This window comes from Poromitra crassiceps, assembly GCF_964638095.1.
Source record: "Poromitra crassiceps genome assembly, chromosome: 11".
Lineage (NCBI taxonomy): Eukaryota > Metazoa > Chordata > Actinopteri > Beryciformes > Melamphaidae > Poromitra > Poromitra crassiceps.
The window spans coordinates 33371000-33435291 of record NC_139643.1 but is presented as its reverse complement, the minus strand read 5'-3'; the positions used below and the strand labels follow the sequence as shown (position 1 = coordinate 33435291).

The window sequence follows — 64292 nt, the reverse complement described above, 5'->3', positions numbered from 1 at the left end:
ATTATTACAATTATACCTGCTTTAAGAAAAAGGATAATAGAAGTGTCTGGGAACTGAAGAGCACTATATCAACTGTAACTCAGCAAGTCCAATTACAGTGTGAATTCACAATGAATGAGTACATTGAATTAAACCAGACAGGAATTCAATTTCAAACATAAAGTCAATTGTCGATTTCCGATTGTATTTAAATGTGGACAACTAAGTAATGAAAAAGATACAAAAAGTACATCAAACCTTTTCTGACAGATTAGCCATTTGTTGAGTCAGAACTTTGCCCTTTTATCAGTGAATGTCTTCTTGACTGATGTTAGATTTTGAAATACTCTGTTTCTTTCATGTAAACTATTGATCTCCATCTTCCAACCACCCTGAACAGCCTCCACTTCTCCTGAATCTCAAGGAGCTTCATGAGGCATCGATGGCTGATTCAGCTTTTCAATAGCAATATATGACAATACTGATGTTCATCTCAATTGAACAACTGAAATGCAGGATAATGTAACATACAAACAAACATGTAATTTTCAAATAATATTCCCTCATTTGTTTCATCTCATTTTGAGACACTAATGATTTGCATTTTATCAATCATTTAGAACAGAACTGTTATGACAATCACTCAATCAATTTTCTGACAATATGTTTCCATTGATAGACAATTATATTGAATTATTGTCCAGCTCAATATTAAGTGACATCTGCTGTGTGTAGTATCATGTGTCTCTTCAAGGTTCCTTTCTGACCAAAACATTTCCCACAGACTGAGCATTTAAATGGCTTATCTCCTGTGTGGACCACCATGTGTCTCTTCAGGTTTTGTTTATCACAAAAACATTTCCCACAGACTGAGCATTTAAATGGTGTATCTTCTGTGTGGATTCCCATGTGTTCTTTCAGGTATCCTCCACGACTAAAACATTTACCACAGACTGAGCATTTAAATGGTTTATCTTCTGTGTGGACCACCATGTGTCTCTTCAGGTTTTGTTTATGACCAAAACATTTCCCACAGACTGAGCATTTAAATGGCTTATCTCCTGTGTGGACTACCATGTGTCTCTTCAGGGGTAGTTCATGACTAAAACATTTCCCACAGACTGAGCATTTAAATGTTTTATCTCCTGTGTGGACCATTATGTGTTGCTTCAGGTTTTGTTTATGACCAAAACATTTCCCACAGACTGAGCATTTAAATGGTTTATCTTCTGTGTGGATTCTCATGTGTTCTTTCAGGTATCCTCCACGACTAAAACATTTACCACAGACTGAGCATTTAAATGGCTTATCTCCTGTGTGGACCACCATGTGTCTCTTCAGGTTTTTTTTATCACCAAAACATTTCCCACAGACTGAGCATTTAAATGGTTTATCTCCTGTGTGGACCACCATGTGTTGCTTCAGGTTTTGTTTATAACCAAAACATGTCCCACAGACTGAGCATTTAAATGGCTTATCTCCTGTGTGGACTACCATGTGTCTCTTCAGGTGTAGTTCACGACTAAAACATTTCCCACAGACTGAGCATTTAAATGGTTTATCTCCTGTGTGGACCACCATGTGTCTCTTCAGGTTTTGTTTATGACCAAATATTTGACCACAAACTGAACAACTAAAGTGTTTATTTCCAAGAACTTCACTGTTTTTCTGTGAGTCTAAGAGAGACTGAGGTTGACTAGTTTCCGTCCAATCATCACTGTCTTCAGTCTCAGAAGAGTCTGAAGTCTTGCCAGCACTAGCTGGTTCTGATGCTCCACAGTCCTCTCCGTCGGCTTCTGTTTTCATCTGTTCAGTTGAGCTGCTTGCTAGAGGCTCTTCCTCTCTCTTCTCCTCAGTTTGGCTTTGATGAAGCTGTAAGGACTGAGGTTTCTCTTCATCATCTTCACTCTTCACAGGGACAGTGGATGGGAACTTGGTGATATCAGCCTCATCTGGCACTTGAAGCTGCTCTCCCTCCTGACTGCTCCAGAATTCATCCTGTTCCTCTTTAATGTGTGGGGGCTCTGGGTCCTCCTGAAGCTTCTCGCCCTCCTGACTGGTCCAGAGTTCCTCTTTAATGTGTGGGGGCTCTGGGTCCTCCTGAAGCTGCTCTCCCTCCTGATTGATCCAGAGTTCCTCCTCTTCCTCTTTAATGTGTGGGGGCTCTGGGTCCTCCTGAAGCTGATCTCCCTCCTGACTGATCCAGAGTTCCTCCTGTTCCTCTTTAATGTGTGAGAGCTCTGGGCCCTCCTGGTTCAGACTGGGGCTCCACTCCTGCAGCTCAAGGGGAACTTCTTCTTTAATGACCAACAGCTGCTGGAAGTCTGGAGGTACGGATACTCTGTGTAACCGTACTACAGGATTTAAAACGGTGTCCAGCAGCTTTCGTTGTTGCTCGTTCTTTTTGGAAGAAGATTCTAGCCTGATATCAGACTGAATGGTTAACTCATTACACTCCATTTCCTTCTTCAGAAGCAGTCAACAAAGTGGCGTGGGAAGGTCTGGACTCTCCTCGTACTCTGTTATCTTCTTTCAAACAGCTCAAATATCTCTTCAACAGCCACAGTTAGTCGCTAGTTCACCAACACGGTCACGTTTCATTTTGAACGTTTTACTGACAAACGTTGTTCTTCAAAGCTCCAACAACGTTAGCTCCATTCGCTTCACAGCTAACTACATAAACCATCTGAATCCATAGAGAGAAGCTTCTCCTTCCTCTCGCAGTGCTAGCCTCGTCTCCAATTTCCTGAGCATATCACCATAGACTCTAGAGTATTCTGTTGGTCAATTAGGCTACAGTTGTAAACTATTCTAACGAAAGGGGGGAAATCGGTATGGTAGGTGGCGCCATCTTGTCCGCCAAGTCAAGTGTGAAGTGAGCAGGAGAGCCAAAGTGAACGTTAGGGAATATTGTGCCCGGGTACAGTTGCACCACGGACTGTTTTAGCTGATGCACTATCTGATTCAGTTCCTGTTTGAGTCATGTCAACAACCTGTCTGATTATTGCGTATCCTAAATAAACAGGTGAAGCAAATAGAACTGCGTTCTTATTTATAATCAGACAGCCTCTCCTCTTCCTCAATGACGACCATACGTGTGGACTGTCCCGCCGAGGGATGCACGTATGTGGCCGCGCACACGGAGGCTACGATTGTAGCAGCTATGCTCAACATACATGCTACTACGCACAGAGCAGCCCCGGGAGCGTCGGAAAAGCTCAGGCGCCCTTCCGTAGGACTGGCCGGGACTGCCGAAGCCTGGTCGTACTTCGTGACCCGTTGGAGCGAGTACAAGGTAGGCACCAGGCTCGCCGGACACAACGTGGCTACACAATTACTAGAATGCTGCGAGGAAGATTTGAGGAAGGACCTCACCCGCGCGGCGGGGAAGAGTCTGATAGACAGTGATGAAAAGAGCATCCTCGCTGCTATGAAAACGCTCGCCGTCCGTGCAGAGAACACCATGGTGGCTCGTGTGGCTCTGGCCAATATGTGCCAAGGACACGAGGAGTCCATCCGATCATTCCATGCCCGCATCAAGGGACAGGCAGACATTTGCAAATACAGTATGGAATGTACCAGAGCAGGATGCGACCAAATCAATGACTTCACTGAGGAGATACTACGGGATGTAATTGCACGCAGGATCGCAGACCAGGAGATACAACTCGACCTGCTCGGAGAAAAGAATCAGGACATGCCACTGAAGGACATGATAGAGTACATTGAGGCCAAAGAGTCTGGCAAACGCTCAGCATCACGCCTGCTCGATCCACAGAGCATAGGCGCAGTTGGCAGCTCATACCGACGGGGAAGACAGCAGGACGTCCGCATCAGAGGAGGAGCCAGACCGGAAAGACCAAAGACCAAGCCCGGTGAGATATGCATCTACTGCGGCGAGGCAGGCCACGGTAAGGCTCCCCAGTGGCACACCAGACGCTCCGAATGCCCCGGGTACGGTAAGAGATGTCACAAGTGTGGCCGTCAAAATCACCTCGACAGGGTCTGCCTGGGCGGCCGGCCGGTCAAGCCCCCATCCGCGGACGCTGATGAGGCGCGTGATGAACAGGCGACGGCCTCCGTCGAGCTATGCACACTCACCGGGTCCAGCGCAGGCGACGACCTGCACACCTCCGCGAACTACGCACGTCCAATGAACGTCCAACGTCCGACGAATGAACGTCCAACGTCCAACATCCAACGAACGTCCAACGAACTACGCACACTCCCCCTCGCTCACCACCTGTACGATGACATGTGCGACAAGTGGATGAAACGCGCGTCCAGCCCTCAGCCGTACGTCAACCTCACACTCACCAATGTGCGCGAGGACTACGAGGCGCTGGGTTTCGACCTCCTGAGGCGCACCCGCGCAGTGACTCTGCCCGCCATGGCCGACACAGGGTGCCAGAGCTGCCTGATCGGTGTCAAGGTCACCCAACAGATGGGCCTGCGTACAGAGGACCTCATACCAGTGTCCATGACCATGAGGGCTGCGAACAACGAGGGGATCCGGATCCTCGGGGCTGCGGTGGTCAGGTTCGCCGGCATCGACGACAATGCCCGGAGATTGGAGACACGCCAAATCGCGTACGTGACGGATGCCTCTGACCGCATATTCCTCTCCCGCGCAGCCTGCGTGGACCTGGGCGTGATCTCGAGCAAATTCCCGACGCTCGGGGAGGCAAACCTGGCGACCTCAGAGTCATGCGACTGCCCACAGCGCGCGGAACCCCCGGCCATGCCAACTGCACTTCCCATGCCGGCGACCGAGGCCAACGTGGAGGCGCTACGGAAGCACTTGCTCGAGATGTACGCTCGGAGCACATTCAACACATGCCCCCACCAGCTCCTGCCGAAAATGACTGGCCCGCCGCTCCGCCTCATGCTCAATGAGGATGCGACACCCGTCGCCTATCACACCCCCATCCCCGTGGCCGTGCACTGGCAAGATGAAGTGAAGGCGGGCCTCGACCAGGACGTCCGCCTTGGCGTTTTGGAGGAGGTACCCATCGGCACGCCGGTGACATGGTGCCACCGCATGGTGATCTGTGCGAAGAAGAATGGCAAGCCACGGCGCACTGTCGACTTTCAAGCCCTGAACAAACATGCATCCCGTGAGACCCACCACACGCAGTCCCCGTTCCACCAGGCGAGGCGCGTACCCCACGGGAAACGCAAGACCGTGTTCGACGCATGGAACGGTTACCACAGCGTCCCACTGCACGAGAACGACCGCCACAAGACGACCTTCATCACCCCATGGGGGCGCTACCGGTACCTCGCGGCCCCGCAAGGCTACACAGCGTCGGGGGACGGCTACTCACGGCGGTATGACGGCGTCGTCGCAGGCATCTGCAACAAGACCAAGTGCATAGACGACACCCTGCTGTGGTCTGACACGATCGAGGAGAGCTACTTCCAGGCGGCCCAATGGCTGGACATCTGCGGCCGGAACGGGATCATCCTCAACCCGGAGAAGTTCGTCTTCAGCGCGTCCACGGTAGACTTCGCGGGCTTCACGATCACCATGACCGACGTGCAGCCGTGCAGCCGCTTCCTGGAGGCGATTCGCAGCTTCCCGCGGCCGCGCAACGTGACCGACGTCAGGTCATGGTTCGGGCTGGTCAACCAAGTGGCCTACGCTTTCAGCATGGCCGAACGAATGCTGCCATTCCGGGGGCTCCTGAGGAGCGGGGCACGCTTCGAGTGGTCCACGGAGCTGGAGGACATCTTCTGCGAGTCAAAGAGCGTGATCGTCGGGGAGATCGAGCGCGGCGTTCGCATCTTCGATAAGTCCAAGCCGACATGCCTCGCCACGGACTGGTCGAAAGAGGGCATTGGTTTCTGGCTGTTCCAGAAGCACTGCCGATGCACGCCTGTGAGGCCCTTCTGCTGCACCGATGGGTGGAAGGTGACTTTGGTCGGCAGCAGGTTCACACATGCGGCAGAATCCAGGTACGCACCCGTGGAGGGCGAGGCCCTCGCTGTCGCAGACGCCTTGGACAAGGCGCGCTACTTCGTGTTAGGCTGTGAGGACCTGATCGTCGCGGTTGACCACAAGCCGCTGCTGAAACTCCTGGCGGACAGAGCGCTCGACGATATCCCCAACCCCCGCCTCAGGAATCTCAAGGAGAAGACCCTCCGCTACCGCTTCCGCATCGTGCACGTCCCGGGCATGAGGAACAAGGCCGCGGATGCCATGTCACGCAGGCCGGTAGGCACTACACGACCGTCACTCATGGACCTCCCCGATGACAAGGCCGCTGCAATGACCCACCTCCCGCCCAGCACACACGCCGATATCCTGGCCCTCATCCGGCAGGGCGAGCCGGAGGGCAACGACGATGCTGAGGAGGATGACCTGGCCTGGTGCGCTGCGGGCCTCGAGTCGCTGCGGTCCGTAACCTGGGATCGCGTCAGGGAGGCCACCAGCGACGACGACGACATGCGCACGCTGGAGGAGATGGCGGCGGATGGCTTCCCCGACTCAAGGATGGGGATGCCGGGAGCCATTCGTGACTTCCACCAGTACCGCGAGAACATCACATCGACGGACGGAGTGGTCCTCTACAAGGACAGGGTCGTCATCCCACCTAAGCTCCGCGGCGAGGTGTTGGGCGCCCTGCACGCCGCCCACCAAGGCGTTTCGATGATGACCGCTCGTGCTGAGTCCTCTGTGTTCTGGCCCGGCATGACAGCCGACATCTCCGCTGCTCGGAATAACTGCGAGCACTGTCACCGTATGGCGCCCTCTCAGCCCGGTGCGCCACCGACCCCCCCCATCCCGGCCGTTTATCCCTTCCAGGCGGTGTGCTCTGACTTTTTCATGCACAGAGGGGTCCACTACCTCGTGACGGTGGACCGGTACTCGAACTGGCCGATCATCTCGAGGACGACGGGCGGCGCCACTAGCCTCATAGATCACCTGCGTCGTACCTTCGCGACGTACGGGACGCCTGAGGAGCTCACGTCGGACGGGGGACCGGAGTACACCTCCACCGAGACCAGATCCTTCCTGCGCAGATGGGGCGTGCACCACCGCCTCTCATCGGTGGCCTTCCCTCACAGCAACTGCCGCGCGGAGATTGGGGTGAAGACGATGAAGCGGCTCATTGCCGACAACACCGGCCCGAAGGGTGAGCTGGACACGGATGCTGTACAGAGAGCGGTACTGCAGTACCGTAACACGCCCGACCCAGACACAAAGATATCCCCAGCGATGTGTGTCTTTGGGCACCCGATACGTGACTTCATCCCGATCGTCCCCGGGAAGTACAGGCCGCACGAGACTTGGCGTGAGACGCTGATGGCGAGGGAGGAGGCCCTCCGCAAACGCCACATCCGCACGGCTGAAGTCTGGGCGGAGCACACTCGGCGCCTCCCGCCGCTCGTGGTGGGGGATTTGGTCCGCGTCCAGAACCAGACGGGGCACCACCCCAAAAAATGGGACAGAACTGGTAGTGTCGTGGAGGTGCGCCAACACGACCAGTACGTGGTCAAGATTGACGGCTCGGGCAGAGTTACGCTCCGGAACAGGAGGTTCCTGCGCAGATTCAGCCCGGTTCGCAGCGACCAGCCGCTGCCCCGATCGATCTGTGATGACCTGGCACTGCGCGCCGCCATGCCGGCACCTGCCGCGATGCCGCGGCCGCTGGACATTGACCCCCCGCTCCTGACGCCGGCGCCAACGAGCCCTCTCCGGCATATGCCTCGGCCCGCCCCCGCTACGCAACAAGCATCATCGCCTGTTGGGCCCGTCGCCCCTGAGGCCCCGTTGCCGCCCCCCCTGCTGGCGCCCGCCGCCCCCGGGGCCCCGGTGGCCTCTCCCCTGCCGGTGCGGCGTTCCGCCACGGCGGCCAGCGTGCCTGCCTGGCACAAGGATTATTCCATGGATTAGCCCTGCACAACACTCCACACTCCACACTCCGCACTTTACACTTTACATTCCACGCCTTACGCCTCCGCTTTTTCTGTGGACTATTTTTGTGGATTAATTTTTCTGTGGACTATTTTTGTGGATTAATTTTTCCTGTGGACTGTTTTTCCCATGGATTACTTTTTCTGCTTTGAGAGGACTCATCTGTGTTAATGTTTATTTGTTATAGCACTGATATTGTGTTGCACTGCTATGCACCTTATTGACAGCCTTTACCCTTATCTTGATAAAGACTCGGGGGGAGATAGGGAATATTGTGCCCGGGTACAGTTGCACCACGGACTGTTTTAGCTGATGCACTATCTGATTCAGTTCCTGTTTGAGTCATGTCAACAACCTGTCTGATTATTGCGTATCCTAAATAAACAGGTGAAGCAAATAGAACTGCGTTCTTATTTAAACGTCACTCCCTGCCTTTTTCCCTGTACCAGCGTAAAAAAAAATACAACGGTGGTGAACGGAGACAGGCGTTACTTTTTTGATCCTGTTTGCCACGGGGTACACTGTACACATGTTAAATTTTGTCAATTTAAAAGATAACGCATGTTATACGCAGATAATGCATGTTAAGAAAGTCGCAGTTTGTCCTGAAAATGACGTGCCACAGTTTTACCACAAACTGCGACTTTCTCGACTTGCAGAGTTATCTTTTACATTGACAAACATGACGTGTGTACTCCCGTGGCACAATTCAAACGGGATCAAAAAGTTATCGCTCCGTTCACCACCATTCATATTTTTCACACGCTGGTACAGTGAGAAAAGCAGGAAGTGACGTTCACTTTGAATGTCTAATTTTTTTAACTTCCGGGCAGGATTTTTCCAAATAAAAGCTTTCATTCAAACCTATGATTCAAACTCGATAAAATACACAATTTGAAGTGATGTCAAACAAATATGAATATACGATACATACATACCTATGGAAAAGATGATATTGCATAGAATCTAATTTTGGTATTGTAGTGCTGAATGTATTAAGCTTGCTCCCATCAATCAGAATCAGAATCAGAATCACTTTTATTGCCACAGTATAGATACATACGAGGAATGTCTTATTGTCTGTATGCAGCGTAGCGGTCACGTGACGTCAATATACAGAGATAAGAAGTAGGAAGATAACTAAAGACAATCACAAAGTTGCAAGTGCAATCAAATCGAATCTGATCAAATCAGAAGGCCACAGGCCAATTTCAAAGCTCTGTAAAAAAATCAAACTAAATTGTTGCAAATCAAACTCAGTATACATGTGTAGATCCATCCTTCATCTGTCATGGGAAACTGAAGCCAGATCTGGGTAAATTTTGCTCTTGTTGACAAATTTGGCTGTTTTTTGGAAATGCACAATCCAACAAGCTCCCCGGGCTGTCATACCACTGAAAGGCCATTGAAATGAGCCGATTTAAAAAATATTATGACTACACTGATGATGTCACAAACTGATGATGTCACAACTTTGCATCACTGATGACATCACAATTGCTCTTATGAGGAGAGGCCATGCAGGTGAGACGTACCGTCTATTGACAGCGTGAACGTGAGCAGGAGTTTCTGCACACACCCTGCTTAGATGTCTTAGGTTTCCTACTTCATTTTTTTTACACTTCCCAAATTGAGTGGAGAAAGCATAGGAAAGCAAAGGAATAAAACACAGTCTCCTTTGTTTTCTGCTCGTCTATCTTCATTCAAACATTAAATTAGAAGTTCATCCTATAAAAGTGAGCAAGTGGGTACTGTTTGTTTCAAGTGGGTGTTTGTTTCAAGTGGGCACTGTTTGTTAACATTTTTGTCCCACTGATGATGTCATCGGTGATATCAGTGACATCATTGTTGACGAAAATCATCTTATGACATCACTGATGATGTCATAGGCACTGATGACACTCGAACAATTGTGACATCACTGATGATGTCATAGACATTGTGACATCATAGTGATGTCATCAGTGAGTGATGTCATCAGTGATACAAAGTTGAGCAAATGTGCACTGCACATGCCAATAGAGCAGGCGAGGCCACCCAGCAGCTGAGCTGCAGGGCCAGCTCGGTGAGCTGCAGGGCGGGCGAGGCCGCACAGCGACCGAGCTAGCGAGCCCATGCAGTTTCTGTCTGACGTGCATTAAAACTAAAGTAATTCACCTGTTTCGAAAATGTACATTGTCGAAAGTAGAGATATTTGTGTTAAAATGTAGCGAGTTACAGGGACAAAAAGTTGTCAGAAAAATAAAAAGCCTACTCAGTAAAGTAAAGATACATGTACCTGAAAATCCTACTTAACGAAGTATTTGTACCTTACGTATGTATCTCTCTGGGGCAGACCATTCGAAAATCTAACTGTGAAACTGTGAAGTTTACTTTGACTGAAAATCATAAAAGTTGTTTTTTTTCTCTGATGTTTGTGTGTGCATGTGTGTGTGTGTGTGTGTGTGTGTGTGTGGCTTGCAAGGTCTTCTTCTCATACAATTATGGGATGGTTTCCCTGTTTAATTAGCAAAATGTTACCCTGGAGAAGACTGTGGCTGATCAAAGTTTGGCCAACAGCACAAAAGTGCAGTTGACAGTATTGACCTTATGTCTTATGTAGGCCTAGAGCTCCATAGTTCAAACTGCAAAGTCCGTTTTGAGAGTTGTTCTGCAGGTTGGCAGTTGGGGGGGGGGGGGGGGCTGGGGGAATAGTGTGATCCTCCCACACGCTAGAAAGAGAAGGGTGCTGCCAATCATTCACCTGGCAGCGTACCTCCTGTATAGAAGCATGATGACTAGTCTGGAACGCTTTGTTTGCTTGGTGATTGTGCTTGAGCACATATCTATGAGGATCATTATTGAGAGATATGTTTTACTGTGTTTCCTGTTTTTACACTGCTGTTTCAGAGGTTCCAGAACTGCTGCACTTGGCCTTCCACCATAGAGCCTCCCAAATAGGCTGCTGGGAGATCCATGGTTGGTAGGAGGAGCTCAGAAACTGTGGGAGTGTTTGTCTGTGTTTGTTTTCCACATTAGTGTCCCACCTCTCAGTGTAGTGGATGTGCTGTCAGCAATCAGCAACTAACAAGCAATTTGTATTTTGTAGTCTGCTGCTTTGCTTCATTTCCCTTGTTCTATTTTCATTTGTTGGGTATACAAGTGAATTCAACCAGCTATAGTTCTGGGTGAAAAGTCCCAAGGTGGCGTCATCATTTGGCCATAAGACCAAATCACCGTGACGTCACCATGTAAACAAATTTACTTCCGGGTACCACTTGGGGAAGGCGGCAGGTTTAAATGTGCGTGTTGTCAAATAAATGCTGTCAACCCCTCTCGTTGTTTTCGGCCGACTACTTTCAATTTAAATGGTTAAACGGTTGGTAAACATGCTTGTCCGACGTATCTAGCCTTTCTTCTGTTTGTTTTATGTAGTGTTAGCTAGCTAATAACGTTTGTTTGTCTGTCAAACTCGCTGTTTTTTTTGCAGACTCGTTAATGTTAAACGAGTGTGGCTCGGACACACTCGGGCACACTCGGACACACTCGGCACTGTGGCTCGGACGTTACACTACTGACGCTACGTTAATTTAGCTTCAAGTCTACTCTGGTCTGGTCCAACAGGTAAATTAGTTAGTCTGGTCTCCACTAACGTTAGTGAAAGTGTTGTTATGAATGATATTAAACAACAACACAACACGGACGAACCATTTTTGTCTTCTTTGTCTGTTTTTGTCTTCAACACGTCAGTTTGTGCCGTCCACCGCCATTATAATGTGTGGACCTCAGGGGTACCCGGAAGTAAATGTAAACATCCCCGCTGATTTGGTCTATAGATAGTTGAGCTATGCACGGCCCGATCACACACACAAATATCCAAACCTGTTTGTCTTCATTAGGCTATTTGCTTTGTCCACTCCGCTTATATTTGCTTTTTCCCTTTTGCGACACACTCCAACAGAAAAATAACTGAATGCATTCTGAAGGATTTATCAAATATAGTTTAAAAAATAATAATCTTTTTTTACTTTGCAAAAGATCACAATGAATCACAGAGAATGGGGGCTTTAATGTGAGCGCGTCTAGTCTAGACATCCATGAAAATACATTAATTTATGAAAGGATGTCAGATGATAAACCCAATATAAGTTTGGTGATGTGTCCTCCACTGCGTTTAGTTGTTTTTTAAGATGGACTTGCAGATGCAGGAAAAAGGCTTCCTGCATCATGAGGGGCTCTGCCCACCTGGCTAACAGCCTTGCCCCCTTCCCTTCAGGACAGGTAGGGGTTGTGCAGCACCAGGGCCTGAACCACCAGGCTTAGGAAAGCTTCTTCCCAGATGTGAGACTGTGCATCACACACAGAGATGGGCAGTATTTGAAATACATGTATTTAAAATACGTATTTCAAATACATTTGTGTATTTTGTAATTTGTACCGAGAAAAATAATATGTAATTTGTATCAAAATACTTTCAGACCTTGTATTTTGTGTATTTTAAATACATAAAATACTTTTTTCTCTAATTTTATGTCATTTTATTCTCAAATTGACACATTCTTCCCATTGACACAGGTTTAAACTGTGGAGAAACAAAATTTGACATGTCACTTCTACTCTACCTCTGATTGGCTTACCCTCAGAACAAACTCAACCACAAATCAGAGGCAGAGTAGGGTGGGTCTTGAGTCAGACTTCACATCACTTCTTCATCTAAACTAGTATGAAGCCTTGTATTGGTGGAAATTCCCCCAGAGATAAATTACTAATATAAATTGATGATTAGATATTGCATGCACTGGCCTATCTGCAAATGAAACGGTTTACTGCATATTCAAACCAGTGTATTATATTAGAAAGACACAACTAATTATCTTCTTAATTGAAATTGGCAAAGTGGGTGGCAGTGTGTGTGGTGGCAGTGTGCGTCACGATTGTGATGTCATCAGTGATGTCACTTGAGCAATTGTGATGTCATCAGTGATGTCACTCGATCAAGTGTGATGTCATCAGTGATGTCACTCGAGCAACTGATTGCCCAACTGTGATGTCACTCAGGCAGTTGTGATGTCATCAGTGATGTCACTCGAGCAACTGATGTAGTATGAGCGCACAGTTGCACGATGGCGCCGAGGTGGGTGGGCGGTGTCTGTCTGTCAGTCAGTCATGATTTTGGGAGGCCATGGAGCCGGCGATTTCCATAACTGGGATACTGTTATGATGTCAGATATCTAGGGCTAACATGGTCAAAGTTCCAAAATTTGAGGTTAACATGTAGAAATGCTGCCTGTAAGTCAAAAGCCCTCACAGAAGGTGATTAACAGCTGCAAGTGAGGGAGAAATTAGCTGTGCTGAAAAACAGCTAAAACTGAAAGAACTGTAGTGTGTTAGAGGGTAGGCTACACAAAGGAGAATACTGTCACAGGGGGCTAAAGAGACGATTTACCATCTAGGAAACCAGAACATTTCACATTTGAGAACCTGGAATAAGAAAATTAGGACATTTTCCTTACAGAAATGGCTCAAAATGATGAATAGATGATCAAAATAGGCAATTAATGTAATATTTGGCAATGAATTGATGGATTGACTAATTGTTGCAGCTCTTTATCAGTTTTTATAAAATGTATTTTTATGTAGGCTATTTTCAAAATACAAAATACGTATTTGTATCTCAAATACATTTTTCAGACCAGTATTTTGTATTTGTATTGTGATACATTTTTTGAGCATGTATTTGTAATTTGTATCAAAATACTGTAGCGTTCCAGGTAATCCAGGTATTACCTGTAATGTGATGTGCAATAGAAGTGTCTAGATTGCACCGAGGAACTAATGTGTGTGGGTGTGTTCCTAGGGGAAACGGGGTATATAGGACCAGCGGCCGTGGGCCGGATGTCATTCTAGCTATGGAGCGAGCTGAGACGGTTGCTGTGTGTGGAGCTAGCTGTGTGAGCTAGCTGCTAGGAGCTGAATGAGCCTGTGAATAAAGACCCTGTACCAACTACAACTCTCCGTTCCTTGGCGTATCACCGATACGTTACATTGGTGTCAGCAAGTGAAGCGGTAGCGCCTCTGATTCGGTCGAGAGGGGAGAGAGTGAGGAGGAACGGCGGAGGAAAAGTTGGAGATCAAAGGCTCGAGCGACCTAGCGGTAGCAAGCTAGCTGTGTGAGCTAGCTGCTACGAGCGCCACGTGTGATGGTGCGCTTAGAAGAATGCCTGTCGGCGAACGGGAGAAAAGAAGAGCTGACGACGGGGATCAGCTCGGTGCTGGCGGGCATGGAAGCCCGCTTGATGCAGGAGATCAGACGGCTGGTGGAAGAGACTCCTGCCTGGGCAGTAGAGGTGATGCGGACGCTGCGAGAAGTCATGCAGCGGGTGGATTTGATGAGCGCAGAGGGAGCGCAGTGTGGAGAACTGCCGGAGGAACCACAAAATAGACTGTGTTGGAGCTGTGGAGAACCGGGCCACGTGGCGAGGTGGTGCCGAGGCGGTTCCGGGAGACGGACCGGGTATGCGGGACAACGACATGGACAGCAGGGAGCCTGCTGGGCATGCGGCGCGATCGGACATTTAGCCAGAGAATGTCAAGAAGCTGTCGGGGACTGGAGAACAGCGGGAGAGGAGAGACGTGCAGGCGGCGGACAGGTGAGGCTTTGTTGGACTTGCCAGTCGCCTGGACATTTAGCCAGAGACTGCACTAAGGGTGTGGGCGCTGGAAGAGACACACAGCCGGGGGAGCAGCCGGAGCAACAGGCAGAGGAGCAGCGGAGTAGCGGAGCAGGGGAGCAGCCTGAGCAACAAGCAGCGGAGCAGTACAGAGCCGATTGTTCTGGGCAGGAGAGTGACTGTTGAGCCGGCCCAGGCTAGCTGCTCTGCATACCAGCCGATAGAGGGGGACATCATCATCAGCGACGAGACCATCAGGAGAGCGGGGATCGTTTTGAACAGCCAGAGGGAAGTGAGCGACATCATCTGCAGAGCTGTTACAGTCGGGGGAGCGGCACTCGTGTCCCCGGGGGAGCGAGAGGGGTCAAGGCCGGAGGAGACGGCCCAACCAAGCCGCTACACAGCCCCCACGGCTGCACTGCAGAAAGCCGAGGTGGAGATCGACGCTGATGGTGTTCGCCCTGCTGTCCTCAACACGCCGCCCCCTGGGGGAGCGGGACGGGAGGACGAGCGAGTGCAAGAGGTGGAGCCGACAGACGAGGAGAGGCACATCACGCATGTCAACGGGGGTGAGTGGAGACGCAGACAGATGGAGGATGCGGATATCGGTCCGGTGTATGCGTGGGTAGCGGCCGGACGCCGGCCCCCTGTGGAGGAGATTCACACATGTTCCGGGGCCACGAGGGGACTGTGGAACATGTTTTCGGACCTGCATCTGGGTGGAGATGAGGTTTTAGAGAGAAAGGGGCACGGGAAAAGCGGGACCCAGTGGGTTGTACCCGGTTGCCTGCGAGAATTGGCACTGAAGGGGGTGCACGATGGCCCATACGGTGATCGTGGGCCCGAAGAGACACTCAGCCTCCTCCGTAGACATTTCTACTGGGGCAAACAAAAGGAGGAAGTGCGGAGATACTGCAGTGCATGTGTTGACTGTGGAACACGGGGGGGGGGACCGAGGAGAGTCACCCTGCGGAGGGCTAACCCCACTGGGGGTTGAGCAGGACTGATGTGCTTCGGGTGGGACAGAAGCTGTAAAAGGGGGATGGAAATGGTGGTTGAAGTGAAGTGGGATAATGTGAGTAAGAAAAAAGGTTTAAATGAAGGTAATGAAAAAAGAATGATGTAAATGTTGGGGTTATTGTCGAACTGAAATGATATGTGGGTTGAATTTAAATGAATGGGGAAAGAGGAAAGAAATGATGTCAATGTGATGGGTTTGAGTTAAATTGAAAATGAGTGTAAAGGAAAGAGGGAAAACGTAAATGGGTTATTGAGTTGAATGTAAATGTGTGTAAAAAAAGAAAAGGGCTATTGGAATGGGAAAAGAGGAAGGAATGAAAAGAAATGCAAATGGTGGTGGTGGAACGGAAATTGAGAAGTGTGCTAAAAAGATAGACTATGTGGGGAAATTGATGCGGTAATGGAAAATGTTGTGGGGTGTTGTGTTTTGGTACAGGGGGATATGTGTGGGTTGTGGGTGTCAACGTGGGCGTTGACTAATGTTGGGTGAGGAGTATGTAGCGTTCCAGGTAATCCAGGTATTACCTGTAATGTGATGTGCAATAGAAGTGTCTAGATTGCACCAAGGAACTAATGTGTGTGGGTGTGTTCCTAGGGGAAACGGGGTATATAGGACCAGCGGCCGTGGGCCGGATGTCAGTCTAGCTATGGAGCGAGCTGAGACGGTTGCTGTGTGTGGAGCTAGCTGTGTGAGCTAGCTGCTAGGAGCTGAATGAGCCTGTGAATAAAGACCCTGTACCAACTACAACTCTCCGTTCCTTGGCGTATCACCGATACGTTACAATACTTTATGATGTATTTTCGCCCATCTCTGATCACACAGAATACACAGGATTTGCAAATGCAGCGGCCACAGCAAATGAAACATCAGCTAGCCTAGCTGGCAGATTCCCACCCTAAATAAAAAAAAATCCTTTTGGCAGTGCCCCAAGTATTGTTTATGGAAGGTTTGTCATTTTACTGAGGACATTATCTTCCATGCAATAAAGCTGCAGTGACAGTCTGAATACCTCCCAACGACTGTCTGACTTCTTTACAGTAGGCCTAGGCTAACTCTGTTTTAGGGATATAGCTAGTTCCCAATATCAGCATTTACACAGGAATTCCAAAGTTACACGTAACTATAACTTGCAATCAAAGGAATAATCTCCACCTGCCCCTGTGCCCCCGATCTACTATGGAGTGGAGTTGGAGCTCTCAACTGGTACGCCTACTTTTGCCTTTGAACCAGCTGTGCATAATTAGGTTTGGACGGACGGCGGACGTCCCAAATACTTGTTGAAGTCACAGGAAGTGCAACTGAAGCTTCGTGTCTGCTCTGATACGAGGTCTGTTGTCACATCACGTTACTTTAGATTGAATATCTGTCGTATAGCCAAATTGAATCTGTTCCTGCTCTGCCCTCCGGTGTAGTAATAATGGAAGAAATCGTCACGAAAGATGGAGCAGACGATGCACCACCACTCAACCACAACCACACAGCTGCAGCGGCAGATAGCGGGGGCGTGAACGCGCAGTCGGGCTGCCCAGCTCCAGACCCCTCCGCTGCTGCTGCATCGCGTGCGTCGGCTTGTTGTCATGGAGGAGCAAAGATGGCGGTCCTGGCCTATAGCCTAGGCAAACGAGAAATAAATCAGTATTTTACGATTAAAAATGCCAAATTAATATCTATAGCTCTCGTCATCTTACTGCTCGTGTTTCACACAGCTTCGCGGCATTATGGGGGTAAGTGGTCTAACTTTAATAACCGTTCGCTACCGGCGATTAAGTCTGTGAAACACTTGACACAGCGATAGCTAACGGTAGCTAGCAGAGCTGTTTGTAGGCTACTTATCTGTGCGTGTTGCTATCTTGCTGTAATCTTACCCTATAAAAAGGTGGGACGTGCAGGTTACAAGCCTTACACATAAGATAGATTCATATAACGTTAGGTTGGATGACGTTATTACGTAATGTATAGGTCGCCTTTGTCCAACTAACGCTAGCTATTATAGCATTACTTTAGCTAACGTAGCGTTTTTATGTTTACATGCTCCCATCAGCATGCGCTTGGCTCCTGGTGAAGCCGGATGCTAACGTTATGTCAACTGTGTTTGATATTCAGTACGCTACTTGCCTGATCAGTGCTATCAACATAGCTTGCTACAAGGGTTTTTCCATAATGATGCTGCTAGTGTTGTAACGTTAGCTTGTCAGGCTAAGATTAGTTTATAATTTCCAAGGTGTGATAAAAGAACCATGACATGTTGCAGCGATGGCACAAAAACCCACCAGTAAACATAACTTATTTAACGTTATATTACTTTACCATGGCGCATTACATCCACCTCTCCAATAGTTTGCATACAGTGGATTTTGTTTATGAAAATGCGTAGAATTCAGAGACTTCTGCACTGTGTATAGAGCAGCTACAATTGTCTGGCTTTGATAAGATGATGCTCCTCTTGTGGTGAGAGAGGAGGGCATCTGCTCAGACTAGGATAGAGAATCCCCCCGTAGGGCATTCTTCACGATTCAAGACGTTGGTGGTGCAAATCACTGCTCCGTGATGACCACGTTATATACTGCTCATGTCCTCATCGGTGATTGGCTCAGCAGACGGGGATTTATGACATCACGGAGCCAGGGTACTATTGAGGTAGCAGTTTCGACAGAAAGAAACCTCGATTGAGAGCAAGAGCAGTAGGTTTTTGTTTGGCCTTACTACTAACTTAGGTTGTCTGGGTTTTTGTTTGGCCTTACTACTAACTTAGGTTGTCTGGGTTTTTGTTTGGCCTTACTACTAACTTGGGTTGTCTGTGTCTTGCCTCCAGGCGGAGACACGTGTGAGTGGCTGCTGTCCAGTGGACGCTACTTGGGGGAGAACGTATGGCAGCCGTATGGCTGCATGATGCACAAATACAAAAGCATGTGAGTCTCACAAACCTGTGGGTGTAATGTGAAGTGTATCATATATCTATGTGTGAGACAAAGAAGCAAGTGTGTATGGGAGAGAGAGGTTAGTGTGTGAGTGAGAGTGCTTAGCTTTTGAAAAAAAAAGTCAAGACACGCACATCCAAGCATTTTTTTTTTTTTTTTTTTTTACCTTTATTTAACCAGAAAAGACATTTGAGATAGATCTCTTTTGCGAATGTGATCTGGCCAGCCTGAATAGGACAGGTGCAGAGCTCGAGGCAGAAACTGGTAGAAGAAAAAAGAAAGCTCGCACTCTGCAGGGCTCCAAGTTGAGTGTATTTATTTTACACCGGAAAAGTAGGTAACGTTTCGGGCAGCACCCTGCCCTTCCTCAGACAAACTTGACATGAAAGACGCCATCTTTAAATACCCCCATAATGCAGTCACATGATGCAGTCAAGTGGGTCAACTCGGTCATGTGACAGGAAAAGCTTGGAATTAAACACAAGTTGTATACAAAGACAATTACACATAGTGAAACAAAAATAATCCAAAGTGAAGGCACAGTTAGTGGTAAGTTAAAAGTTGAAAGTATGGTTAACTTACCACTAACTGTGCCTTCACTTCTGATTATTTTTGTTTGTAATGAGCCAAATAGCCTACTTAGAAGATACAATGTGATAGACACATTGTCTATCACAGATGGACAATGTGTAATAACATCCCAGTTTATTTATAGAATGAACCACCCCGGTACATGAATGTTTGCCATCTGCAGTTGTTGGGAGGGAGGATGATGAGTTATCAGATTCCTTACAGACATTTCTATTCTGCAGTGAAGCCAAGACCTGCCTTGCTGAAAAGCGGGTGGCCTTTGTCGGTGACTCCCGAATCAGGCAGCTATTCTACGCATTCATCAAAATTATTGACCCCGAGCAGAGAGAAGATGGAATCAAGGTATGGTAGGAAAGAACACCATGTAAATCTTTGGCATTGGGAATGTTTTCGGCACCAATTACGTTCATATTAACATCAAGTGAGTTGCATGACAACTCCTTGCGAGCTCAAAAATGCAGTAAGAAGAAGTAGAATATATTCTTGTTATGCAAACAGTTGGGACTTTCTTAGTCTGATCGGGGGGGGAAGAGGAACAGTGTCTGCCTGACAGACTTTCGCTCTCTCTCTCTCTCTCTCTTTCCCCATGTGATGTCTGCCTCTCTCTCTTTCCCCATGTGATGTCTGCAGCATGAGGACATTCCCTTTGAAGATGAAAGCTCTTCGGTTAATGTGGTGAGCTATTTGTGGATGTCTCTTCACCTCAGTCATCACTCAATGCTTTCAAGCCTACATAATAAAATTAACAAATAACAGTTTCTTGGCTTTCTCGACCCAAAACCTGTTTAGGAATGTTTTGAATTCATAAAAGTTGAAACAAACTACTTCCTGTTTGCTTATAGGATTTCCTGTGGTACCCAGAGGCAAATAACTCCATGAAGGAGCGCTTGATATCATGGACACAGGTGAGCAGAGAAGTTAGTTTTGTTGTCATTGTGTGGGTGGGATGCATGTGGTTGTGTTTTTCTGATTGCAACGTCTCGAATGGGTTTCAGGGGCCCTCAGCGAAACCAGATGTACTCGTCCTTGGAGCTGCCACGGTAAGCCGTACAGTACTTAGCTGTGCTCAGCATGGCCCATGATGAATGACAAGAACAAAGGTGGTTGATTCCAATGTTGGGTAATCCCATCTCTTTCCCACAGTGGTCCATCAAGTTGCACAGCGGCAGCAGCGAGACCCTGCAGCAGTACAAAGTCAACCTGACGGCCATCTCTGTCCCTCTGGAGAGGCTGGCTGAGGATGGGGAGGTCTACTGGGTCTTACAAGGTGAGCTCAGCTTCTAGTGGAAGATCCAACATAGGATTTTATTATTATTATTATTAGTGGCCGGGCCAGCGATGCGGCAGGGCCACTTATTGTATTTGCCTGTATTATTAGTGGCCGGGCCAGCGACGCGGCAGGGCCACTTACTGTATTTGCCTGTATTATTAGTGGCCGGGCCAGCGAAGCGGCAGGGCCACTTATTGTATTTGCCTGTATTATTAGTGGCCGGGCCAGCGAAGCGGCAAGGCCACTTATTGTATTTGCCTGTATTATTATTATTCTTCTCCCGGGAAGTTGGACTTCCCATGCATGAAAATAAACCAAACTTTGCACAAAGGTTCAGTCCCATTCCAAACGTCTTTGACGCGAATTTGGTGCCAATTGTCCTAATGGCGGCACTACAGCGACCGTCTAAAGTTTCAAACTTTGAAAATTTGTAAAAAATCAGGCATACGTGTTATGGCTTTGCAAATTTCACCAAAATGTGGGCCCAAATGAGGAGAAACTTTTGTACACTGCAACCTATGGCCAATTATGAAGTCTAAAGACCGCAAAACTGCAAAAAACTAATGAAACCCTACTCCTCCCACATTTTTTCTTCAAACGACACCAAACTTAAGCATCTGCATCGTTAGACTGCTACACAAAAGTATCCAACAGATTTTCGATTGATCAAAAATTTAGCCCAAAATGTTTAGCCCAAAATGTTGAATTCTGTCCCCATACAGTAGCCTAAAGAGCACCGTAATTATAGGCCGGGCCAGCGAAGTGGCAGGGCCTATTATTATTATTCTTCTTCTGCCGTGACGCAAATTCTTGTGAGTTGTTACATCGCAGAGATCTGAAATCTAGCCCAAGGCTACATATTGGTTGTTACTAGATGCTCCTGGGAAAAAAAAGAAATCCGCCCACGGTGGTTACTACAGCAATATTTTGTTTTTAGGCCTTCGCAGGCCATTTTAGGGCATTGTGACATCATCACCATTACCCTTCCCTGTTTTTCTATTGCTGACTGCTCACATGCACCTGGAGGTCAGTAGTCAACCTGGGTGACCGCGGAGACCTGAAATTTGGCCCAATGACAGATGTTGGTTGTTGCTAGATGCTCCAGAAAAAAGGATACAAAAAATCTGCCCATGGCAGGTACTACATCGATATTTAATTTTTAGGCCTTCGCAGGCCATTTTAGGGCATTGTGACATCATCATCATCATCACCCTTCCCTGTTTTTCTGCCATGATGCAAATTCCTGTGAGTTGTTGGTACATCGCAGAGACCTGAAATCTGGCCCAATGACAGATATAGGTGCTCACTAGATGGCTTAGAAATATTTTTTTCATTCTTACTTTTTAAGCAGTGCAGCCACTTCTATGCGTGATTTTGCTCGTATGCACCTGGAGTTCAGGAGTTGACCTGGGCGAATCCATCTCGTCATTATTGTTCCCATTCTTCTGCCACCACGCAAATTACAGTGAGTTGGCACATCGCAGAGACCTGCAATTTGGCTCAAGGATAGATATTGGTTGTTAGATGCTCCAGAAAACAACGTAAAAAACATTTGCCCATGGCGGGTACTACAGCTATATTTTATGTTTTTAGGCCTTCGCAGGCCATTTTAGGGCATTGTGTTTTTCTGCCGCGATGCAAATTCCCGTGAGATGGTACATCACAGAGACCTGAAATTTGGCCCAATGACAGATATTGGTACTTACTAGATACCATAGAACAGGGATACTCAACGTGCTTTGCCCGGGGGCCACTTTCGTGAAATGATAGAAGGCCAGGGGCCAGTTAATAAACAATCAATATACATTTTTCTGTAGCGGATTGTAGGTGTTAGACGGAGTTTAGTCTGACAATGTTGTGCACACCGGATAGTTACTTAGGTTAAGTTAGTACATACATACTGTAAGTGCCTGGGTAGCGAGCAGACGGCGGTATTTGACAATTTAGCAGCTAAATCATAGATTATTGAAAGATATTCCATATTCCAGACTGAAATGCTATAACAGAAGTGTGAGTATTGGCCAGAATTACATGAACATTTGGACACTTATTCAGTGGGTATCTTGCATGTTGCGTTCAGGTGCACTGTAAAAAAAAAATGCAATTCCATCGCGGGCCACACAGGGGGCGCCCGCGGGCCGCATGTGGCCCACGGCCGCCAGTTGAGTATCACTGCCATAGAACATATTTGTTTCATTCTCATACTTTTTAAGTGGTGCACCCGCTTCTATGCCTGGTTTTGCTCGTATGCACCTGGAGGTCAGTAGTTGACCTGGGCAAATCCATGTGGTGCTAAAAAGTGTAGTCACCTATAGGTCAGCAGGCAAATCTATCTTGTGTAAAAAGTGTATGAAGTGATGTCACTCAACTGGAAATGATGTCATGCAATTACCCGACTGTGATGTCATCAGGTAGTTGTGCTGTAGTCACATAAGATGTAATCACCTAAGGTTACTACATCTTAGATGACTACAGCACAACACCTTTCAGGTACACTGTCATCAGGTAGTTGTGATGTAGTCAGCTAAGACGTAGTCACCTTAGGTGAGTTCATCTTAGGTGACTACAGCACAACACCTAAGGTGTGTGTGTGTGTTGAATGCATTTGGAATTGCTCAACCGTGATGTTTTTTTCTAACAGCATATCAGGTTTGGATGAAACAGTGTTTGTTAGTTTGAGATGGATGGTGTACAGTCCACATCAGGACAATGGGTTATCTGGGTTAACATGTACGATCCAGTTTCAACCAGGCTGATAGATAATTATAGACAAATAATCTGCATTGTTGCATTGAATCATGAGGAAGGGAGGAAGGCCTTTGACAGGTCCTTGGCAGATTAAACAAAGACAACACATAAACTTGGCAGCAATCTTCAGGTGATACTCCCACTGCTGTGAGTGAAGATGTATTGCTTAACACTTTCAGTGCCACGGCCCTTGGGCAAAAGGTTGCTTGCTGTGCCACATAGGCCGCAATGCATTTTAAAACAGTCATATAATTTTTTTAATAATTACTATGTAAACACTGAACACGCACAAATAACGATGAGACTCTCTTCTATCACCTGCAAAAAACAGTTTATTGATCCCATTTTCCGTTCTTTAGTTATGAGCCGGAGAAGATAGCTTGATCGAAGCAAAAACATCCCTTTTTTTCTACGAGCTGAGATAACGAGCCTTTTGTGAAATTAAACATTTCAAGCACATCACTGACTCTGAAGCTAATTTTCTGATGTCTGGGTCTGTCTGGGTGAAGTGTATGCTGCTCTGCTGCTCTCCGTGCTCCCCCCCCCCCCCCCCCTCAACTGCACACGCCTCCTGGGTGTGTCTTATGTGTCTGGTGGCTCTCAGTCTCTGCTGAGTTTGCTGCGCACACACAGTGAATGGTGCGCGACATTCAGCTTTTTGGTTCCGCGTGTGTTTGTCACGGGCTGGCATGCTTCCAGTTCGGAATAATAGGCTGATTATGTATATGTGCTGTTGCAGCGTACATGGAGGTGCACAGTTGTGACAGCGGATGCTGCTGCTGGGGGCACAGCTGGCGTTGTGCTCGTTTATGGAGGCACGTCGATGCATACGGACGGATGCGATGCGATTTCCTCATTTTGCCCAGTGACTATTTCTGTGTGTTTGGCTCCTTTTTCTCTGATCAGGAGAGTGCTGTCGCCACCTAATGGGTTTGTAAAATAGGTTATCGACCTCCAATAGCTACAATATTGTTAGAGGCGACGTAAGAAGCTTAGATCGACACCCCCCCGTCAAAAAAACAATTTGGAGTTATGACGCCATTTGGCGTCGCTGGCACTGTACGGTAAATTTCTAATGACGCCATATGGCGTCGCTGGCACTGAACGTGTTAATGATTACAGCGCCATACGAAAGAACTGAGTTCTGGAGCACTGCTTCTGGAATGTGACAGAGCAAGCGTCAGTGACAGTCATGAAGAACAACATATTATCTCTATCAGGCATGGAGCAGAGGCTCAAACCACAGAAACTAAACATTTTGGCCGATATTGTTATGACAACAAGTCAGGAAACATCACAATAACAGGGTAGAAAATGTTAATGTTTCGGGGCAATTTGGATAATTTTCAGTGCAATTTTTGCAATTACAATAGCATTTTTATTTATCCACGTCTCAATCTTTTCTTTTCTTAGTTGCCTACAGTCTATGCTGCAGAGACCAGGAGGCAATTTGATGTTTCACATGCTTGTGCAGTGTAGGCTCACTTTCCTCAATACAAAACATCACACCCAGGTGTTGAAGTACTCATACTATCTGAAAATACCTTGAAAGTTGACTTTATAGCATCATCTGATTTTTCTTTCCAACCAAATGCACAGTAGACCACATTTCAATTAAAAGCTCTCCTCCTTGTACTACCGTGGTTCCTTTTTCCTCTGATAGCCTGCTGGAACCTCCTGTAATTGGTCAGAAAATCCAAACCATCAAAAACATATTTTCACGCTACAACCGAACCGAACCATGGTCTAGTTTGATCCAGACGGAGGCCACCTCTCTTCATCGGACCAAGCTTCTGCTGTTTGGTCCGGACTGTGGCCCGGGAAGAGGTTGGATTGGAGGGTGGTTTTGTAGGCCTATCAAAATGGAAAGTCCGGACCAAACAAAGATGTGAAAGCCCCCAAACAGTGACGTTATTCCTAATTAAGGTCTGGTTTAGGCGTGGGGGGTGGGAGAGGTTAGGTTTAGGATTAGGGTCTGGGGGAGGTTAGGTTTAGGCGTGGGGGGTGGGAGAGGTTAGGTTTCCTACTCAGCCAGGAAGGATGACATCATTGATGACATCATCACTGATGACATCACTGATGATGTCATTGCTCGCTGGCCCGGCCACTAATTATAGCTGCTGCGCAGCAATGGGTCGTGGCCGGGCACGACCCATTGCTGACTGGATGCTTGCTGGTGGTGTTTTATGAGACTGGATGCTTGCGTGTAAAAACACACACTGCTTCCACTTTATAGGGTGACCCAGGAAAGATTTATGACATCACTGATGACATCACAATTGCTCGAGTGACATCACTGATGGCATCACAATTGCTCGAGTGACTGATGACATCACAATACAACCTAATTGCCCTAGGTAATTAGGGCAATTAAGATCCTCTTTAGGCAGTGTATCAACATTTTGATGCACTGTGGGCTCAATTTTGCCTCCTGGTCTCTGTAGCATAGACTGTAGGCAACTAAGAAAAGAAAAGATTGAGACGTGGATAAATAAAAATGCTATTGTAATTGCAAAAATTGCACTGAAAATTATCCAAATTGCCCCGAAACATTAACATTTTCTACCCTGTTATTGTGATGTTTCCTGACTTGTTGTCATAACAATATCGGCCAAAATGTTTAGTTTCTGTGGTTTGAGCCTCTGCTCCATGCCTGATAGAGATAATATGTTGTTCTTCAGGACTGTCACTGACGCTTGCTCTGTCACATTCCAGAAGCAGTGCTCCAGAACTCAGTTCTTTCGTATGGCGCTGTAATCATTAAGCAATACATCTTCACTCACAGCAGTGGGAGTATCACCTGAAGATTGCTGCCAAGTTTATGTGTTGTCTTTGTTTAATCTGCCAAGGACCTGTCATGGCCAAGGTGCCAACTAAAGATCGCTGCATCTTTGTCACTTTTTATTTGGGCTTCCGTGAGAACAGACAAGAGGCCTTCCTCCCTTCCTCATGATTCAATGCAACAATGCAGATTATTTGTCTATAATTATCTAGTCTCGGCTCCCAGACGTTTGGTGAGCTGTGCCACCAAACGTCTGGGAATTTCAGTCAGAAACTGTCTGTCAGAGCCCGGCGAGAACGGCCGGCAGCAGACACGCCTACATTTATTATTAGAATTTTATTTGGTAGCGGCAATGCCATTTATCATAGTTCCAATATAGAGCAAGACACCGATGTGCTGTAAAGAGAGTTTATATCTGTTGTTTATTTTACAATAATTTTTCCTACCCGGAAGTGGTCCGCTTGCTACTGTGAGTCATCAGCAGGCTCTGTAACGTTAGCCTCGGGAGTCGGGCTTATCGCTGGGGGAAATACCTCTAGCCGCCGGGGCCGGATGAAACACGCCCTATTAACAGGTTATGTTTGTTTCTAAGTGATTAATATGTTTCTCCGCAAACGCGGCGATGTTTTGCGAGACACTGGTTCTGCATGAGCGTCACTGCCCCCAGAAAGCAGGCCCGCCCACAACACTCATGATTGGTTCTCCGATGCAAGGCTTCCAACAGCGCCACCTAACGTTATGCAAAGATTTAAATAGTAATATTCTCAGTCTTACAGGAGTGAAACGGATTAAGACTGAGGGCTGAGTCTAATAATTATCTATCAGCCTGGTTCAAACTGGATCGTACATGTTAACCCAGATAACCCAGAACATGTCTAGAATATGGGAGTGTACTGCTTGTGGGCTGTATGGCTAAACAACGAGCCACCATGCACAGGGTTCAGAAAAGGGCTGTCAAAATAAATAATGACGAGGTTCAAGGACATCTCTTTGCATCGACCTGATCTGCAGACACGAAGAGAACAGGCCACTGTGAAGCTGATGCAGGAGTCAGACATGCACCCGCCTAACCACCCACTCAACCACATCCTCCCTCCTAGTAAGAAAGAAAGGCCTGGCCATGTTCTGCACAAAGGCAATCAGTTGTCTTTGCCAAAAACCAGTAACCTGACGCTGCCAGATGGACGGTTTACCTTCACATTACGTTTCACTAAACCAGTCCCATCTGGCAATGCAGTAATCCAAGCCGCTGACGGAGGCGGGCACTTTTTCCAAGCTACTTGGCAGGTGATTGGATGACCCATCTGTCTATCACCGCTGGTGCTTGTTAACTTCAACCAATCAGATCGCCATGCCTCTGACGTCACGTTTGCGACCGGAGGAAGGTGCCTGTGCCTGATCTCCGTGGAGTCTATCATTGATTGAGTCCTCATCGTCGTAAAGTCGCCTTTGAAGCATGACGTTCGATTATAACGAACTAGTTGTGTGGCTTAGCCTTCCCAAATGTTGAGGGTTGTTTTTTAGAATTTAATACATAGAATTGGGAACGTTACATTCAATTTCATTCAGACTGCCTGTCACTTCCGCGGTGGCAGCCATGTTGACGAGTGAAAGAACTACAAAGACCATGTACCCACTACTTGCCCAGACGAGCCTAAGCCCGCCTAAGGCTGCCGCTGATTCGTCGAGCCAGCATGGTTCGGCCAATCATCTTAACTGCCTGTGCATGACAAGATGGATTACTCGAGAGAATCTCTTTTGATCTCGCGAGGTTATCCATCTTGCAAGCAAGGTTAAAAAACCAGAACACAGACTGAGAAACTCCACCATCTCTTGCGGTGTCAGGCTTTTTAATGGGCTGTAGTTTTGGATAGCGTTGATTGTATTTTTGATGTTGGGGTTTGTTTTAACACCTTAAGTGCCATAGCCGAAATAATTCGTCTTACATAATCCAACGCTTAAGTGCCAGAGCCGAGTTTACTCGTCTTACATAAACATTTTTTTTTTTTTGACGGTGGTACATCAATCAACAACTTTTACATCTTCGAGATCACTATTGGAGCAAGATAATGTGTATAATCTATTTTACCGACCCACTAAGTGTTGACAGTGCTCCCCCAGACGACCGAAATCAAAGAAAAAACTGCCGCGGGACCAAGCCGTTCAAGGAAATGCCGTGGCGATTTTACAGTAACAGACTTGTCTTGCCTGAGAGCGGCCGCGCACCGGCAGCAGCACACAGAGAGCGGAGAGCGATTTGCAAAATAGATCATAGGTGAAACACACTTTGAAACACCTCAGAAAGGCCAGAATCAACATCTGCCCATCGCCCACGCATTCCCCGGCCCATCTTGACTCGCACAAGGAGCGTCTGCACGCAGGCAAGCAGGCAGGCAGGCACACAGGCAGGCAGCAGCAAAAGCGCTTCTGACACGCCCGCTGTACAGCCAGGAGGAAGGAGGAGAAGACACACGGAGGGAGGAGTTTAAATGAGAGGGGTGAATGAGAGGGGTGTTTCCTGTTGTTATGGAGGAAATTACTGTTCAAAACTATTGTTTAGAATGTCTGACGGTCTTACTGATGCCAAAAATGAATGGTTAAAGTGACTGTTTCACAAAAAGCCATTTATCTCTGAATAAATTTCCAGACGCTGAAACCATGCTGTACTCAACGGCTAATATCTACATAACTACTAACTCTGCAAACTAACTCTTTTAGACAGAGAAAGCACACATTCTATTAGTTATTTTTAGATGATTGGTGTTCATGAATTCTTAACAGAAAAGAATCCTCGGCTGTCTCTAAAATGAGCCAGAATCGTCAAAAACACCCCTGGCACAACTTACCTACAGGAATGAAAACATGGCTGGCATTCAATGTGTTAATAATGCATAATGTATGTGTATTTTTTGTTGTCTTATTTCAAGTGTTCATTCTGCATAATTCAATCATGTATTGCAAGTCAGAATGATTAAACTCAAACTCATTGCTGCATTTTAAATATTCAACAGCAAACTAAACACTCAAACAAAAAACCAAAGAGCAAATGGTTGAAATCTACCGCTGCACTACCCAGACGCCCTGCATCTACCCTGTATCGTACCATCTTTCCCATGTGACTTGAATGCAGCATCATTGATCTGCCTAATGAATCATTTGGCTAATATTTGTGGACTCTCAACTAAAACACCTCCGACCTCCATGACGCTTCCTTCCTGCAGACCCAGTGAATGAGGAGGTGTTGAGTGAGAACAGGAAGATGATCACCAACCAGAAGCTGGAGCTGTACAACGAGGCAGCGGTCGACGCACTCAACAGCAGCAAGCGCAACGGCAGGGCCCGTGTCAAGCTGTTGGCCGCCTCCCGCCAGGCTGCCATGGAGACCATCACCCAATCGGACGATGGCTTGCACCAGCCCGAGGCGACCAGGAATGTGGTAGGTTGGATCATTTGATTTGAAGATTCTACTGTATTTCAATTCCCATTTATAATATTCCCGGCAGCATAAACGTTTCTTTGTGTACACTTTTGAATGGAATGTGCCTCATACCGTTTACCACCCTTTGTAATTCAGGGAGCTATGATCCTCATGAACTCTGTGTGCAACAAGCTGCTGAGGCCTATTGACGGCTCCTGCTGCCAGAAGTTGCCGTCTCCCAACCTCCTCCAGAAGCTGTCGGCAGGCGTCTTCCTCGCCTCCGCCCTGGTCTTCCTGGTCCTCCACGTCCTCGGCTACGGCCGCCACCGCCGTCCCATGCCCCCCGACGCCGAGAGCCTCGAGGAGAAGAAACCGGCCACAGCAGCCGCCCCCCTCGGTCCCAAGGCACCCTTCCAGGCGCTGTGCCGGATGGGCATCATCATGGCCTATTTTTACCTTTGCGATCGGGCAGATGTGTTCATGAAGGAGCAGAAGTTCTACACACACTCCGCCTTCTTCATCCCACTCGTTTATATATTGGTCCTGGGGTTGTTCTACAGCGAGAACAGCAAGGAGGTGAGACAGCAATGTTTTTGATGTGAGGAAGGCATAAGTTGGTTACATCAGTATCCATCTCAATCTCAGATTCTCTCAGATTCCTGGTTTGACCTCGGTTAATTCAACATAATAATAAATCCAATACTGTAGTGTATAATTTAATTTACATAGACTGCACTGTGGGTAATAATGTACTTCTGATTTAGTTACTGGAAATGGAATTCATTTTCTTCAAACTATAAATGTTCTGTACATTCACCACATTTTTCTCTCTCGCACACAGACCAAGTTACTGAACCGAGAGCAGACAGACGAGTGGAAGGGCTGGATGCAGCTCGTCATTCTCATCTATCACATATCTGGAGCCAGCGCTGTGAGTCTTGTTCCCATTCAACACAATGATTAGTATGCGTCCTGTCGCCCGCCCACACTGGTTAAGTACCGTAAATTCCGGACTATAAGACGCACCGGTGTATAAGCCGCGGGACCAAAATTGACTATTTTTTTCTTCTATAAGCCGCACCGGTCTATAAGCCGCGGGTGTTTTGATGTTTAATTACCATATGAAAGGGTTCGTGCACAGAGAGGAATGTCGGGAAAGCGATGGCTGTTTGGGGAAGCTCCCATTTATTAACATTTCAACAAAACAAAACAAAAGTCAGGTCACTAATCCCCAGACAAAATCACACAACAATAGGCTATATGTGCAGCAAACCTGTAACCAGAGAAGTCAAGTCACTAATGCTCGTCTTCCTCTTCTTCCTGCGTACTGAAACCACCAAAGTCCTCATCTTCAGTGTCGGAAACGAACAGGTTCAGGGTGGCTTCGTCAACCACTCTCCTCTCTCCTTCATTGTCACTCAAAACCAACGAACTCCTCTTCATCTATAGCTGTGTTTCCATTACAGTTTTTCGCAAAAGAATTGCGATATTTCTACAACTTCGACAATGTACAATTGCGACTTGTAGGCGTTTCCATTGAAGTTGCGTTTGAGTGATTCCCCGTTGCAGCAGCTGCCACAGTGATTACGCACGGGGATCTGCCCCATATCCCGTCCCCTGCATGCTCAAATCCAACCAATGGTCAATGGAAATCCCAACATGAAGTTACAATGCATATAAACGAGCCTGATTATCAATTCAAAAGAAAATGAGTCGCAAAATGTTGCTGGCTGCGTGAATGCAGTCAGCGCGACAGGCAGAGGAAAAAAGGTAGCCTAATAGCCTACAACTGGTCCGATTTAGAGATGGAGGGGGGAAAAGGCTGATTTGGTTCTATAATTGCACCTGAAACGTGTGCAATGTATTAGCCTACTCACAGTCACTGTATTCACTTCAGACAGCACCACCGCACCAGTGTGTGCTTTTCATCCTCTCATCTCGCCGCTGTGCCAAATGCGCGCACACAGGCAGCCTGCTGTCACCATGGACCGATTTCTGCCATTAAACATTATCTAATTTGCCCGGCTACGCTTTTGCACAACACTCGTCTTTCTGCTAGGTAGCGTTGCTTCAAAGTTTTCCACTTGCTGCGGAGGTTTTGACACGGCTATCGAACCTTACTTACCAAACTTATTTTCCGCTCCTTTTCCAAGGGATAATATGGGTCACATGACGTGCAAATGCGAAAAATGTGTTTCCATTACACTTTTGCGATAAACTGCTATATCGACACGTCTGAAAAACCACCTCATGATCATCTACTGCTCGTTCTCATGCTGTCGAGAACGAGCAAAGCTTTTTTTTGGTGAAAGAATCCTCCAGGGCGCTTCTTGTTAACAGTCCGAGTGAGTGGCAGGTCGAACGTCAAAGGCACTTCATCCATATTTATGATCTGCTCCGGTTCGATGGAATATTCCTTGATCTTCCTTTGTGTGAATTCGCCGAAGTTTGTGATTTTCTCCTGGTAGTCGGGGGAGGGAGTTGATGGGCTTGTGGCCGTTTGCTTACCGTAATTACCATATGTAAGTGGTCACGCACAGAGGGGATTGTCGGGATGGCTGTTTGAGGAAGCTCCCATTTACAGTATTACCGTAACATTTCAACAAAACAACATAACACAACACCACCGTTGTTTATTTTTACAGTGCACACAGTGTCCGCGGTGTGGTGAAAAGAGGGCAAGAGAGGAAATTAAAACAGAAGTGGATTTATAGTTAGAAAGAGTGCTAAAAAAGAGAGATTTTTTTTTTTTTTTTTTTTTTTCTGAAAAAATCCATAGATAAGACGCACCGTTATATAAGCCGCAGGGGCCAAAAAACGGGAAAAAAGCCGCGGCTTATAGTCCGGAATTTACGGTAATACAAATAAATTATAATGGCATTACTATTGGGGTCAAAAGTATAGCAAGCATGCTGAGAAGGGAATCTTTGTCTTTCAGTTCATTCCAGTGTACATGCACGTGCGGGTACTGGTGGCAGCCTACCTTTTTCAGACTGGCTATGGGCATTTCTCCTTTTTCTGGCTGAAAGGAGACTTTGGACTCTACAGAGTGTGTCAGGTGAGGTGTACTCTACGCTCTGTGTTGAACCAGTTACTCATTATCATACTAGACCATAAGACCTATGGCAAACATGGCAATTTAAATAGTGTGCAAGCACACCGCATCTGTTCATATGTCCGGGTGAAAAAAACTGTCAGGAATTGCCATCATAAAGTAGATAGATTAAGGTTGATTAATTTTGTGTGTGTCTGTGTGTGTTCCCAGGTGCTTTTCCGTCTGAACTTCCTGGTGTTGGTGCTGTGTCTGGTGATGGACAGGCCCTACCAGTTCTATTACTTTGTCCCCTTGGTCACCTTCTGGTTTGTCATCATCTACGCCACGCTGGCCCTGTGGCCCCAGATCCTGCAGAAGAAGGCCAACAGTGAGTGTCCGCAAATGTAGCTCTTCCCCCAGCTTAAGACATAACTCCTTTATTCGTTCCACTCGGATGCTTCATGCCCTTCAAATATGTCCTATGTGACTGACTGCATACACACACACGTTCACATGGGCCATTTGGCATCTGTCAAATTCAGACAAGTATGACAGCTATTGAAACCACCAAGGTGGGCGTGGTGGATCTTAAGAGCTTTTGAAGCAGGCTACACATTTTATGGACTGAACCCATTAGCAGAGATGACCTTTACAGCACACGCACTCAAAAAGTTTGAACGTTTAAACTCGTTAAACTGACTTAGTTTCGATTGTTTTTGATTGGGTTTTTTTAAACATAATTTAGTTGCAATATTTGCACTGCGCCTTGTCAACCTCTGAGGCCATTTACACCTGGCATTAACATGCGTTTTCTGCCATCAGATTGCAATCCGATTGTATTTTATCACTTGAAAGTACAGGTGTAAACACCCCCAAAACGCATTGAAGAAGGATTGCAATCTGATCGGCCAAACCACCTCCGGAGGTGGTCAGGGACGCATTATGACAACATTTAGCACAAGTGTAAATGCAATGCGTCCTCTCAAAACGCATTCAGCAACTACCATACGGAAATACACCGCACCGGTGTGTGCCCTCATCTCGCCGCTGTGTCAAATGCGCACACACACAGGCAGCCTGTCACCATGATGGACCGGCTAAAAATTCTCTTTCTTCCCCCCCCCCCGCTCCGCTTTTGCACAACACTCTCTTTCTGCTAGGTAGCGTTGCTTCAAAGTTTTGCTGCGGAGGTTTTGCCACGGCTTATCGAACCCTTTCTCCCTCATTTTCCTTTCATTTTCCGCTCCTTTTCCAAAGGAGAAGTGTTGATATAAAAGAGAAATTATGCTCTCAATTGTATAACGTTGTAATTTAGGATGTTACCTGAACGCAACACAGGTGGTTACAGCCAATGACATGCACGGAAAACGTATGTATGTGTGTGTGTCTCGGACCCAGTGTCAAACAGCTCCATGGGAGAATAACCTACAGAGAAAACTGCTATATCGACACGTCTGAAAAACTACTTCATGAGAGCGCAAAAGCTTTTTTTTCGAAATTTACGTGTTTGCATTACCCGATTTTTATTGCGATATTTAGATTTTGCGCATTTCTGAGGGTAATGGAAACACGGCTTACAGACAGGCCAAGGACAAGAACAAGAAAAGTGGCAGGGGCAGATAGCAACGTGTCCTTTTTATAAAGAAATAGATGCAGTGCTGCGTGATCGGCCATCGTTTTGTCCAGGTGAAGGGGACGTTCACTGTGCATTTGAGCTTAACAATAACCTCTATTTCCCTGTGCATGTATGCAAACATGCATGCACACGTTCAGGGGGCGCGCGCGTGATGACGTTCGAGCTGGAGAGCAATCGGATTGCAATCTGTTCACCCAAAACGCATGTTAGTGCCAGGTGTAAATGGAATCAGGCTGAAGTGATAAAATACAATCGGATTGCAATCTGATGGCAGAAAACGCATGTTAATGCCAGGTGTAAATGGCCTCTCTGTCATTCCTCAGTCAGCAACACATAGGTCTCATTGAAATACATGAGACATTGTCAGTTTTTAGAATGAGCCCAAAATGTGATCCCTGTGGTAAATTAGCAGGGTTTTTTGCAGACAGAAAACTCTTTTCCCCTGATGACTGTGCTCTTGTTTTCTGAACAGGCAATCGTATGTGGCACCTTGGGGTCTTGGCCAAACTGCTGGGCTTGCTCCTGTTCATCTGCTTCTTTGCCTACTCACAGGTGGGTGAGCTATATCATGGGTCCCCAGATGTTTTCATGTGATGCACATGAACACACATTATACACCCCCATTCACCAGGTTAACATTTTGGTCCCAGGGACAAATTCATGTTGATTTTAAAATTGACTTGTATAACTGTGTACGTGGTGTTGTTTATTTGTAAAGTCTCTATACGCAGTGTGCGCTGTGCGGACTCTACTTTTTTCCTTGTTACTGTTCATGGATTGGTCCTTGTTTAAAACCATCCTATGTAGTGTGACATTCATGTTGGGTATTTATGACTCTAGGGTTTCTTTGAGAACCTCTTCTCCGTGTGGCCCATCTCCAAGCTGTTTGAGCTGAACGGAAGCATCCACGAGTGGTGGTTCAGATGGAAGCTGGACCGATTTGTAAGTCAATTATGATGCTCGCCAAAGCACCCCAGTTCAGTGATCACATTAACTCATTCACCGCCAGTTTAGGACTGCCAATATTTAGCACAGGCCAAAGATTTTCATAATTGTTGGTCATCTTTCAAGACCCACAGTAAATTATCTATTAGCACCAGAGTGATTTGCAATACCTCAAAATGAAGATGTACGTCTCTGGGTTCACCAGGAAAAAAAAAGTGAGCTTTTAGCATGTTCTGTACTCTACTTATAGCCATTTATATACACCCTGTTTTCCCCCAAAAGTTCTCCCTGAGAAAATAAACAGGAGAAAAGGCAATTTTTGTAAAAGGGCACAATCTCAGGAAGAACTCACTCTCAATTCTTTTATTTTGAACTGTATTGACATCAGACATGTAAATATTATTCGTTAGGACACAAATGACAAAAAAAAAAATATATATATATATATATATATACACATGAAGTGCTTTTTTTTTACATTCAACAATACAGTTTACTCGGTGTGAGTGTGCAGACAGACAGACAGACACACCGACAGACAGACAGACAGACAGACACACACACACACACACGATCCCCGATCCCCCTTTTAGATTTCTAACCCCACATAGGATAAGCAATAACCACGCCCTGTGGCGCTGGGATTGGCCAGGAGCAACACTGGAGGGCACGCAGCCCAGCGATTTCATGAACTGAATAGCTCTTGAGAAAGGACAGCGGGCTGCTGTGAATGCCGCTTCTGCCTTGTGCCTTGCTGTTGTGTGTTTATTTTGCACCCGTCCTCGTCCATGTCTCTCTGTCATATCCTCCCTGCTGGATCGTTCCCGTTTTCCCCTCGGCTATTCAACACGTCCTCACCGCCCTCGCAAACTGATCGATCATTTCCTCATTCCTCCGATGATCAAACACATCTCTTGATTACTTTCTCCCGGCTGGCACAGAGGAAGGCGACTCCAGCTCGTGCAGCGCGCCGAGGCGCGTTTCAATGGCGTTTCTCCTGTCTGCACAAGGAAGCGTTACCAGTTTTCTGCTTTTCCTCTTGCTCAATTTCAAAACAACAGCTGCGGTATGTGTTTGTTCACGTGTTGTCTTAGATGCTAGGGACCTGATACCATGTGACAGGCTGGGGAAGTGTTTAAACTACGCCCTGCAGTAATAAAAACAAAAACACGTCAAACACGTCATTGGCGGGGAGGGCTATTTCTGATAACACGTCAAAGACGTCATTGGCGGTGAATGAGTTAACATTGGCATAGGTTCTTTAAACACTTTTTTTTTTACTTGGTGCAAAATGGAAATGAAAATTGGGGACCAAATGCCATGCACGTGACTGCAATGAAATGATGCTGTGATCTTGTTGTGTTGCAGGCGGTGATCCATGGCATGCTGTTTGCCTTCATCTATCTGGTGCTTCAGAAGTGCCAGGTGCTGTCAGAGGGCAAAGGAGAGTCTCTCTTCTCCACCAACATTTCCAACCTGCTCCTCTTCCTCTCTGTCGTCTCTTTCACGGTGAGACTTCACACTCAGGTTTCTCCACCCTGGGGGATCTGAGATTACAGTTTTATTTTAGCCTGATGTGTTCTCCATATTTTAGCTATATATCCTCTTAATAATACCTGCAAGAGAATATTAATTTGAAACATACAAGTGGAATGCTGCATTTCTTTTCAGCTGCTACTAGGGGTGTTACGGTACATGTATTCGTCCCGTGAGTTCACGGTACGGGCATCACGGTACGTCGTTTCACGGTACGTGAAACGAACGTAATCATCATGGTAAACAAAACTCGCATATGCACGTTAACAAGCTAACAGGCTAGTAACAGGCTTGCATTGTTCTTCTGCCGTTTTATTCTTCTTCTACTGAACATGTAGGTATTTTGACGTTGACTAAAGAAATACTGCCGCCTAGTGGCCGCTTTTAGATAGGATTCCAAATTAGTGCTTAAATCAAACACATCAATAGCAAATGCTACATAAAACAAATACAACAGGGGGAGGGGTTGGTGGGAGTATTAGGCTATTCCACACATGCGCTCTTGTTTACAAACTTGTGTACAATAAAGATTTAAAGTGGCTTTGCCCTGTCAAACAGCTGGAATACAGACATCTGAGAGGGAGGCGCACCCCACACTTTGGAAATCACTGCTCTAGAGTAAAACATTTATTCATTCCCACTTATTGGACACTATTTCTGATGGTAAAATTAGCGTAAAAAGCAGAATTCAGAAAAATTCAAAGGGGAAAAAACAGAATTTGGGATTTGTTGCTTTTCTTCCCCGTTTTCGTACCGTGACCCCAAAACCGAGGTACGTACCGTACCGTGACTTTTGTGTACCGTGACACCCCTAGCTGCTACTCTTTTTAACCCTTATTTTACTTGACGAAGAGCAAAATTCGTCAAGATTGCTAAATTCTAGACCGATACCGATGTTTAAAATAACAATTTGGCCGATAGCCGATACACACATATATATATATATATATATATTATATACGGTATATATATATATATATATATATAAACAAAAAAAGGTACCACCGCACACTGAAGTAACTTTACTGTGATTTATTCAGCAAACGACGCGTTTCGCTGTAGCAGCTTCATCAGGTTTGCTCATACAACCATGAGGGCTCAGGTGAGCCTAAGTAGTAACAGGACCCAATTGGTCACATGACCAATTAGGAAATCACACATTTTTTTCTGTTTACAGGTTGTAGAAAAGTACATAATATAAATAGACAACAATGTAATTACAATATCACAAAAGGAATGTGGCGATATATAATAATATTGTTCAAGTTAAAAAGCAAGGACATAAATTAGCATTAATCTGCAGCAATGATGTCATTACAGAAATGAGCACATTAGAAGGTTGAGCTCAAAATCTATAAGGAATAGGAGGACCTATACAATAAGAGTTACAGCAATGCAAGGTTAAGCTCAAATTCTATTTACAAAAGGAGGACCTACGACATTAATCTAAGAGTTAGAGCAATGCAAACAATTACAATGTTAAGCTCAAATTCTATTTACAAAAGGAGGACCTACAACATTAATCTAAGAGTTACAGCAATGCAAACAATTACAATGTTAAGCTCAAATTCTATTTAGAAAAGGAGGACCTACAGCATGAATCTAAGTTACAGCAATGCAAACAATTACAAGGTTAAGCTCAAATTCTATTTAGAAAAGGAGGACCTGCAACATGAATCTAAGAGTTAGAGCAATGCAAACAATTAACAAAGTTAATCTCAAATTCTATTTAGAAAAGGAGGACCTGCAACAATAATAAGAATTACAGCAATTGGAAACCATTCTTCGTCTCTTGGCTGCTACTACTATTATGTCTGCCAGAGCATTTTGTGGTTAACTGTCTGGCTCAAAGGCTATAGGCAAGCTAAGTCTAAGCAAACCTCTTTCTTTGTCCTAATTGAACACATTGTCTGAGTCTTAATCTTACCTGATGCCTAACTGCTACTTTCCCACATGGTTGCAGACTTATTCAATATGGGCCAGCAGCTGCAAAAACAAAACGGAGTGCAACGAGATGCATCCTTATATCTCTGTGGTCCAGGTATACACTTCATCTCTTTCTCTCTCTCTCTGTCTTTTGCTCTTGGCCTGTACTTTGTTGCCTATCCCCTTTTCCTCTCAATCTCTGTCTACTGTTATCTGATTGTATTGCCTTTTATAGCAAATGTTTGTTTACCCTCCAAGTCAGTTTGCGAAATACATTGGAACGATTGATGATTCGGGGAGCGGTGGCATAGCTCTTTGGCTTTGTATAATATGATTTTGGAGATAATCTTGTGTGAATCGCTCAAAGCATGTAGAATTCCTTGGGATTTGGTTTAAGATGTCATTATTCTAATTATAGGACAGGGGTATATGCTATAATAATAACAAATGAGTTGCCCTGCCAGAGGATAATCTCCTCTTGATTACAGTCACTGTTGGGAAACTGTTGTTTGAAGTACACCCACACTTCATTGATAAGGGAGGTTTGGGCTTTTCCTGGCCGGGTTGCCTAGATGTGGTTAGTGATAAATGTTGACTCGGCTTCCTGGCCATAATATGACTTGACTATATATGACTGTAACCCTAGTGCTTGCTACTGCTCTTTAAAGTGGAAGGATCGTAAGATGAGTTCAATGAGTTCTGTAAGGTTGTCAAAAGTATTTTAAGTATCTACAAAAAAAATTAAACTATACAGTACTCATTTGCAACAGCAGGTATCAATAATATTGATACTAAAAATGTCAAACTGATACTACTCATTTTATCGATGCCAGCAGTACTTTCTCTTAATGAAAGATCAAACCTCCTACAGATTTTTCCCTCCCTATCATAGGTTGACAGGAAGGTATCCAGTTAGTATGAATATTTTTCTGGGTATCTGTATTGAAGTTAGAAATTCTAGTCCCGTGACAACCCTGCTCTGACTGGTGGAAATGCCTTTTCCTTTCTCATCCGCAGATTTTGGCCTTCATTCTAATCAGGAACATTCCTGGCTACGCCCGCTCTTTATATAGCTCATTCTTTGCCTGGTTTGGAAAGATCTCCCTGGAGGTAAAACAGGTTCACACTGAGTGAATGAGTTGGTCCACATATGATACCATAGTCATTCAGTGTTGCCATTGGGCATGTTTTGCAATCCCTTTTGTATGGCAGATGACTCAAATCACGTGTCTTGAAATTCAATGCCTTGCCGCCAGCTTTAATATGACCCTACACAAAGAACATGTTCTTTTATTGTTTATCCTCAGTACACACTCTGAATTCCTTTTCTTCACACAAACCTGTGGTCTGATACATGTATACACTGTTCAGACTTGTAGTCTATTTTCTTCCAGTCAAGCACACGCATTCAACTCAAATCTTTAGGGGTGACAGCGTGGCCTAGTGGTTACAGTCTTAACGACCACTAGGCACGTCCAAAGTCCGGCCCGGGGGCCAATTGCGGCCCCGCGGATCCATTTTGAAGTGGCCCTCGGGTTGTCTCTCAAGATATGTGGCCCTGGCCTGCATACAGTATTGGTTAATCACACAAGTTCCATTCACCTAACAATGGCTAACTATCATACAGTTTGGACTGTAGACGAGCACCAAGTAGGAACAACACAAGGCAGAACTCATGTTTTCAGATGGTAAGCAAAATTGTATTGCTTGTGATTTATTTTTTATAACCCACTGATGCGAGAAGCAGCTGCACCAAATTATTTTCGCATGATTTAATCTGGCCCCCATTCAAAAGAAAAAACCCAGCTTTCATGTGAAGATAAACAGTGAATCCCTACCAGCTCCAGGGTGGCTGTTCTCTAGCTGACCCCCGATCTCTGTGTGATGGGGCCAAGTGAAAATAGAATTTCAATAAAGGACACATTTCATTACTTACCATCTGTTTCCATCCCTGTCTCCCCCAGCTGTTCATTTGCCAGTACCACATCTGGCTGGCGGCGGACACCAAGGGCATTCTGGTCCTGATCCCAGGGAGCCCCTCCATTAACATCATGGTCAGCAGCTTCATCTTTGTCTGTGTGGCCCACGAGATTCAGCTTATCACCAACGACCTGGCCCAGGTGGTCATCCCCAAAGACAACACGGCCCTGCTGAAGAGACTGGGCGGCATGGGGCTGGTCAGTCTGGTTGTATTGGTGCTGGCCAGGGGCAGCCATCCCCCATCCGGCGCCTGAAGGAACACCTCTTGGCAGGGGTGGAGCAGACTAGCCGAGCCCCTGTCGAGTCTGAAGTGGAGGTGCCAGGTCCCAGGTCCCAAGCCCTGAGCAGGCCCGGTGTTTTAGGGCCACAGTTGGCCACAGGAGACGGCCTCGGTTGCGTTTGGTGATAGCAAGGAGGCCCCACGGACTGTGTGTGTGTCTCCGTCGGCCATGTTTGAGCAGAGTCTTTGCTCTCTAACTGTGGTGAAAAGTCGTACACTGAAGAGGAGAAAAGTGCCCAAAATGTGGGCTCCCTCCTCACTCATCCAGCAAAATGCAAAAAGTGGAGAGAAGAAGGAAAAAAAGGACAAAGCGCTCCAGACGTTTACAGGAAGGGGAGAGCGGTGAACTGGACGTTATTTTATTAAAAAAAAAAAAAAAAAAATCCTCTCTTCCAAGACCTAATGCTTGCTGTGTGAGTTTTTGCAGCATTGCTTCCACTTAGCCAAACCCCACTAACAAGAAGTTTCTCTCATCATACTGACATACTGCCACGTCACTCCGGAAAGGCTCACTCGGCACACTCTCCGTCCACATGGCGGTAGCAGTTAAAGGTGTATTCCACCAATTCATATTGTTTGCTCTCAAATTTCACTTGGTTGGATCCATAATTTACATATTCAGAAATCTAGTCATTTGTGACAAATTGTGCTGAATTTGAATGCCAATTCGACAATACTCTTAGCAGTTTTTCTGCTGATTGTCAAATGGTGTTAGATATCGAAATGTGCAAAATAGAAATATGACTCAACAACTGACTTGAATGATCAAATACAGTCAAGATGTAAGTGAAATTTGGGGTGCAATTGTTTAAATTGTTGGAATATCCCTTTACATTTTTTACTAACGTTTCTGTGAGTAATTTAAAAAATGTTTGCCTTGTGCTGACAGGTGCCATGGTCACCTACTGTAGCTCTGAAATTCTATGTGATATGTACAGTATTTAATGATTTAAATTAAGCTTATATTTTATACAGGTTTTTTGGCTTGGCTTTGTCTTATTTTGTACCTTTGTGCCCACGACTGCTGTTTGTGAAGGAAGTATTATAGGAACTCTTGTACCTATCCCAGCATCTCATAGATGATTTATTTGCCATCGGACAATGCGTCAGACACTTTGCCCACCTATCCTACTAAGGGTAAGCTAACCCTCACTGTGTAAGAGTCTGTGTACGAGAGACTGTGAGACATTAGGTTATACAGCGATGTTTCAGTGTTTTTTTGTGTGCTTTTCTTTCATTGCTGTTAAAGACGGGCCTCAAGAGTGTGGCAGAAAAAGCACTTGTACATATTACTGTACGATGGGACTTCACCATTAACACACAGATCCTCCCTCTGCCCTTGATGCCATGGGCAAACCACTTTTTGGTCGATGAGTGAGTGAACGGAAGCTACAATTGAGTGAATAAGTGATTTCTCAACCGACTCAATGCCTTTGAACTGTTCTCAGTGGCTTGTACACATCTTCTGATGCACTCGGACACAGAGTAGAAAATCAGACGGTTGATTACTTGATGAGGCGCTGAGGGGAGTGGACCTGTTACTGTTGCGTAAAGAAAATCTCCGTTTCAACTTTGTCAGCTGGCAAAAGTCAAATCTCTCAGCCTTTCATCCTCAATTCCAGACATTTAACACAGAAAGGATGGCACTTACTGTATTTTAAAGGCCTGTATTGTGTACCTCATCTGAGGTGAAATACAATTATGGTCATAACCTGACAGATTGTGTATCAGTTAAGATATTTGGCAGATAAACTGTTCAAACTATTATAACAATTATTCTAATTCGTATAAATTGAGTTGCATATTTCATGTGCCATGGGACATCAGATTGGGATGCTGTTCTTTTTCTACACATTTATGTAGCTACTTTAAAGAAAAAAGCCGGTCCACAAAAGATTTTTTTTTTTTACATTTTACTTTCTTCACTTTTGGAACAATTTGTCTACCGACTTCAATGCTTCAAGTGTCATTTGCCTGATGAAGCACGGTTGGGGATGTGCCCCCAAACTGAATAAAAGCCGAGTTAATATAACTTTTACTACGAGGCTTCACCTCACTGTATAGACGAGTTTGGCATTTCCATGTTGCCATTTGCTTTGATGCGAAAGGTTTACTGATCTGTCCCCTTCCCCCCCCCAATTATTACTGATCAACATCTATAAATCTGGTAATTATTTCAGGCCTCAATATTTTTTGGTCATATGTAAAAGCAACAACTATTTATAACCCTATGCAGGGCCTCATTGAAAGATGTTCTGTTTAAAAAAAAAATGTGTGACGTCTTAATGTGAAATGTATTCATTTTATTTATAAATGCCTTTATTCTGTTGTACATTGTTAATAATACATACCTTCATAAAATGTGCTGTTTTGGCTTCTCTTTCTGGACAAAAACACATCTTTCATATGACTTAGACATGGTTTCTTGTCTGTATTAGGACACAACACACAAGTACTTACAAAACAAATATTTTCAAAATGTATTTACTGTTATGTGACAGTTACACATACTGTAATTAATCACACAAGACAAACTCCCTTTTCCTCAGAGGATCATTGTGCAAGCCAAGGCAAGTAAAAATACAAACATATTAATCATATATTTTTTAAACATTTAGACAAAAATATAGCATAGCTTTGTAATCAATGAAGCTCTTGTTCTCTTTCACACTCACACACACGTTTGTCCTAACTGCTCAACACAAATAAGTGCACATGGACACTAAATCTGTATATGAAGACGTCTGACGCATGCAGATTGGCACAAATGGCAAAAAGTAAAAAAGTTATTGATATGGAAACGGACAAAATCAGCTCAACAACTGTTTTTCTGGTCACAAGTCCAGTGATTCAGCCACCTTTCTCTCCTCAGGAATACCATTTACCTAAAAGAAATGAGAAATATGTAAAAATATATCACCAATAATTGGGATAAAGTGTGGGCTCTTCATTGAAGACAGTCATTTTAGGAAGTGAAGTGAAATTCCCTGTCACAGTATGGAAACAGCTATTGCCAAGTACAATATCAAAATATGAAAAATATGATCTTCATATTAACTCCAAAAGCAGACCACACCTACCTCCAACCTTCGGAATGTTGACATAACATAATTATCTCCTTTGTTAGCAGTAAACAGAAGAGAGCAGCGGGTTAGTGCTGGAACCAGCATGCAGTTGAACAGCATGCACACAGGAGGGCGGTCTAACACTCGAAACAAAGTAGTCCCTCTGCTCTAGACTGGCTCACGAGCAAAATAAAGGTGTTGTGTGATTCCTTGGTGGGCTCTGTCAACAACACTCTGCTCCCTGTGATCTACACCCCTTTGAATAAAGTCTATCCTGCAAGCAGAAACAGATTTTACTTCTTTTTCCCCCCGGCGCTGGGCCAGCAGGCCCCGCTGGGGTCAGAGGATGGCAAAGTCATGGCTCAGTCACTCGGACATTTAGTGAGCCTAGGGCAGGGGTGCCGCGGCCCACTTTGAAATCTGAAAATCTTCCGGGGCCCCACCCAACCCTTAATCACTCACAACTCTGATCAACACATGAGACTAAGATGTTGTATTTCCCATTATGTTGTTTTTATATATTATATCTTTTTTATTTCATTAACAGAGCATGTGAACTTGGGCATATGGGAAATTAATAATTAATCCACATACAAAAACATTTTGGCAAAATACCCCAAATCAGATTGCCAACATTTTATCCCCCCTTACTCATCAGAAGTATCTGCATGCATAACACATTTGTTGAGACAACATGTGATGAGCAACAACAAGAAATCAATCCACAAGCTATTAATGCTAGGCTGTGAAAAATGCTACCTTATCTGTAAAGGGGATAATTGTAGGTACCCATTGAACCAATTTTCATTTAGATAAATTGAGTTGAGATGTCAAGGGACCCCTTTGAAATAGTTTTCCCTCGCCAAAATGTAACCTATGTGTTTGGAGCGTTATTTAGCCCCCTTCCCGACAAGCTAGCATAATTATGCTTAGTACCAATGGATGCTGTAGGTCTTCTAACAGGATATCCACTGTAGATTTAAAAATGACCCTGCTAGAGCCATTTCATTACCCGCGAAAATCGGGCGTATTGGCAGACCACTCGCGGCCCACCTGCAGTACCTCCATGGCCCACTAGTGGGCTGCGGCCCACAGTTTGGGAATCACTGGCCTAGTGGTAGGTGGTAGAGAGTCAGGATTCAAGGGGTTGGTAGGGGGACTAGGGGGATTTGGGTGGTGGTGGGTCATAGCTAGGGACAGGAAGGTGGTGGTAGAGCGTCGAGATTCGAGGGGGTGGGTAGGGGGGAAGTGACTAGGGGGGTGTGGGGAGCAGAGGTACTGCCATAAAGCTGAATGGCCACACCACTGCGCCATGGGCTTAAAGGTTTGCGCTTGTTATAGTCAAAGTGATGGCAGGGGCAAATGCAAAATCATAACTGAAACTAAAAATTATATAGGGGTGACTGAAGTATCATTATATGCACCTCAAAGCTTGTGGCAGTGTCTTTGACATACATGCACGCACGCACACACACACGCACGCACACACACACACACACACACACACACACACACACACACAGAGTAAAGCACATTCATAGTCTATAATACAAAGGCTCGAGGCAGCACTAACCTGATGGCCGTTGCTGTGGTATCGTAATCTGATTTTGCAGGTTCCTGTAGGCAATAATATCATGGTAAACAGGCTATAGGTCACATTCAAGAGCGCCTGGCATCATGTGAAAGCATATCACACTTATATTAACAGGTTTGTTCTGAGTTTCAAGCCCATTACTAAAAATCATGGGACAGCTTGAACCCCCCTAAGCCTTGGCTCTTACTTGGAAAGGCTTGTCTTATTTGCTAGTAAAGCAGTAAACATGGCGGAGCCGGAAGGCGCTGAACACAAGATGAAACAATAATGCTATTGTTGCCACTTACATTTCCCCATAAGCCATATATGCATGCGCCTGCTTAATGAGCATGGGTGTAGGCGTTTATGTCCAGCCCTAAATCAAGAATGCACACCGTGCACGTGTGAATGCATCTGCTTATCCGTCATGTGTGCATCCCTCCACCCCCAGCCCCAGTAAGGCCTCCACTCACGTCTGTGTCTGCATGAGGGGCATGCTGGTGGTCTCGTAGCTGTCGGAGTGGATGGGCGGCACCACCTCTCCGCTGACCGGGTTGAAGACGGGCAGGGTGGAGAGCGGCCAGGAGATCTCCCGGTTCTTGGACATGCCCCTCAGCTCCTTGCTGGACTTCTGGATGGAGCTATGGTGAACCAGCTGGATGCTGGGGAAGGGAGAGGGAGTGGAGTTCAATGTAATGGGTTTTTTGCCCTTGTTGCAGTCAGTGTATTTTTTTTTTTACCAAAAGCCAGTGGTTTGGGAAATGAAACACCTTGATTTATCACATCCTACAAGCAATATTTGGATTAGGGATGTTCATCAATTATCGAAAATCGATAATCGATCGTTAAGGATTGGAATCGATCCTGTGGCATTTGGATCGATTTTTTAATTACCGTATTTAAAAACAAAAAAAAAACAATTTTTTTTTTTTTTTTTTTTTGGACTAGGTTTGGGTGGAATTCGTTCCTCCTCGCCCCACTCCATTGCACAGCCGACTAACGTGAGGTGGAGCTTCATATAGTCTCTAGTTTTCTGGCTGGGCACGGGCCTTTGTGCCAACAAAACTGTTTTAAACATGAGAAATTCAAACCGGCATGCGCCGGGGACAGCAGTGTTGGAGAGGAGACACATTGAAATAAAGAGTTCATTGAGGAGAACACGTTGTCTTTCGTATTTTCTGCCATAGGCATTCATTTTGTTAAAAAAAAAAAAAAATTGAAAATATTGAAAATTTTCTAAGTATTAATAAAATCGATAATCGATAATTGATCGTTAATTCTCACCGATTATCGATTTTGGAAAATTTTCAAAATGAACATCCCTAATTTGGATTTTATTGATTAAACACAACTTAAGTATTTATTTAACTACGCAACTGACTTGTATCCACTGGAGTATACAGTATATACTATACTCGTGCTATGCCATAAACAACAGAGTTGTAACACCGACAACCTGCACCAATCCCGGTGATTTCTTCGTGTGTCTCGTGGTTTATAATCTAAACTAGGGTCTCCAGTCAATGAGGTAATACTAGACACTCCTAGATTGGTCACTCAGATATGTAAGCACTAACATTACTAACACTACCTACAGCTGGTCATCAACATTTTAGAGCAGCCCATTGGATGAATGGATGTCAACACACAGATGAGAATATGAATGTATATGAAAATGACAACGTAGAACAAAATAGCAAAACAAACAGAGGGGGGGGGGGGGGGAGGGGGTAGAAACAGACCCGAAAATAAGTGTTATCAAAACAAAAACAAAAACACAGGAGAGGTAAAACACTTACTCTGGTGTTTGCATGTTTCTTTTTTCCCTAGAAACAAAACAAAATGGATGAATTAAATACTAATATTAATAGTTAAAAGAGACATCCACACAGAAGCGAATGGATTGTTGGGTAGAGATGGGCGAGGGTGTGGCACACTGAGTTGGGTGGGTGGGTGAAGGTGGTGAGGGTGGGTGAGGGTGGGTGGGGGGGCACGTCTCTCTCCCAGCCTGTAAATGGTGGGGAATGTTGAAGGGATTGGGGTGTCAGTGACACCATGGATGATTGATCATCAATGTCATGGCTATGCTTAAAACCAGCGAGATGAAAATAACAGAACTGTGACAGAACTTTATGGATAACATGGACCATACATTTGGATGGTAATGGCAAGCTGCATTTCCAATCCAGGAGACTATCACTCTTATGTAAATATCATGATGACCCTACTGATTGTGGCCTTGCACCTCCATTCTATATCTGTGTTAAATGTCCCACACTTGGTTCTATCCGATGTATAAATAGCTGTACCCTTCAGCTCCTCTACTCTATTGGAGGAAACTTTATTAATACTGTCTGTCTACACGCTTTCCTCACATTTCGGGTGTTTTTTGTGTAATATTTGTAAGAGGAGTGGGGGGGGGGGAGAGAGAGCGAGCACACTTACACCCCTTCCCGTCGGCAGCACATGGAGTAGCCGAGGATGACGAAGAGCACTAGCGCCACGGCGGAGGGAACGGCCAGTGTGACGAGGAAGTCGGCAAAGTAGTCCCGGCCTTTCAGGGACTCGGAGGGGGGGTTGTACTCGCCAAACTCGGGCAGGACGCCGGGACCCGGGTCGGGACGGTTGCTGTGGATCATGACGACTTTGGTGATGTCAACCTAAAGAAAGAGATGCGTAAACGTTGATTCAACATATCAATCCACATCCTCCAGTGACGTAACACTGCAGACGCTGACTGACAGCACAGCTTGTATCAACTCTGGATAAACAAAAAGCTGTGTTACAGATGTGATTTTTTCGTGACATTTCATAAACCGCTCAGCACCGCAATTTTCAATTTCAATTTGCGAATGTGTAATAGAGGATCCTCACCAGAGAGATCTTACACCAGTCGATGTGGAACTGCACTCGGAACTTCTTGTCACAGCTGATGACCGGCTCCATCTCCTGGCTGCAGCGCAGCTGGTTATGAGGGCTCTCCACCTCCCGCAGGCACGAGGAGAAGGGGACGTCAGCACCCACCATCACATACACTCTAGGGAGGGGAGGATAGAGCGTTGGGTACTTAGGATGCAGGGAGGATGTTAACAAGAGACCATACAAAATAAAAGAACATTGTCACCTTTCCAGTCAGAAACCCCCTTTGAACATAGAGGAATCCCTGTTTGAGGTGGGCCCTGTTTTACATATTTATGCTGCTGACGCTTGTAACAGTCGACGCATTCATCCCCCACTGGGTCCTCCAGTCTTCTGGAGCCCTTCATCTTCCACAGCGTCAGCATGAATCTTTTATGAACAACTTATGGCAGTTCATGTGGGCGATTCCCCACTGAACAAGACAAAGTGCCACTGTCTGCCAGCGACGACGGCCAAGTCAACTCATCTAATACACCGCCAACTGGGGATCCCCAAAGCCCCAATTAGATCATGAAACCTCATTGAGATGCGAGTGAACTGAGGATAGAAGAAACCTCAGTAAGGTGCGAGTGAACTGAGGATAAAAGAAACCTCAGTGAGATGCGAGTGAACTGAGGATAGAAGAAACCTCAGTGAGATGCGAGTGAACCGAGGATAGAAGAAACCTCATTGAGGTGCGAGTGAACTGAGGATAGAAGAAACCTCATTGAGGTGCGAGTGAACCGAGGATAGAAGAAACCTCATTGAGGTGCGAGACGAGTGAACCGAGGATAGAAGAAACCTCATTGGGGTGCGAGTGAACCGAGGATAGAAGAAACCTCATTGGGGTGCGAGTGAACCGAGGATAGAAGAAACCTCATTGAGATGCGAGTGAACCGAGGATAGAAGAAACCTCAGTGAGGTGCGAGTGAACCGAGGATAGAAGAAACCTCATTGAGGTGCGAGTGAACCGAGGATAAACCTCAGTGAGGTGCGAGTGAACCGAGGATAGAAGAAACCTCATTGAGGTGCGAGACTGCGAGTGAACCGAGGATAGAAGAAACCTCATTGAGGTGTGAGTGAACCGAGGATAGAAGAAACCTCATTGAGATGCTAGTGAACTGAGGATAGAAGAAACCTCATTGAGATGCGAGTGAACCGACGATAGAAGAAACCTCATTGAGGTGCGAGTGAACTGAGGATAGAAGAAACCTCAGTGAGGTGCGAGTGAACTGAGGATAGAAGAAACCTCAGTGAGGTGCGAGTGAACTGAGGATAGAAGAAACCTCATTGAGATGCGAGTGAACCGAGGATAGAAGAAACCTCATTGAGATGCGAGTGAACCGAGGATAGAAGAAACCTCATTGAGGTGCGAGTGAACTGAGGATAGAAGAAACCTCATTGAGATGCGAGTGAACTGAGGATAGAAGAAACCTCATTGAGATGCGAGTGAACCGAGGATAGAAGAAACCTCATTGAGATGCGAGTGAACCGAGGATAGAAGAAACCTCATTGAGGTGCGAGTGAACTGAGGATAGATGAGGTTTGTTTCCACACAGGTGATGAGGTCACTCTTGGAGAGAAATTGTACTGTTAAAATCTCGTGCTTTTTTACTACTGGTTTACTACCACTGGCACTGGCTCATTTAGAATGGGGTTATGCAGATTAATTGCATAACAATGGCTGTGCAATAAAATCAATACGGAAATAATATCGCAATATATTGCTGTATCCATTGTTTGCACATAAGAATGCTTATGCACTTTATTTTTGTATTGCAGTGTGTTCAGTAACAGTGTGCAACTGTGCAAATACCATTCCACAGCATGTTGTAATTTCAGCTCTATTTTAAAATTGTCTGTAAATTATGTAGACTATTATTGCAATATGTAGTAGTAGTAGTAAGTTAGTAGTTGAATTGTGAGTACATCATTACATGGGGGCTAAGAAGATAAAAGGACAAGGACAACATGCATACAATTACAATACAGTAGGTATTTAAAAGTCTGATCATATGGGGGATAGCGCTCTTTCTATAGCGCTCAGTTCTGTAGTGGACCAGGTCCAGTTTGTTTGAGGAGCGGGTCAGGTGTTGGCTTATTGCTGCTCGCTCAGGTGCGAGCCAGTTCCTGAAGCGGTCAGACCCTCAGAGCGAGGTGGCAAACCTCAGGTCTTCACGCCGGGAGCTGAGAGAGGGAAGCCCAAGGCGGCTACAGGCCTCTCTGTAAGATGTCAAATCCCGGCCCAGGATGATCCGCACCGCAATATGGTCGCAATATTGCAATATGTATTGTATCGTGACCCATGTGTCATGATATGCATCATATAGTGAGGTCCTGAGCCCTATGCATAACCCCATGCATTGTTAATTAATTTAAAAGATGCATTAATGATTTAGTTGTACACTTAATGCTATCAGACAGATTGCTTGTATCTTAATACATGTATTTAACAATTCTGTTACATAAATTGCTTAGAGCATATTGTGACACAATAGAAAACACATGAAAGTGAGAATGCTAGAGCTAAAAATAGGGCTGCTCTGCTGTAGCTCAAGCTTGGATCCAGTTTCCCACAGGCCTGAAAATCACCATCACGTATTCAGCTCTGTTCTAATGGGATCCAAGTCTGACACGCCCTCTAAAATCCTCACCCCTCCTTGAGGTCGTTGATGGGCAGGGGCACGCGCCCTCCACGGTCCAGCGCCGAGGTGATGTTGATGGCGTTAAGGCGCTCAGGCTGCCATATGTTCTTCACCGCCCCCAGGAAGTCCCCCAGCACCTCGCTGGCTAGCATCTCCTCCACATTCATGTTCTTGATGTAAAACTCTGCCTGGTAGGGCAGGGGGAACTCTGAGCACAGGGAGGACGGGGAGAGACAGGAAGGGAGGGGAGAGACGGGAGAGGAGGGGAGGGGGAGAGAGATAGAGGAGTGAAAAAGAAGAGTGAGATTTAGAAGAGAAAAGCACGCACCTACAGTACCATCGCGGAGACCCGGGTTCAATTCCCGGCAGCGGTACTTCCGGCTTGGTCAGACGTTCCTACAGACACAATTGGCTGTGTCTGCGGGTGGGAAGCCGGTGTGGTATGAGTCGTGGTTTAGGTCGCTGCACTAGCGCCTCCTCTGGTCGGTCAGGACGCCTATTCGGGGGGGGAGGGGTACTGGGGGGAATAGCGTTACGTCCACCCGGTGAAACTTCTCACTGTCAGGTGAAAAGAAGCGGCTTGCGACAGCGCATGTATCAGAGGCAGCATGAGCTAGTCAACTCTGCCTAGATCGGCAGAGGGGGTGGAGCAACAACCGGGGCAGCAGGGGGAATTGGCCAAGTACAATTGGGGTGAAGCGGTAGGCCATTAGGATCCATACACGGAATTGAGTGATCATGTAGTAGCATTCTACCGAGTCATCATTATTCCTGTATTGATGCTGTGTAGTTGACACCAGCACTGTATGTCATCACAGTGTATCTGCTGGATAGTACAGTCTGCCCGGCAGACGACGGTGTGTCTGCTCCGCTCTGTTACGTCTTGGCCTCCTCTCTCCGAGGCCAGATGGCCGATGACATCACAGCCATACAGCCATAGGGAGAGTGATGTCACGCCAGCGCCGGGAACATCTGCCGGGCTTTCACCCGACACCATCCATATTGTACCGCATGTACCGTGACTGGTGGACAAGCCAGCGCGCAAACATACAGAGGACCACAGATGTTAGGTGTAGTCCTGCAAATGAGAAGCAATGGCTGTTTGCTGTACAAATACCAACCCGAGGGTATACTGGTACTGTTCCCATAGAGGAGTGTGGCGTTTATACTGTACTGTTCCCATAGAGGAGTGTGGTGTTTATACTGTACTGTTCCCATAGAGGAGTGTGGCGTTTGACTGTACTGTTAGAAGTGTGGTGTTTGTTTACAGAAGCTACCATACATCTTTCTGACTTACAGTAGCATAGCCTAGCTGAAGTGATGATAGGTTGTGAAGAATTAGTGCATGATTGTATGTCAAATAAGCTCATCCAAACACTGACAAGAACTATTATGATAATTTGGCTAGGTGCCAACTGATTATTTTAATGTGAGATTGGTGACTGGTCAACTTGTAATCGGCCTATTGTAGACATTGATTTTGAAAAGAAGAAAATGTGTATCTTTTGCATTCAAATGTTAGTTTTTTGTAAAAAGAAAAAAAGGGAGGGGGGTTAATAATGGTATTTATTGGTTTCCATATCAACAGATTATTCTTATTTCAAAATGAATGATTGGTACCGTTTGTTTGTTGTTATCCTATTAATTGCAGGTTTGCGGCAACATGATTCATTTCCTCTTTATGAACCATTGTCTTGTTAACATTAGGCGTGTCCTGAAGATGTAATGGGGTGAGCAGCACAGTCTGACCTCCGTTCACTCTGCGCTCTCCTCCTGGCGCCTCTTACCTTCAGTGGACATGATGTTTATGACCAAGTTGTGCCGCGCCGTCTCGAAAGTGCGTCTGTTATAGGCGGTAATCTGCAACACACAGGGGTGAAAGTTTAAGCTCAGATCAGTGCAGCTTATATGCTAGCCGCTCTCTGGACAAGGCTGAGCTAGATACGCCACATAGGCTACAGTCTGTACCCGACTGGGACACCGTATATACTGTAGTGGCACATGCCTGCTGCAAGGGACGTTAAGCCTTTTGGGGGAAAAAATAATTTGACGGTAGCTTAAGGGGGACAAAGACGGCGGGGAAAACATTGTGGAATTTAAGTCTGCAGACTGAGAGAGCTTAACACTGTGTCCCGTACCACTATGACTGAAGGAGGAAAAACCAGCTGAGCTCAGTGCTTCTCGCCAGCCAAGCCCACCGTGACATGGTCAAATCGATGTCAAGCGTGTTGCTATTATCTTTACATGTGCGCCCTGCCGAAGAGCGCACAGTCAGCGATATTGGTTTTCATTTCAATGATTGACAATGACAAATACATCTAAGGCTTTCATTTTGGTCAATACCTGAAAGCAGCCATTTTTCTTTCCTTGTGTGCAGACACTCTTATCTCCATTCTCTAGTTTGGAGCCTGCATTCTTGGTTCTGGGACGGGTCCAAACCCAACACCCACCTCTATGATGGTGGGCTTGCCAACGTGCCGTGCAGTGGGGGAGCCGTAGAGCACCCCGTCGCTGTGAGGAGTCCTCTGGATGTAGCGCAGCCAGCCCGGCCTGTCAGGGTACCCCAGCAGGTTGCTGTTGAACGTGATGGGGTCGTTGCTGGGATCGCCTGCAGGGAGGAGAGCAGCTTTATGAGGGCGTGCCGCAAAAACAAGCATCCGTTTTGGGCCAGCATCAATTCAGTAATGCGCATTTAGACCCATTAGCTGAATTGTGGATTAGTTGCCAACAGCGGATAAGCATTTTCCACTTGTGAAATAATGATAAACGGTCACAGCATTAAGTTGGAAGGAATTTATTTGACATTGAATGCACAATCAACTGTCATTTAGCATTTAGGCAGTCAAACATTTCAACGCACGTAAGTCATCTTTAGCGGGCGCTATTATAAAGTGCCGACAATGGGATGTGATGATGCCGTACCTGACTTTGGGTAGGGAGGGAACTCTCCTTTGAAGTGCTCTCTCTCCAGAACGTGGACGAACAGCACACCTGCAGATGGGTAGACGTTACGGTCCGCGTGCGACCTCGACAGGATGGTGACCACTGGAGCACAGAGAAAGGACACACAGGCAATTTACCTCCTGACCGCACGTTTCCTTGTCTGTGTGTGTGTGTGTGTGTGTGTGTCTGTGTGTGTGTGTGTGTGTGTGTGTGTTCGTGTGTTTGTGTTCCCCAAAATGAATGCCCCGTCAGCACCACTGATTGGAAAAAGGAGAGAAAATGTTTCTAGAGGTGAAACCGAATATAGCTAACGTTCTGGTTATTGGTACCAGCTACTGTATCCTACTTAAAACTTTGAGAATCAATAGTGTTCAGCTCACAGTGACAGATGTGTCTACTGATCTGGCCTGACTGCAAGGTAACTGCCCAGCTTCCCACTGCTGAGCACGGAAACAGCCAGGCGTGAAAGCGAAAACTCAATTTCCCACTTATTAGCTGCTAGAAGGACTACGATTTACAGCAGAGAGCAGAATGTGTTATTATCACCAGGGGCAGCAGAGAGCAGAACGTGTTATTACCACCAGGGGGCAGCAGCATTGAGAGGCGGTCAGGCTCTGAGCAAACCACGTCCCAGAAGCCGCCGCCACTTGGCTCGGTGAGGTCTTTTCATCTCCCCCTCCAACTATCTGTCTCCATTACGCTCTCTATTTAGTTCCAAACACAAACAGACACACGTCTTCATGTGGGGTATCGCTTTGGCAAATGGCCGCCCCTTAACAAGAGTTTACACAGCGTAAGACCAGAGGTGATTTGTGACATAACTCTCTTGCCCATCTCTCTCTTTTTCTGGCTCTCCTTCACACTTCCTCCTCCCTCGCTCCCTTGTCTCCTTTCAAGCTGTCAACGGTTTCGCACAGCATTCCCCCCCCCCCCCCCCCCTCCCCTCTCTCTCTCTCCTTCGGTGGGTGGGCTGCTCAATTTTTAATCGCCATGGGAGACTAGGAAGGAGGGCGGGGGGATGGGGGGAGAGAGAGAGAATGACAAAGGCAGGGAGAGCGAGGGACAGAGGGAACGGTGGAGATCTATGCTATGAAGTGTCAGAAAGAGGGAGAGAGAGAGAGAGCGAGAGCTCAGACTGTTCTACCCTGCAGCAGACACACAGTCACAGCAGCATGAAGCAGCTAGCAGCAGGGCCTGGCTGCCTGGGAAAGCTGTGGGTGTGCGGGTGCCTCCCTACTGGTAAAATGTCATCGTTGGTTTTCACCGTTTTCCTTCCAGCTCCATCTCTGCCCCCCCCTCCCCCCCTCCTCCTCCTCCTCCTCATCGGCATCATCATCATCATCATCATCATCATCATCATATCATGCGAAGCGGGTTTCTATTACATTGAGCAGAACCTGCTGTCAGTGGGGACTTCCTACCGAGCAGTGGAACAGACCAGGATTTATGTTTTAATCAGCGTCCAGAAAAGAGGAAGTGGACATGTGATCACATGTCCACTTCCTCTTTTCTGGATTGGTTGTTGGCAGTGGGCAAAGGGGTTAAAGAAGATTAGGCAACACGGTAAGCTTAGCTATAGATTATTAAGGAAGGCCACACACACTATCATGCACATCTACAAGGCCAAAGTGCCGAAAATCCTAAAATGCCCTCGAAACGCACTGATGGGCTGTTGAAAGTGGGAGATTATAAAACGGTCCCAGATGTATGCTAAAACTGGGCTACATCTGTGGCCATTAACCCATTGATACCTGATGCAGCATTTGCGTGTATATCCCTCATTTGTGTGCGTATCCCTTTAAGACCGCGAACCGCGTTAACGCGGTTCGCGGTCTTAAAGGGATACACACACAAATGCTGCATCAGGCATCAATGGGTTAAAACCCAAAACAATGACCATATGTCCTTTGTCCCCAAGGGCTCGGTCACAGCTAGATGCAATCAATACATTTAGTGGCCAATACATGTGGTGTGTTACTTACACCATACTGAGGTTATGTCCACCACATCGCCCCATAGACACACTGTTGTTGAGACCAGAGGAGCCTGACTGATCCATGGGATAGCTGTTCACGATGCGACTGCTGCACCAACGACATCAGCATCTAGGTTATTCAGAGGCCGACGACGATAAAACCTCGTTCAGTTTCGCCACGTTGGCGACGCCTTCAACGTCGATGAGTTCAGTTGATCTGCAAATCCCACTCTGAATGCACACGCTCCGGTTCTATTACCCCGACCCGCTGGGCCTCATCAATTCTTCATCGCACAAAGGACTCGGGGCCGGTCACACCCTCCTGGCGAAGGTCAAGTAGTGGCCATTCTGTCCTCCTCACAGACCCCCTTGATGTGGCGTTAGCAATTAGGACACGCTCATCACAGATGAGACAGGCAGGACGAGCCAGCGAGCCCAGATGGCCTGGTCTTCCCAAGTGGTCTGAGGAATAAGCAATGACCTATGGGAGTTGAAATGCGTTTGCCTGCACCATGTTCTCAACACGCTATCAAGCCTGCACCTACCTTATCTGAAGCATGTAGGCTACAGACCAACAGGCACTCAGGCAGAACACAGGCTACTGGTAACCTTCAATGTCTTGCTGGACTCTCATCTTACGGTCTCGCTTCACTTCCATTCAGTGTCAAGACGAGCTAATTAAGATCACTGGCTAAGCTACAATGAGGCTTTGCTAATAGCGTCAGATCTGCTTAGTTGTGGCTGCTCGAATGACTGCCAGGCCTTCTCGAGATGATGGACTGCAGGGCGCCTATCTAATACATCACCCATTACGGGTTAATGCTAAACTGTTCACTGCCGGCTAACCTGTATGTAGCTGCAGTAATGTGCAGACGCACACAAGTGCATGTCCAACATCACGCCGACACGCGCAGTACAGTAAGCTACACTTTCCAAAACACTGCATGCGTTCACATAGTACACACTAGCATATTCTCTATTTTTGCACATACTCGTAGTATCGTATCGATGATTAATTAATTAAATACACACACGTACAGCACACACCTGGGTGTGTATCGTGGCAGTAGATAACGATCAGGCCGGACAGGTGGTGGCAATGACTAACCACCAGCTTTTACGCTTTTATGGGCTGACCTTGGACTGGCTGCAGTCTCAAGAGTGATGCCTTAGTTAATAACGCCATTGGCTACTAGAGAGAATAAGCCGCCCTTGTCCCTTCAATGGATAGCTCGCAGAGGTAGAGAGAGACTCAGGAGGGATGTTCTTTAGTTCTGTTGAATGGGTGATGTGCATATCGTTCAGGTCAGGAGGTATGCATGTGCTTCTTTGGTTTCCAGCAGGGGAGCACAGGCAGGAGGCAACAAGGAATACTACTGTTTGCACCGAGGCTTTTGTACTCTACCCATGAGCTGGAGGCTCGTCATTTGAAACGCAGACCTGGAAGTGAAAGCTTGGTTGTCACAAGGCAATGGCTGAAGACCGGAGGGGACCGCAACAACTAACTTTTTAGCCTTCCAACTTTCTCTCTAAAGGTAAGTGTTTGCCTCAAACACTTGTCGAGGACTGCTGTCTCGCACACACTGTTAGAATCAACCATCACAAGGTATTGTATCATGTTTGAATAGAAGACAAGGGCCTGTGTCTCATAGCTAATTATTTGGGATACATAGAGCATAGAGGGGTTAGACTAGACTCAAATTCAATATAAGGTTGTGTAACAGCAAAGATAAGTGGGCCGAGGCTGTGGTGGGATAGCAGGTCACTGAAATCAAACGATGCCAGTGTGTTAGGGGAAACCAGCTGAGCGTGTCACAGTGTTATGACAGGGGGAGGGGACACATGATGTGCACCGCTGCACACACACACACACACACACACACACACACACACACTCACTCACCATCTCTGTACAGGGGCGTTCTCTGCTTCAGGCCCATGGAACGCTCCACATGGCCATTTGTCACATGCAAATCCATGCTTGCAGCATCATAGGCATGCACAATGTAAACTACTGGATCAGTGAATAAAAACATCAGTGGAACGATTGTGGCTTTAAATGCAATATTCTGAGAAACATATTAGGCATACTAGTTACAATCTAATCCTGACAACAATATATTTTTGCCTGCCTGAATACTAGGTAACATGGCAGAAAAATAGGATGAACTACATGTTACAGTGTAATGTTATATTGGATGTATCCCATAGAGGAGGTATCCTCATTGTATGAATGGTACTTGTATGGTGGCCCGTTAGCTAGGTAAGTATTCATAACACCTTTACCTAATGTCATTAGGCCTGCGCCTTTAGAGAAAAAGGCTATTTTCGCAAAAGCAAAGCTGGGCGATAAACAGGAAAACAAAACAACAATCCATATTCTTCCACGTATGAGATGTGAGTAACTGTATAATGTATAATTTGAGGTTGAATATGTCAGCTACTCCACCCGAATAACGGTATAGCTGTCTACTATTAGCCATTTTTTCCATGCCTCCCCAACCACTTGGAAAAAATGAGCTGTGCTGCAAAACAGTAGCAGGCTAGCTAGCTAACTAGCATGCCCACAGGAAGATAACGTTACTGCACCAAAGGCGAACGCATCAACATGTCGGGATATTTCCAGGGTTAATCGATACGTACCCGTAGCCAGCCACCCCGCAACAGCTGTAGCGTACATGTTGCACGTGTTCCCGTCAATCTGATATGAAAAAGGCTTTTCTAGGCAGCGGTGGTTTGACAGCCATAACCAGCATCCCTGTCCAGCATTCCTTCCTCCGCCTCCTTCCTTCACTGGTAGGCAGCTCCACTCCTCATTGGCTGAACATCTGGCTGCAAATAGGTTGTCACATAAATAAAAAGCATGATCTGAATCAGAAGAAGAGCACCACGCCTTACTGTTTTATGTGGGGTGTTATTCTGACGGGTTTAACAAGGCAACACAAGCTTCATTTTGCCGCAGCTCTGTCAAGCAGGCGGTCTGCCTGCATATCAAAACACAAGGAGTTGAAGCTGAGTGTCTGTCTGTCTGTCTGTCTGTCTGTCTGTCTGTCTGTCTGTCTGTCTGTCTGTCTGTCTGTCCACCCGTCTGTCTGTCTGCCTGTCTTTCTGTCCGTCTGCCTGTCTGTCTACCTATCTACATACCTGTCTGTCTCTGTCTGTCTTCCTGCCTGTCTGTCCGTCTGTCTGTCTGTCTGCCTGCCTGTCTGTCTGTCTGTCTGCCTGCCTGTCTGCCTGCCTGTCTGTCTGTCTGTCTGCCTGCCTGCCTGTCTGTCTGTCTCTCTGCCTGCCTGTCTGTCAGCCAGTTATTAATAATACATTTTTCATGCACAGGGAGGAACATCTACATCCTTTCAGCTACCATCTCAGCCAGCCATCATGCTCTGATGAAGGTCTTGCCGACCGAAAGCTCACCATAATAAATGTGAAATCTGTAGCCTACAGATTCAAGTGTGCGGAAATTCCTTTTATATTAGCTACCATCTCAGCCAAAATGATGCAGAACATAAATAGCCTTCATTGCTTTTCCATAGCTTGCGTGACTTCATTTATCATGCCCCCATGTAACCCCTGCATACATAGGCATACATACAGTACATACAGTGGGTTCGGAAAGTATCCAGACCCCCTTAAATATTTCACTCTTTGTCATATTGCAGCCATTTGCTAAAAGCAATTAATTTCATTTTTTTCCTCGTTCATGCACACACAGCACCCAATATTGTCAGAAAAACACAGACTTGTAGACATTTTTGCAGATTTATTACAAAAAAACACTGAAATATCACATGGCCATAAGTATTCAGACCCTTTGCTGTGACACTTGTATATTTAACTCAGGTGCTGTCCAATTCTTCTGATCATCCTTGAGATGGGCCTACACCTTCATTGTGCTTAATTATATAGATTGGACTTGATTGGGAAAAGCACACACCTGTCAATATAAGACCTTACAGCTCACAGTGTAAAGTCAGAGCAAATGAGAATCATGAGGTCGAAGGAACTGACTGAAGAGCTGAGAGACAGAATTGTGGCAAGGCACAGATCTGGCCAAGGCTACAAAAACAATTGTTGCACTTAAGGTTCCTAAGAGCACAGTGGCCTCCATAATCCTTAAATGGAAGAAGTTTGGGACGACCAGGACTCTTCCTCGAACTGGCCGTCCGGCCAAACTGAGCATCTGGGGGAGAAGAGCCTTGGTGAGAGGTAAAGAAGAACCCAAAGATCACTCTGGCTGAGCTCCAGAGATGCAGCGGGGAGATGGGACAAAGTTCTAGAAAGACAACCATCACTGCAGCCCTCCACCAGTCGGGGCTTTATGGCAGAGTGGCCCGACGGAAGCCTCTCCTCAGTGCAGAACACATGAAAGTCCGCATCGGGTTTGCCAAAAAACACCTGAAGGACTCCCAGACTCTGAGAAATAAAATTCTCTGGTCTAATGAGACCAAAATCGAACTTTTTGGTCTTAATTCTAAGCAATATTTGTGGAGAACACCTGGCACTGCTCATCATCTGCCTAATACCATCCCTACAGTGAAGCATGGTGGTGGCAGCATCATGATGTGGGGGTGTTTTTCAGCTGCAGGGACAGGACGACTGGTTGCAATTGAAGGAAAGATGAATGCAGCCAAGTACATTGATATCCTGGACAAAAACCTTTTCCAGAGTGTTCACGACCTCAGAATGGGCCGAAGGTTCACCTTCCAACAAGACAATGATCCCAAGCACACAGCTAAAATAACGAAGGAGTGGTTTCAGAACAACTCTGTGAATGTTCTTGAATGGCCGAGCCAGAGTCCTGACTTAAATCCAATTGAGCATCTCTGGAGAGACCTGAAGATGGCTGTCCAACGTTCACCATCCAACCTGACAGAACTGGACAGGATCTGCAAGGAGGATTGGCAAAAGATCCCCAAATCCAGGTGTGAAAGACTTGTTGGATCATTCCCAAGAAGACTCATGGCTGTATTGGCTCAAAAAGGTGCTTCTACTCAATACTGAGCAAAGGGTCTGAATACTTATGGCCATGTGATATTTCAGTGTTTTTTTGTAATAAATCTGCAAAAATGTCTACAAGTCTGTGTTTTTCTGACAATATTGGGTGCTGTGTGTGCATGAACGAGGAAAAAAATGAAATTAATTGCTTTTAGCAAATGGCTGCAATATGACAGAGTGAAAAATTTAAGGGGGTCTGAATACTTTCCGAACCCACTGTACATATACATACATACATACTGTTACGACCATGACAACGTCTAGGGCAAACAGGTGTAACATAAAAAAGGTCTAGGAACAAAAAGAGATGAACTGAGTTGAAAAGGATCAAACAAGGATTTATTTTAAACAAAAGAGTTAAATCACAGGCAAGCCAGTAGCTTCAGGGTGGCCAAAAGCCCAACAAATTTACATGGAAAATAAAGCAAACTACACTAAAACAAAAACACAATTCTACCCTCCCTAGCCTACAAAAAACAGGAGAAAAAGGGGGATGAAAATAAAGGGCAGCACACCCCTACAGGGCTTCCTGAGTTAGTTAATAAAAGAAAAAGAAAACAAAACTGGAATCGAACCCAGGGTCAAAAATACCGCAACAGTAGCTAGTGGGAATAGGCCAGAAAACCAGCTACAGAGTCAATACCCGGTCTATCAACAGGCCTCTAAGAACACATGCATTAACAGGAAAAAGGCCAATCAAGATAATGATCAATATCAAGCTGAGAGCAAAAAGAAGAGACAGCAGACGAGCTAACAACAAAGAGCTGCAGTCTCAAGTGTGCACACGGAGCAAGTGCTGGCTGTCGAAGTGGCAGAAGGCCCAGCACTGGAGTCTCCCTGGCTTCTTATGCTGGCTTGATTGGAACCAGCTCCAGGTGAGGGCTCCTCAAAGTAATCAGTCAATCAGAGGGGGGGGCGTGTCTGGAATAGAGACAGAGGTGAGAGGATGCAAAACACAGACCAAACCCAAGGCCAGGCTCTGACCAAGGCTGTAACACCCCCTCCCATAAGAATTTACATATAGTAAATAGATCAAAAATAAAAAAACATAATTAATATTGCACGTTTAATTTACAAAGGTTACGTAACTTAACTGTCACGCCCACTGTCGGGACAGAGCATCCGCTACTATGTTCTCGGACCCCTTCTTGTGTCGGATGTCCTGGGCCCCGTTCCAATACCCATACTTCCATACTATTTAGTAGGCAAAAAAAGATTTAGTATGTCCCAATACATAGTATGTCAGATGCAGTATGCCAAGAGTACCAGGATGTTGTACTACATCAGCTCCTATTTCGGAGTATGCATCGATGCATGCTGCTTCAGCCAAACTTCCCCACAATCCTTTGCGCAGCAGGAAGTTATGTCTTCTTCTTCTTCTTCTAATGTTTTATGGCGGTTGGCAAACAACTTTTTGTGCATTACCGCCACCTACTGGAGTTACGTCGCACTGACTGAGCTGCGTGTTCATTTCATGAATGAGATAATTAACTTTAAGAAAGCCTTGAAATATGTTAAAACCAAACAAGCATGGTGTGTACCAAAACATGCATATCTTGATTCCTGTTTAGATCTCTGACTTAATGTTTTTGCTTTATTTATTTTATTTATTTGATTGTCTGTTCCAATTTTGTAAATGTTTAGTCTGAATTTTTTGTATAATGTACTGTTTGTTACTGCCAGACTTTGTTTATTGAAAAAAAAAAGAAAAAAAGAAAACTCAAATGTGGCGCTGCGGACGTCGGCGGAAGTGAGCAAGAGGTCGGAGTTCAGGAAGCTCACGTGACGACAGATGTAGTGTGTCCCAATAGTATGCATTTTGCATGCATGCTGCACACTACAATCCATACTTTGTGAGGGCAGCGGCAGTACATACTACAAGAAAGAAGTACAAGTATGGGTATTGGAACGGGGCCCAGGTTGTAGTCTTGTGCCATCAGGGCCCAGCGCATCAGTCGGTGGTTGTGGTTGTACATCCTGGCCAGGAACACCAATGGGTTGTGATCGGTGTACACCACCACTTGAATTGGGCTGGAACCAACGTAAACATCAAAGTACTGTAGGGCCAGGAGCATGGCGAGGGTCTCTTTCTCAATGGTGGAGTACCCGATCTGGTGACGCTTGAACTTGGCGGAGTAGTAGCAGACAGGATGGCTGAGCTCATCGGTACCATCCTGTAGCAACACCGCTCCAGCTCCAGAGCCACTCGCATCCACCTCCAACTGAAAGGGCCGGGAGAAATCCGGGGCCGCCAACACAGGAGCACTGCAGAGGAGAAATTTGGCATAGCGGAAAGCATATTGACATTCACTGTCCCACACAAACGGCTGCTTTGGGCTGCTCAGTTGGGTTAGAGGACCACAGAAAAAAAAAACTAACGTTTTTCGCTGTGGACCAACGTTGCTATTATACAATTTTCTATGAGACTGGGTTGCAACGACGGACGTGACGTCTGCTCCCTAGGGGGAGGGAGCTTCCCCTACTATAAGAGCCTGACGTCACATCCTTACTCTCAGTCTAGGGGCGGCTTTAGCTCAGGAGGTAGAGCGGGTCGGCCAATGACACAAGGGTTGGCGGTTCGATCCCCGCTCCCTCCCAGCTGCTGTCGCTGTGTCCTTGGGCAAGACACTTAACCCTCCTTGCTCCCGATGGTGTGTGGCAGCCTGCCGCCATCGGTGTATGAATGGGTGAATGTAGACTATCTACTGATTGTAAAGCGCTTTGGATAAAAGCCATTAGTCTAAATTTCAAAAGTTTTTGCACTTGCACAGGCATTTGATGTAGACTATCTACTGATTGTAAAGCGCTTTGGATAAAAGCCATTAGTCTAAATTTCAAAAGTTTTTGCACTTGCACAGGCATTTGATGTAGACTATCTGATTGTAAAGCGCTTTGGATAAAAGCAATTAGTCTAAATTTCAAAAGTTTTTGCACTTGCACAGGCATTTGATGTAGACTATCTACTGATTGTAAAGCGCTTTGGATAAAAGCCATTAGTCTAAATTTCAAAAGTTTTTGCACAGGCATTTGATGTAGACTATCTACTGATTGTAAAGCGCTTTGGATAAAAGCCATTAGTCTAAATTTCTTAACCTAAAGTTTTTGCACAGGCATTTGAACTTTTCTTCAACTACGATAGCAATATGGGTGATGATGACGCAAGGGTTGGCGGTTCGATCGCCGCTCCCTCCCAGCTGCTGTCGTGTCCTTGGGCATGGTAGCCTGCCGCCATTGGTGTATGAATGGGTGAATGTAGACTACCTACTGATTGTAAAGCGCTTTGGATAAAAGCGCTATATAAATGCAGACCATTTACCATTTGACCATCTAATAAAGTTTTGTTTTGGCAAAAAAAAAAAAAAAAACAGGAGAAAAGTGGGTGTAAAGAAAAGGGCAACACACCCCTACAGGGCTTCCTTAAGATTAACAATAAACAGGAATCAAACAAAAAGGCAAGTGAGATACAAAGTAGCTAAATAGACCAATGAGTGTGTGCATGAGAAATAGTTAGGCTACATCTAACAAAAGGCCAAGAAGCATAGGCTAAGGCAAGGCCAATGAGT

At 45.9% G+C, this 64292-nt stretch overlaps 3 protein-coding genes across 4 annotated transcripts; 2 read left to right on the top strand and 1 right to left on the bottom strand.

The window, feature by feature from the left end:
- Nucleotides 1-16988: 16988 nt before the first annotated feature.
- Nucleotides 16989-20364, top strand: LOC310784973 (N-acetylneuraminate (7)9-O-acetyltransferase-like; the record flags this gene model as incomplete). Its single annotated transcript, XM_083645986.1, has 7 exons — nt 16989-17130; nt 18384-18480; nt 19302-19422; nt 19711-19755; nt 19923-19985; nt 20076-20120; nt 20224-20364. 7 exons carry the CDS (start codon nt 16989-16991, stop codon nt 20362-20364), a joined length of 654 nt encoding a protein of 217 aa, XP_083502112.1.
- LOC310784618 (N-acetylneuraminate (7)9-O-acetyltransferase-like) lies at nt 20232-43199 on the top strand. Its single transcript, XM_083645621.1, has 12 exons — nt 20232-20347; nt 29102-29316; nt 29455-29874; nt 30140-30229; nt 32237-32356; nt 32564-32720; nt 34441-34520; nt 34809-34910; nt 36282-36422; nt 38413-38490; nt 39393-39485; nt 40340-43199. The coding sequence occupies exons 2-12, from the start codon at nt 29140-29142 to the stop codon at nt 40607-40609; spliced, it is 1728 nt and encodes a 575-aa protein (XP_083501747.1). The 5' UTR covers nt 20232-20347; nt 29102-29139; the 3' UTR covers nt 40610-43199.
- On the bottom strand, nt 41478-58511 carry sgce (sarcoglycan, epsilon). 2 transcript variants are annotated; one of them, XM_083645622.1, is made up of 12 exons: nt 58378-58494; nt 57638-57748; nt 53739-53861; nt 53267-53424; nt 52604-52676; nt 50826-51024; nt 48148-48310; nt 47719-47933; nt 47073-47099; nt 45747-45935; nt 45274-45317; nt 41478-43520 (listed from the first exon to the last, which is right to left on the bottom strand). In XM_083645622.1, the coding sequence occupies exons 1-12, from the start codon at nt 58412-58414 to the stop codon at nt 43504-43506; spliced, it is 1356 nt and encodes a 451-aa protein (XP_083501748.1). In that variant the 5' UTR covers nt 58415-58494; the 3' UTR covers nt 41478-43503. The 2 variants fall into 2 exon arrangements, with proteins under 2 accessions (XP_083501748.1, XP_083501749.1); XM_083645623.1 differs by lacking the exon at nt 57638-57748 and having other exon boundaries at nt 41494-43520; nt 58378-58511.
- Nucleotides 58512-64292: the final 5781 nt, after the last annotated feature.

What these genes read in the sequence shown, in the direction of transcription:
- LOC310784618 (XM_083645621.1), top strand. Translation starts at nt 29,140, where the DNA reads ATGATCACCAACCAGAAGCTGGAGCTGTACAACGAGGCAGCGGTCGAC. An exon ending in CCGAGGCGACCAGGAATGTG is followed by an intron (nt 29,317 to 29,454) that starts GTAGGTTGGATC and finishes TTTGTAATTCAG; the next exon opens with GGAGCTATGATCCTCATGAA. An exon ending in CCTGCAGAAGAAGGCCAACA is followed by an intron (nt 32,721 to 34,440) that starts GTGAGTGTCCGC and finishes TTTTCTGAACAG; the next exon opens with GCAATCGTATGTGGCACCTT.
- sgce (XM_083645622.1), bottom strand. Translation starts at nt 58,414, where the DNA reads ATGTACGCTACAGCTGTTGCGGGGTGGCTGGCTACGG. An exon ending in CCCTCCCTACCCAAAGTCAG is followed by an intron (nt 53,425 to 53,738) that starts GTACGGCATCAT and finishes TCCTCCCTGCAG; the next exon opens with GCGATCCCAGCAACGACCCC. An exon ending in ATCAACGACCTCAAGGAGGG is followed by an intron (nt 48,311 to 50,825) that starts GTGAGGATTTTA and finishes TCCCCTCCCTAG; the next exon opens with AGTGTATGTGATGGTGGGTG.